This window comes from Aquarana catesbeiana, linkage group LG03 (genome assembly GCF_042186555.1).
Source record: "Aquarana catesbeiana isolate 2022-GZ linkage group LG03, ASM4218655v1, whole genome shotgun sequence".
Taxonomy (NCBI): domain Eukaryota; kingdom Metazoa; phylum Chordata; class Amphibia; order Anura; family Ranidae; genus Aquarana; species Aquarana catesbeiana.
This window is the reverse complement of record NC_133326.1, coordinates 710,334,550-710,406,638: the sequence shown is the minus strand read 5'-3', so window position 1 is coordinate 710,406,638 and position 72,089 is coordinate 710,334,550. Positions and strand designations below refer to the sequence as shown.

At 45.7% G+C, this 72,089-nt stretch overlaps 2 protein-coding genes across 4 annotated transcripts in view; both read left to right on the top strand.

Moving 5' to 3' along the window:
• Positions 1-13,214, top strand: part of GIGYF1 (GRB10 interacting GYF protein 1) — a gene marked incomplete in the record, with an annotated part of 64,459 nt that extends 51,245 nt beyond the window's left edge. Inside the window, 8 exon segments of the mRNA XM_073623135.1 lie at positions 1,833-1,964; positions 2,664-2,711; positions 4,192-4,362; positions 4,920-5,083; positions 5,283-5,431; positions 5,548-5,702; positions 7,906-8,038; positions 9,991-13,214. Of these exon segments, the coding sequence (XP_073479236.1) occupies positions 1,833-1,964; positions 2,664-2,711; positions 4,192-4,362; positions 4,920-5,083; positions 5,283-5,431; positions 5,548-5,702; positions 7,906-8,038; positions 9,991-10,043 (1,005 nt within the window).
• A 30,343-nt stretch (positions 13,215-43,557) lies between these two features.
• On the top strand, positions 43,558-71,732 carry ACTL6B (actin like 6B). 3 transcript variants are annotated; one of them, XM_073623132.1, is made up of 14 exons: positions 43,558-43,712; positions 45,706-45,782; positions 52,964-53,126; positions 54,812-54,912; positions 55,015-55,112; positions 55,209-55,303; positions 57,419-57,525; positions 58,488-58,577; positions 59,719-59,780; positions 60,136-60,250; positions 61,628-61,708; positions 62,357-62,452; positions 68,320-68,406; positions 71,242-71,732. In XM_073623132.1, the coding sequence occupies exons 1-14, from the start codon at positions 43,688-43,690 to the stop codon at positions 71,320-71,322; spliced, it is 1,278 nt and encodes a 425-aa protein (XP_073479233.1). In that variant the 5' UTR covers positions 43,558-43,687; the 3' UTR covers positions 71,323-71,732. The 3 variants fall into 3 exon arrangements, with proteins under 3 accessions (XP_073479233.1, XP_073479234.1, XP_073479235.1); XM_073623133.1 differs by having other exon boundaries at positions 43,624-43,712; positions 45,706-45,765; XM_073623134.1 differs by lacking the exons at positions 43,558-43,712; positions 45,706-45,782; positions 52,964-53,126 and adding an exon at positions 53,232-53,347.
• Positions 71,733-72,089: the final 357 nt, after the last annotated feature.

Sequence of the window (72,089 nt, the reverse complement as noted above, 5' to 3'; positions counted from 1 at the left end):
GGGTACCTGGTTTTGACAGGTACTGGCGTCTACTTCCGCCTCAGATCGTGACGGCAAACCTGAGCTGGAAGTTCGCCCCCACCTCCTTCCCACAGGTCCCAGACGACTACAGGACCATTCACCAGGCGCAGCGCGACTCACACTTGCGCAGTAGCTAACTGGCTCTGAAGCCACGAAGCTTCCCGCTTCCCTTACTAGAGATGCCTACGGCCAAAGCCAATTGAAATATCGGCTCGGGTGAAGACATCGCGGGTGCCCTGAACAGGTACATTTTCTTATTAAAAGTCAGCAGCTATACAGGATTTTTAGCTGATGACTTATTTTTTCTGAAGGAGCTCCTCTTTAAAGGATTTGTAAAGGCTCGTTTTTAGAAAAACAATACTTGCCTCCTCCTGTGTAGTTGGTCTTGCACAGAGTCGCCCACGGTCCTCCTCTTCTGGGGTCCCTCAGCGGCACCCTCGCTCCTCCTCTTCCTAGGTGCCCTGTTGGAGAGCCGCTCTCCCTCTGGGCACTCGTGTGGGCGCGCTCCCGTGTCCTGCTGCGTCAATTGACAGACAGCAGGACTCGGCTCCGTCCCCGGCTCCCGCGTTTATTGGATTTGATTGACAGCAGCGGGACCCAATGGCTGCGCTACTATCAATCTATCCAAATAGCACCAGAGACACCTGCTGGAGCTGGTGTGCTCTTCCCCATCTCTGGAAAGACCGGGTTCAGGTAAGTAAAAGGGGGGGGGGGGGGCTGCTGCATCACAGGAGGTTTTTCACCTTAATGCATGGCATGTATTAAGGTGAAAAAAAAAAAAGTTTAAGGTTAAAATATCACACCACACCCCCCTCCAATATCTGAGCCCAATCTCGATCTGTGCCCATCTCCATCGGCTCTCTCCTCTTCTGCCCGCTTTCACAGGCTTTGTTGAGAGCAGCAGGAGCCATTGGCACCCCACTGCTGTCAGTCAAAACCTGTGACGAGGGGGCGGGGCCAACGAGCTTCTCTGTCTGTGTCAATGGACACAGGCAGAGTGGCTCTCGATCGAGCACACAGGTGTGTCACGACAGGTAGTGGATTCCTGTTGTGGCATATCGAGAAGAGGAGGACCCAGGAGCGCCGATGGGGGGGGGGGGGGGGGGGGGCCCCACTCTGTGCAATGCCTTCTGCAGATAAGTATAAACCTGTTTGTTTTTTTTGTTTTTTTTTTAAATAAGACTTTACAATCACTTTAAAGGTTATAACGATACTCCTTTCCAGACAAATTTTACCCTGTTGCCTATCCGATTTTTGTGTCCTCAGTCCTTAATTATGATCTACTTTATCCCAACAATCGCCCAACTGTAGGAGGTACAAGCACCATCAGCAGTGCCCCCTATTGACAGAAATGCATTTTCTCGTTTCAGAGATCTATTGAGAAGTACAGTGTTACTTGAATTGTATTCCAGGCTGTGCTTGTCTTCAGCTGAGAGAACTTACAATAGTTTAAGACTTTTTACATAAATCTTTCATTAAGGTCGTCATGTTATATAGTTTGGATACCATGAAGGACCTAATTATCGTTGTGAAAAGAACATATTCCTCACTTAATTTTTGCAGAACAAAACGTCTTTGGAAAAAAAATTAAAAGAAAAGCATTTTGTTTTTCATTCCCCATTCCCCCCCCCCCGCCTTCCCATCTCTAGTCCACGCTTCTCATTCCAGACAAAATCACAAAAGACCGGTGCTGTCAGCATTATCATAACTTTAATCTTTCCCTTTTTGTACCCTAGAGATGTGATTGAAGAGGATGGAAGATTGTCTTTTTACGTAGGGAAAGGCTGCACATAAATTCTGTTCTTTTCCAGTTGCAGGAGCGCAGAGACGCAGAACTCAGGGCTAAGCGCGAGGAGGAGGAGAGGAAGAGGAGGGAAGAAAAAAGGAGACAAGAAGAACAGAAGAGGAGAGACCAGGAGGAGGAGATGTACAGAAGGAAGCAGGTGACTACTTTATAGACCACTTCCGTAGTTCCCAGTTCTTGTCCTAGAGCCTAACTCCACTTTAAATGTCCCTTTTTTTTTTTTTTTAAATAGTTGGTTTGGGCCAAGCTGCCCAAACCAACTGTTTACTGCACAGATGTGCTTGCTGGTCATGCGTTATTAGCTGTATATAGTCTCTACTATATACAGTATACAGCAGTGTGTTCTGGCAGTTGGACCCGTCACACTGAGCGCTGCTTAGCCATTCATTGGGAGGCTTTGCACTCTCTAATACAAAGCTTCCTCTGGTTGAGGCGGTGATCGTGATGTCATCCGCCCACCTCAGCCAGTCAAAGGAGGTTTTGTATTCATTCATAGAATGCAAAACCGCCTGTGCATGGCTGAGGAGGTCTCAGCCTGACACCATTTTGTTCCAAGAGTGGAACCTGAAGTCCCGGTGTCACTCCTGGAGCACAGCACTGTATATAGCCGAGGCTACATACAGGTAATACAGCACACCTAGCAAGCGCATTTGTTAGTGCCCAAACTATAGTATTACTAAACCCACAACAGTAAAAATCAGTCTGTATATACAGTAAAGCATGCTTGTTATACTCACTCTGGAACCTAAGGGGTGAATCCTCTGCATTGTGTTTTAAAAAAAGGCTGTTTGATCTTGTCTTCTCTGAACCTCCCTTTCTTCCTCTGTCCCCAATCCAGCTCCAGATAGAACAGAGGCTAGGGGACAAGCTGCACATGCTCAGTTTGGTGTGTATTGCTAGAGAGTGTTTTTTTTTTTTTTTCTTTCTTCTTGGGAGGAGGGTGCATGTGATTAGCACAGGGCCAATCAGCACTGTCCAGACAGAGGAACGGTGGTCTTGCAGCCTCAGATAAAAGCCAGAGTAGAATGAAAACTCCTACAAGCTTTAACCAAACACAGATAGAAGTCACAAGACTGTTTTATACTGCTGATGAGAAAAGGTATTTATCAGTTTATATTTACTAAAATAATTGCCTTCCCGTGTAATGTGGGAGACCAGATATAACGAATGCAGGTTCTGGGTGGACGTCCCATGATGATGTGGACTTGAAGGGGCTTTAACTGGAGGATGGGTGCAGCTACTGGCATCATCCAGATATCTGTTCTTTTCAGCCAGTGATTCTCCACAGTGTAAAAGCCATCCTAGCAGCTGATTAGCCGCTGGATGGTTTTTACAGGCAGCGGGAAGGGAACGTCACCTCCCGCCTCTCCGGGCTGTCTCGTGCGATCCGGCGGTGGCTTTTTTTTTTTTCCATCTTGCTCGCACACAGAAGCGAATGCATACGTACGTAAACTGTGTTTGCACAACACTTGAGATATCGCCACGAGCGTTAGATTGAGAGAAATAATTCTTGGTCCTCTGCTAATTTAAACTGGTAACCTGTAAAGAAAATGTAAAGCGTCACCATTGGAGAGTAAGGTACTGAAGCTTGGCGCCATTCCACGAGCGTGCGCAATTTTAAAGGGTGACGTGTTAGCTATCTATTTACTCGACGTAACATCTTTTGTACTTTACCAAAAAAATTGTTTTATATATATTTTTTTTTTCTTGCATTTAATGATCATTAAAAAGTATTTTTTTTAAAGCAAAATTGCGTTTGAAAAATTGCTGTGCAAATACTGTGTGACCTTATTTGTAATGGCCACCATTTTATTCTATTAAAAAATATATATTGTTTGGGGATTCTGAGTAATTTTCTAGCAAAAAATGCAGAATTTTACATAGTAGTAGAGAAATGTCAGAATTGGCCTGGGTGGGACGGGTTTAAAAAGACACTCCAGCGGTATTAAAGTAATTTAACTACTTGGGGGCCCCCCAATCCCCCCCCCCGAGGTAAGTGACGTCATAATGCGCGCTAGCATGCACTGCATGTTAGTACATTTATGACACCTACCTGCTGTAATGAGCCTCCAGCTCTGCACGGTTGTCGCCCATCCTGCGGGTCCTGATCACTTCCATCCATGCTGGTCTTCCTTCCCGGTTTGGCCACTTTGATGTCACTCCCGTGCATGCGCGTGGGAGTGGCATTACGGCACATGTGCATGGTTCAATGTGCATTACAGCAGACAGGCAGGAGGAAGCGATAGTCTCTTCTGTCATCATAACCCTGCCAGTCAGCAAATTTTTACTTCCACTTTTAACGTGGAGTTAGGCTTTATTAATAAATCTCAGCTGCTTACCGGTTTTCCTTCCATTTCTTTTTTCAGTCCCGCCAGCAACAGGAATTGCTTCTGAAACTCATCCAGCAGAGCGGACAGCAAAGTCAATCTCCAGTGTGGGCCGCTCATAGCAAAGGGCTCTCTCTGAAAGCCATGTTGGAGATGCAGGAGAGGGAAGGGCAACTGCTAAAACAAAGAGGACAGACGTCTCGCAATGTGGTGAGAACTGGGTGCACCTAGTGCCAGGGATTGATCGGGTTCCTCTACTGGGATTGCAGGGAGATTGGCGGAAAGAAAACTAAACCCATTACAGCGTTAAACTGTATGAGGATTATACAGGTTATACTAATGATAGCTGTAGATGGTGGGTAATGGGAATGAAGGGGAAGCACTGCTGGCTGGTGATGGTGTGGCAATAGAAGAGTTCATTGAAGGTGTAAATGGAGAGAGTAGCCCTGGGGATGGTGGGTAGTATGGACGAGGAGTTATGGAAATGGTGGGTAGCATGGATGAGGGAGTGCTGGAGAAGGTGGGTAGTGTGGAGGGGGGAGAGCTGGAGAAGGTGGATAGGGGGGGGAATGGAATGCTGGAGAAGGTAAGTAGCGTGGACGGGGGGGGGGGGGGGGGGTGTACTGTGGTGGGGGAGTGCTGGAGAAAGTGGGATAGCATGGAGGAGTGGTGCTGGGGTTGGTGGTAGTACAGAAAGTGGTGTCTTAAAGGTGTGGAGATCAGATATGAAATGTTTTTTTTTTTTTTTTTTTTTTTTTTTCTTTCAGCATGGAGGTCTGGGAATGTCTAGTTCCTCTGTCATTCCTTCCCAATGGGGGTCTGACTCGGGCTCTCTATGGGGAGGTCTGGAGAAGAGCCCTTGGGAGGAGAGTGTGAAAAGTGGGGCAAGTGCCAGAGGTCTGAGGAACAGCCGGAGTAGCCCATCACTGACGTGAGTGTTTGTTCTTTATATCTTTCCTTCCCCAGATTTATCCTGCTCCCCCCCCCCCCCCCCTTCCTTCTCCATCCCACACGGGGGCTCTGTAGAGGGAGCCCAGAGATCTGCTTTTTATTATTCCTGATGGGAAACCTTTGCTATCGTCTATCCTGTCTACTTATTATTATCTTCCTGCCTCTCTCCTGTCCCTCAGTGACGCGTATGCAGCCAGCGCCCGCCGCAAGAAGACGGATGAGGAAGAAAAGCTCTTAAAACTCCTTCAGGGAATCAAACCGTCGGACGGCTTCACTCAGTGGTGTGAGCAGATGCTGCATATGATCAATACATCCAACAATTTGGACGGTGAGGATTCTGCCCATCAATATCCGCCTATCTTTCTTTTTCACCATAAGTGCCCCTGACATCCCTTTTTTTTTTTTTTTTTTTTTTTTTTTTTTTTCCCTTATTGTCGCTAACAGTTCCTACGTTGGTGGCCTTTCTGAAGGAGCTGGAGTCTCCTTACGATGTTCACGACTACATCCGCTCCTGTCTTGGGGAAACGCTTGAAGCCAAAGAATTTGCTAAACAGTTTTTAGAACGAAGAGCGAAGTACAAAGCCAGCCAGCGGCAGCAGGTAAGTGGCCATTGGCCTTCTAGAGAACACGGGGCCAGCACACAGTTCATAAGAGGTCAGGTCTCAAACTTCAGTTATTTTTTTAAATGGAATGCACAGCAGCTTAGTACATTGGATTGGCATGAACAACTTTCTGCCCGGCGTGTAGTAAAATGACAGCCAAGCGGGAGCACTGTTGTTCTGGGATGACGTCGTCCCATAACGCACCTCTTGTGATGACTGATCAGTGCTCCAGCCCGCTGCCTGGTACCATGTGATCGCTGTGACCAATCACAGCAGATCACATGACAGTTCTAAATAATGGATAGCTCCCTTGCATGTAATTTATTGTGTACAATTGTGTTGCTAGCTGTGATTGGTCACAGTGATCGCATGGTAAAGTCAGGTCCCATCACAGCCCCATCTGTACCATGTGATTAGCTTTGGCCAATCACAACAAGACACACTGAACCAGTTTTGCCCCCGGTACCACACATTGTGGGGGGTGTCAGGCCGGCTGCCCCACTTCTCCTAGCCCTGGGACAGCCCTGCCAGTGTACACTAAAGATAAAAAATCATTATCAGTCCCTTCTCATAGATTCTTCCACTGTGTAATGTCATTGTAAACCAAAGCCTGCAAGTGCTTCATTAACTCCGTTCTTTCAGCTCTCCTCCTCCCGCTCCTCCGAGTGTAGCTTTAGACTGGAGGAGGAGAGCGCTCACGTGACCGTCCATGAAACATCAGAGGAGAGCGCTCACGTGACCGTCCATGAAACATCAGAGGAGAGCGCTCACGTGACCGTCCATGAAACATCAGAGGAGAGCGCTCACGTGACCGTCCATGAAACATCAGAGGAGAGCGATCACGTGACCGTCCATGAAACATCAGAGGAGAGCGCTCACGTGACCGTCCATGAAACATCAGAGGAGAGCGCTCACGTGACCGTCCATGAAACATCAGAGGAGAGCGCTCACGTGACCGTCCATGAAACATCAGAGGAGAGCGCTCACGTGACCGTCCATGAAACATCAGAGGAGAGCGCTCACGTGACCGTCCATGAAACATCAGAGGAGAGCGCTCACGTGACCGTCCATGAAACATCAGAGGAGAGCGCTCACGTGACCGTCCATGAAACATCAGAGGAGAGCGCTCACGTGACCTGCCGGAAAGAACAGAGCTAATGAATTTGTAGGCTTCGGTTTACAATGACGCTTACACAGTTTAGGAAGAATCTATGAGAAAGGATTGGCAGTTCATTATTTCATTTTTTTTTTTTTTTTTTTTCTTCTCTTTTTTTAACTTTAGAGTACGCTGGCAGGGGAGCTGTATAATGAAAGGGGCTGTGCAATGTATATGGAGGGCTGTGGAAATTTTTTTTTTTTTTTTTTTTTTTCAGATTTCTGTTACAATGATGATCACTGTAACAATGTTTTCAACTGTCATGAGTAGGTTACATACATAACAGCTGTGATTACTGGTGATCTGTGATTGGCTACAGCTAATCACATGGTACGGGGTGCTGTGATTGACCCAGTTACCTTGTGATCGCTGTGGGCTAGTCACGGCATCAGGAAACACTGTTCTTATGAATAGGATTCAGCTTTGTTGACATTGTGATCATAGAGGTACAGGTATCCGCAGACACAACTGTTGCGGGAGCCGCATGCGGAGCGCCGCTGACCCGTCACATGATCCCCCACCCACTGAAGGCAGCCAAGTACCGGGAATCTGCAATCCATGCAGGAGTGGCATGCTGCACGCCCCTAAGCCGGAACAGGCTGCATGACATACATGTATGTCGTCCAGCCTGCTCGTGCCGGGCCCCCCAGCACGAGCAGGCTTTCCTCCTTGAACTTTGATTACAGCACCTCAGATGGGGGCATGTCAGACTAGAGAGACCACTGTTTCCACACACAAAGCACGGGCTGCTTTCTGCCGCATGCAACAGGCTTTGGCCGCTTTCTAAAAAAAAAAAAAAAAAAAAAACACCTGGCTGTGGTGGAAGGATCCGAGCATCCCAGACTCCTTAGTCTGTCCAGCCCACCTAGGATTAGCCACAGTGACCCCCACCCCCCATTGGCGGTTAGTTATTTTGTATTATAAAGGGGAGACCTGAAACCAATTTTCTTTTGAGGTTTCAGTGCCAGCCTGCAGATGGACAAGGGAGGCCAAGTGATCCGAGTAAGATTTCCGTCCCACTAATATCCTTTTCTTGCTTTGCAGCAGGAAGCTGCCTGGATGGCTCCTACCATGTTTCCAGCAACCCAAAATTCCAAGCCAGGCAGCGGATACGACGTACAGAGCAGCAAGATGAAGAGGCGGATTCAAATGTTACAGTCGGATCCAAGCATCCTGGGTGGGTACTACGGCGCCTGATCCAGTCCTGCAATCCTTTTCTTTAACATTTGTTTTGATGTTCCTCTGGCGCTGCCCCGACCCGTTCCCCCGGCACTACATCTCCCAAGAGCCCTTTCCCTTCACACAGTGTAGGTTGGGACTCTTGGGCGTCAAGGTAGCAGCACGGGTAGGCAGAGTTCTGTGGCCCAGCAGGGGATGAGTCTGCAGAGGCAGCAACGCTGCCTGAGATTTCAGTGCAGCAGAGAACGTGCAGTCAGCCAATAGGAAGAAAGAACAATTGCTTTGGTTAGCTTTCCTACCCTACCACTGGGCCAAGCACCAGCCCCCTGTCACATGATAGGAAGGGGTGAGTGAGTGGCTTGCTCCTCCTTTATTACCAATGGCTGAACAGAGCAGCAGAGGGAGGAGCCCTTCTACAGGTGAAGGTTCATTGTTCAAGAACACCTTTGCAGATATTTTTTTTTTTTTTTTTTTTTTTTTTTATGCATGTACAGTGAGGGGAAAAAAAGTATTTGATCCCCTGCTGATTTTGAACTTTTGCACATTGACAAAGAAATGATCGGTCTATAATTTTAATGGTCAGTTTATTTTAACAGTAAAAGACAGAATGACAACCAAAATATCCAGAAAAACCCATTTCAAAAAAGTTAAAAAGTATGTTTGTTATTTTATGTTAACTCCTTCAGCTCCCTCCCGCATTTTATATGGAATTAAGGTCTGTAGACTGGCTAGGCCACTGAAGGATCTTAATGCGCTTCTTCTTGAGCCACTCCTTTGTTGCCTTGGCCCTGTGTTTTGTCTCATTGTCATGTTGGAATACCCATCCAAGACCCATTTTCAATGCCCTGGCTGAGGAAAGGAGGTTCTCACCCAAGATTTGACAGTACATGGCCCCGTCCATCGTTCCTTTGATGCAGTGAAGTTGTCCTGTCCCCTTAGCAAAAAACTTCCCCAAAGCATAACGTTTCCACCTCCATGTATGACGGTGGGGATGGTGTTCTTGGGGTCATAGGCAGCATTCCTCCTCCTCCAAACACTGCGTGTAGAGTTGATGCCAAAAAGCTCGATTTTGGTTTCATCTGACCACAACACTTTCACCCAGTTCTCCTCTGAATCATTCAGATGTTCATTAGCAAACTTCAGATGGGCCTGTAATGTGCTTTCTTGATCAGGGGGACCTTGCGGGCGCTGCAGGATTTCAGTCCTTCATGGCGTAGTGTTACCAATTGTTTTCTTGGTGACTATGGTCCCAGCTGCCTTGAGATCATTGACAGGATTCTCCCATGTAGTTCTGGGCCGATTCCTTACCATTCTCATGATCACTCAATGAGTTGAGATCTTGCATGGAGCCCCAGACTGAGGGAGATTGACAGCTATTTTGTGTTTCTTCCATTTGGGAATAATCGCACCAACTGTTGCCACCCTCTCAGCAAGCTGCTTGGCGATGGTCTTGTAGCCCATTCCAGCCTTGTGTAGGTCTACCATCTTGTCCCTGACATCCTTGGACAGGTCTTGGCCATGGTGGAGAGATTTGAATCTGATTACTTCTGTGGACAGGTGTCTTTTATACAGGTAAGACGCTGAGATTAAGAGCACTCCCTTTAAGAGAGTACTCCTAATCTCAGCTTGTTGCCTGTATAGAAGACACCTGGGAGCCAGAAATCTTGCTGATTTGATATGGGATCAAATATTTCACTCATTAAAATGCCAATTTATAACTTTATTGAAATGTGTTTTTCTGGATCTATTTGTTCTGTCTCACTGTTCTAAACCGACCATTAAAATTATAGACTGATCATTTCTTTGTCAGTGGGCAAATGTACAAAATCAGCAGGGGATCAAATGTTTTTTTCCCTCACTGTATGCTTTGATGTCTCCAAATGTTTCAGGTTTTTTTTTTTTTTTTTCTTTCTTTTTGATCTAGACTTTTTTTTTCTTTTTTTTTTTCAGGTTACTCTCTTCACGGCTCCCCAAACGAGATGGAGGCTATAGATGACTACTGAGACGTGTCTCTTCCCTCTGACACCATCTTTTTTTCTTCACCCGCCGCATTTTATTGCGGTTTTACTGCACTGCAAACTTTATGCCTCCCCCTTTTTTTAATGAGGGGGAGGGCAGAGACTGGGAGAGGAGGGGGTGGATCTTACCCCAGCCAGAGCCAGGGAGAAAGGGGGGAGCAACGCTCTGTTCCCTTCCCCCGCTCCCCTCAAAAAAAAAAAAAAACATAATGCACTCATTTTAAAGCACCTTAAACAATGCACTTTACAGAAACTGATCAAAAATCTGAATTCCTTGTTTTCTTTAGTTCATTCATAAATATATATATATTTTTTTTTTAACTAATAAAAGAAAAAAAATCCCAAAAAAGAGGGGAAAAAAAACTGGATTTATTGACTTTGACTGTTTGCTACTAGTTGAACATTGTGTTTTTTTGCATTTTTTTTTTTTTTTTTTTTTTTTCTTTCAATTTTTATTTGTTTAACTTGACAGTTTCTGAACATTTTTTTTTTTTTTTTTTCTTTCCTTTTTTTTTTTGTTTTTTTTTTTTTTGTATCAAAAAGTTAAGTATTCCGACAGTGGATCTCTCAAGAAAAAATAAATATTTTGGAAAAAAATACAGCCAAAAAAACACTTTTTTCTTCAGATATTTTTTTGTTTCCAAAATCTATTTTTGTTTAGAAAAAAAAAGTATAAAAAAAAAAAAGAAAAAAAATTTATATAAAAAGTACAAAAAAAAAAAAAATTCAGCGCTTTTGCAAAGTTAAGATGCTCAGCTTTGAGTTCCCTGTTTGGGGGAGGGTCAAGGAGGAGATATCATCCATCAAAACTTGAAGAATGCACTTAGCAATTCGGGGGGGGGGGGGGAGATATCTGCATTTTTTTAATGGTTATGTTTTTTGCACAGTTAAAAAAAAAAAAAATTAAAAAAAAGCTTGCATTTTTTTGTTACTAAAACTGCAGAAAAAAAAATTCCCTCTAGGAATATATATATATATATATATATATATATATATATATATATATATATATATATATATATATATATATATATATATATATATATTATATATTCTCATTCTTTTTCACGTGCCCACCCCCCTCCCTCTCCATTTATAAAGGATGCACTTGCTTTTCTTAATATAAGTGGCCTGTGGCCCCGAAAAATTTAATCCCATGAAGGATTGCGTTTCCGGAGTTGAATTTCTTGAGCATTATGGAGTGCCAGGACTTCTCGGCATTCAGCCATCTAACCACATTGGATTCACGTCAGATTTTGGGCCTTTCAGTCAGTGTTCAATTTTATGGAGGTTTGCACCCTGCCTTCATGTTTTTGTGTTTCTCTTAAATTTTTTTTTTTTTTTTTTTTTTTTTTTTTTTGGACATGGTACCTGCTCTTTTTTTAACCCTATTTTCTTGGAAGTGTAGAATGGGGTTTTTTGTTTTTTTCCTTTTGCCCCGGTTAATGTTTTTACTCTGATTTTGTTTACAAGCGTCCTTAGGTGGACAGGTGGTTAAAAAGGATGGAACTGTAGATCCGTTGGACTTACTACAAGGAGGAACCAGATCTTGATGAGCGTCTGGAATACAAAAAAATAAAAAATAGAGAGGACTGTGAGGCTGTGTATGGTGCAGTTGCCTTAATGTTGACACCTCAGCTCTACATCGCCCACGCGTTATTCTCCTGCAAAGACAGTTTGGGACCAGCGCTGTGAGCCCACTCTTGACGGCTTCCTCTGCAGAAGAGACTAAAAGGGGAGGCCTCGCTTTCAAAATGGCTGCAGTCCCGCTAAAAAAAAAACTAATGGGAGTTACCATCTCCTGAATAAAAAGGGGGTGTTTTCTTTGGACTGTGAAGAGCTTTACATCGGACAAGGATCACCCATTTAAAAAAAAAAAAAAAAAAAAACCTTTGTGGAGTTCTCAAGCTATAGCAGTGTTTAAGGCAGTCCGGGGCATATGGACGTTGTCGAAGGTCTGCCTGTTGGAGTGGACGCGGGGGTCTGCTCTGGACTTTGTGGAACTATACTGTGTACATAGAAACTGCAATGGGAAACAAAATACTAATTTTGCCTAAAACAAGAGACATTTAAGTTGTTGCTGTGGATATCACATGTATCTTCACCACAAGAATGTATTAGGGCAGAGGCTGGCATCCAGCTCCCGTGTTGCCCCAACCCGCCTCAATGCTCTCTAGCACTGAGGAAGTGTATATAGTCTGTGCCCTTGTTTGGGAGAGATTACAGTGATGAATGTTGCTCACTGTATGTATATAATGGGGGTGGGAGGGAGGGAATACTACTTATGGCTTAAACGTATATTGTGCTGAATGTATAAGGTGTACATATAATATGTATCTATACGTGTGTGCAGGATATTTCCACTATTGGTAATAAAACCTACTGGTTTGACCTGGACTGTAAAGGGGTACAGTTTGCGCCCATTGCAGTTCCCTTTTTTTTGGGTTCATGACCTCATTACACTGTTCCCTCTTTTGGGTTAGCTCATGATCCCCACTGCAGTTCCCTTTTTTTGGTTGGCTCCTGACCCTATTGCAGTTCCCTCTTTTTGGGTTAGCTCCTGACCCCATTAGAGTTTCCAATTTTTGGATTAGCTCATGATCCCCATTGCAGTTCCCTCTTTTGGGTTAGTTCATGACCCCATTGCAGTTCCTTTTTTTATTTTTTTTTTTTTGGATTAGCTCATTATTCCCATTGCAGTTCCCTCTTTTGGGTTAGCTTGTGACCCCCCCCCAAACTTTGTGACTGATAATTCTGCCCCATCCTTTCCCTGCACTGTGTCCCACCTGCATCCTGCACACGTGTATACGAATAAAATGCAGATATGTTTATATACCGCTCAGCTATACATATAAATATATCTGTGTACATGCCCTGCGCCATGTCTGTATTATGCGCAAGAAGCTTTGCCTGTAATCCAGACAGCCCTGTGCGTATAGCGGCGTATGTATCTTCACATACATATGCCATCACACTATGTTTTGCCTGATTAAATCCTTCAGTTTTCTCTTTTCTGTGATATTTTGCCTTATTTTCAGTATTAAAAGGTTGAAGTGAATACAGTTTTGTTTTACCTGCTCAAACATGTTCGTCACCCACAAGGCATTCTCTTGTCTTCTGTGAGTTATAATAAATCTTAACACATCTTGACTGAAATTGGAGTCAATATCACGTTATCATGGGGGTAAAAAAAATACAGCTACTTTTGTGGAATTGTGCAATAAACCAATATAACTGCTGACTACTAGGAACAGTAAGGGAGCAGAGCGTACAGTGCCATTTACAGACCCATGCCCCTCTCCCCTTTCATGGTTTTGGGTCCAGTGGTGGATTGCTCGGGTGCCACTACAAAGTTGGGGTATATCGAGGCCTCTGATGTCACTGCCTGATCTGGTATCCCAGCAAGATGGTAGTCCAGGCCCTAATTCTTGCTCTGGCTGGCAGTTTTATTAATGAAGTTCATCACATTGATCACATCATACAATTGATTTATCTCAAATACCTATTTTGGCGTAACATTTCATGACCATGACCTAATTTTCTTATGAGTAGACAAAGACTTGTACACTGATCAGCCATAACAATATGACCACCCACCATAACTCATTAAGGCATGAACTCTTTATGACCATCCACCAAATATTGAATAGGTCCCCCATTTGCCACAAACAGCCCTGACCCATGGAGGCATGAACTCCACTAGACCTCTGAATGTGTGCTGTAGTATCTGGCACCAAGCTGTTGGTAGTGGATCCTTTAAGTCCTGTAAGTTGTGAGGTGGGGCCTCCATGGATTAGTCTTGTCTTTCAAGCACATTCCACAGATGCTCAATTGAATTGAAATCTGAAAAATTTAGAGGCCAATTCAATACCTTGAACTTTACCAATTTTGATGCTCATGTGCCTATTGTTGGGCAATTTTGGCTGTGGACACAGGTCAGTATGGGCACCCTGACCAGTCTGCAGCTACGCTGCCCCATACACAACAAACCGATGCTCTGTATGTTGACACCTTTCTGTTAGCCAGCAATCACTTTTTCAGCAATTTGAGCTGCAGTAGATGTTCTAGAGCACAGGTGTCAAACTGGCAGCCCTCCAGCTGTTGTGGAACTACAAATCCAATGAGGCATTGCAAGGCTGACAGTTACAAGCATGACTCCAACAGGCAGAGGCATGATGGGACTTGTAGTTCTGCAACAGCTGGAGGGCTGGCAGTTTGACACCCCTGTTCTAGCGCATGGATGCTCAACCTGTGGCCCTCCAGCTGTTGCGGCACTACAACTCCCATTATGTTTCTGCCTATGGGAGTCACGCTTTTAACGGTCAGTGGCTTGCAATGCCTCATTGGATTTGTAGTTCCACGACAGCTGGAAGGCCACAAGTTGAGCACCCATGTTCTAGAGCAGGAGTCCCAAAACTTTCTAAATGAAGGGCCAGTTTATGGTCCTTCAGGCTGTAGGGGGGCTGGACTATGGCCAGCGGGAGTAGAAATTGTACTGGCGTCAGTGGACATAAACTGCATCTTTGGCATTAGGGGGAGGAATAGTGCACCATCGTTGGTGTCAGTGGAGGGAATAGTGCACCATTGTTCGTGTCAGGAGCAAGAAGAGCACCCAAAGGGCCCAGGTAAAAGAAAGCAAATGGCCTCAGTTTGGAGCTAGAGAGCAGGAGGTCTTGGGAGGACCGAAGAGAGCAGCTTGGTTGGTATTTTGAGACTAGGTTAGTAATGTAGCTGGCGGCAGAGATATGGATGGCTTTGTAAACTTAGCACTTTTTATTTAATTGTATTCGTTGTGTGAGTGAAAGCCAGTGGAGGGATTGGCAGAGGGGGGTGAAGGATACTGAATGGTTGGTGAGGGGGATGAGTCGTGCAGCAGCATTCATTATGGACTGAAGGGGGGATAGTGTATGTAAAGGTAGTCCAATGAGGAGGGAGTTGCAGTAGTCGAGAGATAACCAGGGAGTGAATTAGAAGCTTGGTGGTGTCATTCGTTAAAAAGGAGCGTATTCTAGAAATGTTGCAGAGGCAGTATGATTTGGACAGGGATTGGATGTGGACCTGAAAGGACAGTTCAGAGTCTGTTACGCCTACCACCCCGGCATGTGGGGATGGACTGATGTGTCATTGATCTTGACAGAGATCAGGGCAAGGGGCTCATGGGTGAGGAACTATTAAGAGCTTGGTTTTAAATGGATTCAGTTTTGAGGCAGTGGTGTGACATCCAGGCTGATATTTCTGTTAGTTAATCAGTGATGCGTGAGGAGACTGATGGGGTGAGAGATGGATTTGGGTGTCATCGGCATTCAAAATGGTAGCAGAAGCTATCAGCTGACCCAGGGAGGACAGGTAGATCGAAAGTAGTAGCGGTCCAAGGACAGAACCTTGGGGGGGCGGCAACGGTAAGAAGCGTTAGGAGTGTAAGTGACACTGAAGGTGCGGTGAGATAGGTAAGAATCGAACCAATGGAGAGCGCAGCCATGGAAACCAAGCTTTCTATGTTTTTTTTTCTTTTTTTTTGAGGAGGGGGTGTTCAACTGTATCAAAGGCGGCAGATAGGTCCAAGAGTAAGAGTACAGAATGACCGTTGCTTTTGGCTGTTAGTAAGTCATTTGTGAGTTTTAGGAGGGCAGTTTCTGCGAAGTGCTGTAGGCGAAATGCAGACTGAAGGGGATCAAGAAGGTTATTCTCAATGAGGTGGTCGCTCAGTCTGTTGTAGACTAAATGTTTAAGGCGTTTGGAGGCAAAAGAGAGTAATGAGGTGGGTCTTAGGTTGTTAAGATTGGTGGGGTCCAGTGAGGCCTTTTTTTGGTATGGGAGTGACTAGCACATGTTTTAGAGGATTGAGGAAGATGCCAGTAGAGAGGGAGAGGTTGAAGAGTTAAGAGTGTAGGATAGAGCCAGAGGGTGACCGTAGTATTTGAGAAGGAACAGGGGGCAGGAGGTTAGGTGGGCGTTAGAAAAAAAAAGTTTAGTGACTTCCTCTATAGTAGCTGGGTTAAAAGAGGGAAGTATTGATTGTGCAGGAGGACAAGGAGTCTAAAGTGAGGGAGATGTCCTTTGAGACAATTCGTCTGGAGATCTCTACTCCATCTTATTTTTGAAGTGATTAGCAATCTCCTGGGCAGTGATTAAGTTAGTGGGTGGAGGTAATGGATGACGATGTAGAGTGGTAAAGGTAGAAAAGAGTTGACAGGGATTGCATGAGAAGGGGTTAATGAGAGTGATATAGTCGGTCTGTTTGGCAGTGTGGAGGCAGGAATTGTATTTTTGGAGGGCAGCTTTTATATTGCCTGAAATCTTGCTGTGACTTACGCCACAGACGCTCAAGAGGGCGGCTACATTTTTTTTGTTCTTTGAGGCTATTCTATTGTCTTGGGATCTTAATTAACATGTCTACAACAGTTGGTTCAAGAGGATGTCTTTACTGGCCTATTCTCACTTATGTGTCTTTCAACTGATGCATTTTGCATTGAGCTCAATGAAAAGTCCTTTCAACTGCACCTAAAAATTGGGCTGCAGTGTATTTCATATTGAAGGTCCACACGTGTCACGACTTGCATCATAAATACACTATATTGTCAAAAGTATTGGGACGTCTGCCTTTACACGCACATGAGCTTTAATGGCCTCCCAGTCTTAGTCCGTAGAGTTCAATATTGGGTTGGCCCACCCTTTGCAGCTATAACCGCTTCAACTCTTCTGGGAAGGCTGTCCACAAGGTTTCGGAGTGTGTCTATGGGAATGTTTGACCATTCTTCCAGAGGCCCATTTGTGAGGTCAGGCACTGATGTTGGACGAGAAGGCCTGACTCGCAGTCTCCACTCTTTGAACACCTTTGGGATGAATATCGGGCCGAGGTCAGGACTTTGTGCAGGCCAGTCAAGTTCCTCCACCCCAAACTTGCTCATCCATGTCTTTTATGGACCTTGCTTTGTGCACTGGTGTGCAGTCGCCAGCCAGCATAGTCTGGAGAGGGGGTTCCTGTTCCTAGGGGAGATAGGGCGGGGGGGGCCTTGTCCCCAAGTGAGAGGGGTTTCCGGTCCCCCCATTGCAATGTCCTCTGTCCCCCTTCACCTCACTCCCATAGTGTCCTCTGCCCCCTCCCCCCATAGCAAGTTTCCTGTGGCCCCCAAAGCAGTGTCCTCTGTCCCTGCACCCCCCCCCAACACACACACACACACACACACACACACACACACACACACACTCTGTAGTGTAGTCCTCTGCCCCAATAGCGTCCTTTGCCCTGTGCCCCCATAGTGCCCTCTGCTGCTGGACAACTAGCTGTGACGGGCCGCAGTTTGCCGACCCCTGCTCTACATGCTAATTATTATTATACAAGATATTTATATAGCGACAACTGTTTTTGTGTAGCACTTTCCAACATGAGGGCAGACAGTACAGTTACAATACAATTTTATAAAGAGGGAATCAGAGGGCCCTACTCGTTAGAGCTTACAATCTAATGAAACTTTTAAATGTTTCCTTTCCGTTTTCATTACATACTTTATTTTTAGACCCGGTGACACCATCATTGGGACTCGTGGCTGGTAGGAGGTTGTACATAACTTCCTGAAGACATCACAGCACCCCACCTCCGTATTCCTCTCAGGATCTCTTATCCCTAATGGAAGCAGTGGACTCCTTGTGAGGAGTTATGCAAATAGCAAAGCATTCTGAGCACCACAAACCAAAAATGCTATTTAACCCCTTCTCCACCAAGTGTAAAACAAATCTAAATGTCTAATGCTGCGTACACACGATCGGACTTTACGGCATACTTGGTCCGGCGTACTGGATTTCGTCGGACAATTCGATCGTGTGTGGGCTCCAGCGGACTTTGTTTTATCAAAAGTTTGACGGACTTAGATTTGAAACATGTTTCAAATCTACCCGACGGACTTGAGTCCGGTCGAAAAGTCCGCTCGTCTGTATGCTAGTCCGACGGACAAAAACCGAGGCTAGGGCAGCTACTGGCTATGAACTTCCTTGTTTTAGTGCGGTCGTACGTCATCACGTACGAATCCGTCGGACTTTGGTTGATCGTGTGTAGGCAAGTCCATTCATTCGTAAAGTCCGTCAAAGTCCGGTCGTGTTTACGCGGCACAAGGCTTGGCCATACATGGGCCGAATTTCGAAAGTATTTTGTGATCTGATGACGCCACCATTGATTTCTAAATACGGCCAACCAAGCCTTCAATTTCACCTCCCTGTTGCTACAGAAAAGAATTTTCGTGGCCGGGAATCTTCTTTTCTTTCCGGGAATTTTCTTTTCTTGCACATGTGCATTTCTTTTTCGATTTTACATCTCTCGCACGGTTCTCCTATCATTGATTAGAATATAGTTAGTTTTTTCAAAAAATTTCTAACATGTCCGATTTACTCAAATTTGATGGCCGCATGAAAATCGGCTGTTGCTGCAGCCCACTAATGGTGCGAAATACGAAAGAAAATTCTTTCGAAATTCGACCCATGTATGGCCTGCCTTAAACTACATATCATCATAACTACTTTGTACATCCAGGTGGATTATACCACTTCTTTTTTTTTTTTTTTTTTTTTTTGTAGGACAAATTGGGCTTTCATTTGGTGGTAAATGGTAATGGATATCTCCTGTTTGTGTGTTTTTTTTTGTTTTTGTTTGTTTTGTATTTTTTTTTTTTTTTCAGCTGTTTTATTTCTTGTTACTACCATAACCTACCACCAGAACAACCCAAAATAAATTCTTCTGCTCCTGATGATCGCAGCGATACCACATATGTGTGTTAGTTGGTATTTGCACCCATAGTACAGCCCAGAAGCAATTTTTGCTTTTTTTTTTTTTTTTTTTTTTTTTTTTTTTTTAGCAGATACTCTCAATAATAAGATGGTGGCAACTTTTTATCTCGCATGGTATTTGCGCAGCAATTTTTCAAAGGCTTTTTTTTTTTTTGGAAAAAAGTTTCATGCATTAAAAAAAAAAAACCAGTAAAGTTAGCCCAATTTTTTTGTATAATGTGAAAGATATTAGGCCGAGTAAATAGAGATACCCAACATGTCACGCTTCAAAATTGCACACGCTCTTGGAATGGCGACAAACTTCGAGACTTAAAAATCCCCATAGGTGACACTTTTTTATTTTTTTTTTACAGGTTACATGTTTTGAGTTAGAGGAGATCTAGTGCTGGAATGATTGCTTTCTCTCTTATGATCGCGGTGATACCTCACATGTGTGGTTGAACGCTGGTTTCATATGTGGGCGCGACTTGCGTATGCGATCACTTCTGTGAGCACACGGGGACAGGGGCGCTTTAAATTAAAAATTTTTTTTTTTTTTGTTAGGATTTATATAGTGCCAACAGTTTACGCAGCGCTTTACAATATAAAAGGGAGACAATACAGTTATACAATAAAATACATGAGGATTATTGTTAATTTTACGTTTCTATTTTGACACTTTTTTTTTTTTACATTTTTTTTTTTTTTTGATCACTTTTATTCCTGTCGGAAGGAATGTAAATATCCCTTGTAATAGGCATATGGTATGACAGGTCTTCTCTACATTGATATCTGAAGTCTACAAGTCCCCACATCTCACCTCTAGGCTGGGACAGCTGAAATAAAAAGAAAACGATCTCGGCTTCCCAGCTGAGGTGGCCCCATTTCTTCGAAAGCAGAGGCCAGGTGTGAGGTCATAACATCGCGCGCGGCCTCCGAACGATCATAGAGGCTCCGGGGACCATTTGGTCCTCCGGAAATCTCTGGTCAGCATCCAGGGCCGATTCCGGTTCACCGATGGCAGGGGTGAGCCTGGAAAAGCACCGGAGGGCAGTGGGAGGAGGGGGGGTGGGACATCCCCTCTCGCCACCTATCAGAACGAACGATCAAGTGGCTCAACAGCCACTATGATTGTTCTTATGGTGAAGGGAATCGCCGGCTCTTAAAAATCTAAATGGTTGCCTGTAGCTGTAGGCATCATTCAGATATCAAAACACATGCAGGCAGGTAAATTCCAACAAAGACACAGCGGTTGGAGCTCGGTCTGGTTTCCCTTATATGAATAGTAGATCTGATGAGTGCACCTTTCACCATCTATTGGGACACCTTGTGCTGCACACACCCCGTAGGGGTTCAAACTCACCGGAGCCAGGAGGTTAACAAGCCTTGGATCAAATCCTCTCTCTGTTTACTCCCGAAGTCCTCCAGGGTTGATGATCAGATAACAGCAACAATGTCCACATGTAAAAAAAGAGACCCCGAATAGTCCAGTACCATTTTGATAATTTATTGTAAGTCACAAATAAAGTAAATACAATGTAAAAATCAGTGGGCGCAGTTCCTTACAAAGGATAGCCTTCTAGCTTTCAGTTGGTTGGTAATAGTGGATAACTCAAACTGCTTCTCTCAAAGCACAAGGGTACTGGTTGCAGACTGGATGGATGTTACACACTCACAGCTGATCAGTCCTTCATTCCACTAGTATACAACTACAAGCTTGGAGCGCACTGCGTGTCAACCAGGCACAGCTGATCCGCACTACCTCCCTCTCGTGTCTGAAGCTTCAGGCTAAAAGCACACTGCGTCCTCACGTGATAACGGTTGCCGTGGTATCGTGCTCTGACTAGTTTAGTCAGGAAGACTTTTTCAAAGAGCATCAAAGATGCTTCAGACACGAGAGGGAGGAAGTGCGGATCAGCTGTGCCTGGTTGACACGCAGTGCGCTCCAAGCTTGTAGTTGTATACCAGTGGAATGAAGGACTGATCAGCTGTGAGCGTGTAACATCCATCCAGTCTGCAACCAGTACCCTTGTGCTTTGAGAGAAGCAGTTTGAGTTATCCACTATTACCAACCAACTGAAAGCTAGAAGGCTATCCTTTGTAAGGAACTGCGCCCACTGATTTTTACAGTGTATTTACTTTATTTGTGACTTACAATAAATTATCAAAACGGTACTGGACTATTCGGGGTCTCTTTTTTTACATGTGGACATTGTTGCTGTTATCTGATCATCAACCCTGGAGGACTTCGGGAGTAAACAGAGAGAGGATTTGATCCAAGGCTTGTTAACCTCCTGGCTCCGGTGAGTTTGAACCCCTACGGGGTGTGTGCAGCACAAGGTGTCCCAATAGATGGTGAAAGGTGCACTCATCAGATCTACTATTCATATAAGGGAATCCAGACCGAGCTCCAACCGCTGTGTCTTTGTTGGAATTTACCTGCATGTGTTTTGCTTGCATTTACAAAGACTTTGTTTTATCAGTCAGCATTGAGGACTGACAATAGCGCTGCTTTGATGGGTTAATTGCTGTTTCATATAGTACATTCATTCATCCATATTTATATTTATATTTTTTTTATTAAGTAGCTGCTGAGAGATATCTCACTCAGAATATGGTGACATCAGGTTAAATCACTGCGGTTTATTACCATTATTATCTTCCATCTGTATATACCGAATATCCTTTAGCGCTGAGATGAAGGATTGGAGTAGGGCGTATTGTCTCCTTTTTGTTTGTGTATCATTCAGATATCACCACTTAAAATCAATGACGTCATTTGGCGTTCCGTGAGCGGCAATCGATTAACCACTTGAGCCCCGGGAAGGTTGTACCCCCTTAATGACCAGGCCATTTTTTGCGATACGGCACTGCGTTACTTTAACTGACAATTGCGCGGACATGTGACGCTGTACCCAAACAAAATTTGGTGTCTTTTTTTTTTTCCACAAATAGCTTCTTTTTTTTTTTTTTGATGGTATTTTATCACCTCTGAGGTTTTTTATTTTTGTATACAAACAAAAAAAGAAAGACTGACCATTTTGAAAAAAATAAAATCTATATTTTTTACTTTCTGCTATAATATATATCTAAAAAATATATTTAAAAAAAATGAATTCCTCAGTTTAGGCCAATATGTATTCTGCTACATATTTTTGGTTAAAAAAAAATTGCAATAAGCGTATATTGATTGGTTTGCGCAAAAGTTATAGCGTCTACAAACTATGGAATAGATTTATGGACTTTTTTTTTTTTTTTTTTTTTTTTTTTTTTACTGGTAATGGCGGCGATTAGCATTTTTTAGCGGGACTTCATCATTGCGGTGGACAAATCTGACCCCACGCAACACTCTTTGGGGACCAGTGACACCAATACAGTGATCGGTTCTACAAAAATGCACTGTCACTGTATAAATGGCACTGGCAGAGCACGGTTTAACACTGGGGGGGGATCAAAGGGTTAACTGTGTTCCTTGGGTGTGTTCTAACCGTGTGGGGGATAGGCTCACTGGGACAACACAGAGATCACTAGAAACAGCAGATCTCAGTGTTATCTCCTGTGAGAACGGGGATCCGCCTTGTTTACACAGGCAGATCCCCGTTCTGCCTCTCTGCACCCCGTGATTGTGGCTGGCCGGCGGACATTGAGTCCCCCAGACCCGCGGGCGAGCACCCACTGTAATACATGCACAGACTGACGTACAGGTATGCCGGTCTGCGCAGCCGAGCCGCCTTGTGCGGAAGGCGGTTGGCAAGTGGTTAAAATAAAAATTCTGTCCAAAAAAAAAAAAAAAACACTGACCTTTGATCTAGGTATTTTTTATTTTATTTTTATTTTTTTTACACAATTTTTTTTTCTTTTTTCTCTGCAAGGAGAAGGCGAGAGATATGTATCTCTCCTCCGTCCACAGAGCAAGAAAACATGGGGGTGGGCTTCACAGTGACTGATCACTGGTTTCGGGTCCCAATCATTCGTACGGGGTCCAGGGCTCCCGGTGAGACCCCCCGGTCTCTGTGCTGGGGGTACCGCTGCCAGTACAAAAGGAGATATGCAAATATGTGGCCCCATCGTGGAGCAGTGGATCCATTTTTAATATTCAAAGCAAATGCTCGTAACCATGCATGTCTCCCTGCTTTATTTTGTTGAGAAAACACTTTGGAAACCCACCCCCCCCCCCCCCCCAGCATTTCTGGCCGTGGCCATCTTGAATAAGGGCAGATGATTCTTGTAGCATTTACTTCCCGGGATCTACCTGCCCTTAGTTTAGGCGTGCAATAAGGAGAGTAGACATGTGCACTGACAAAAAAAATTAGTTTTTTTTTTTTTTTCATTTAATTCGTTTTTTTGCTAATTTCGGAAATTCGAAAAAAAACGAAAATTCGGATTCCGAATTTCTGAAATTTTTGATTTCCGAATTTCTGAAATTTTTGGATTTCCGAATTTCTGAAATTTTTGGATTTCCGAATTTCTGAAATTTTTGGATTTCCGAATTTCTGAAATTTTTGGATTAGCGAAATCTCGGATTTCCGAATTTCTGAAAAAAAAAAAAGAAAATCCAGTAAAATTACTTTCCCTAACAGCCAAATTTGAAAGGAAATTCCAATACCTATAATTTAATATTTATTATTATTAGTTATTTCAGATTTTCATTCTTTCGCATTTTCAGATTTTCATTCTTATTCTTACTTACTCCTGGAATGTGTGACGTCGTTTTCCTAGGCATGGAAACCAGGAAGTAACTGAAGAAATGTATATAAAAAGTTTAAAACGAGCAAATATGTTATAAGTTCCTATTTACTAATGCTAGCAGCATAAGGATTAAAAACAGTCCATGTTGACTAAGGCTTCATGCACACGAGACGCCAGTGCAAACTCTGCTAAACACGTTTTAAAAAGCTGAAACCGGCGTTTAGAAACGCCCATTTGGCCGCGTTTAGCTGCGTTTTACCGCGTTTGCGTCTAAAAGCGCCTGCAGAGCAGAGAATGACATTTTGCGACCCAAGTTTGGGGCCCCGTATCTCGTGGCCACTTGGTGCTAGGAACCCCAAATTTGGTGTGCAAACGCAGTGGAACTAGCACTACAACATATCTAAATTAGGGGTTCCTAGAACCAAGCGGCCCCGAGATATAGGGCCCCAAAGTCGGGTCACAAAATGTCATTCTCTGCTGCAGAAAAATGCTTGACATTTTGTGACCCGACTTTGGGGCCCTGTATCTCGGGGCCGCTTGGTGCTAGGAACCCCAAATTTGGATATTTTGTAGTGTTCCACTGTGTGGGCAAACTAAGTTTGGGGTTCCTAGCACCAAATGGCCCTGAGATATGGGGCCCCAAAGTCGGGTCGCAAAATGTCATTCTCTGCTCTGCAGTTTACCATCATATTTCTGTGTTTTCTGGTCCAAAATAATAGGGTTCCTTTAAAAACACTTATAAACACAAACGCGGCACCGACCGAGACTGTGTACATGGACACATAGGATAACATTGAATGAGTTCAGGGGCAGTTGAAAAAAGTGTCCAACTGTCTCTGAACGGGCGTTTAACAGCGTCTCGTGTGCATGAGGCTAAGAGTGAAGTTCTGCTTTATCCACTTAAGGACCAAGCCTATTTTTGATGTGGTGTTTAAAAGTAAAAATCAGTTTTATTTATTTGTAGAAATTTTACTTAGAACCCCCAAACACTTATATGTTGGAAGGCTGGCCACTGGGAGGAGTCTGGGACTATATACAAGTAGCCCTCCTCCCCTGCCAGGGCCAGTGTCGGCTGGTTCTCTTGGCTGTTGTGGTAACGGGCGTAATTTCCAGCAACCAGCGGACGTCACTTCCGGTTTTGTACAAGCCAGGGGTCTCACCTGTCGAGAGGCCTCACTTCACTGCTTGTACCGTGGTATCGGGTACCTTTTTTCGGGGGGGGAGGGGCAGGCTCCAGGTGGGGGCTGTCAGCATTTCTAGGCCAGTCGGGTTCACAGGGGCACGTTTTCATCAGCCATCGCCGTTACGGGCGAGGGGGGGGGGGGGGGGGGCAGGGCGCAGCTGACCTGTCGGAGGTTCGTATGGGGGGGATCTATGTTCAGGGAGGATTGAGGGGGGGGGGAATCATCGCTTGTGTACTCGGGCCGGGATGCATATTCATTTCTCAAGTGCCACAATATCGCTGTACAGCAGAGGGGGAACGGCTGATCATCTGCATTTCACAGGTGGCAGGTTCCATGCCCGGTTCGAAAAAGGAAAATATGAGAGAGAATCTCTCTCGGGGAACAATGGGATTTTAGTGAAAATGTTTAGACGACCACAAATAGAGTAAAAGTTTTTAAAGACTTATTACAAACAAGTATCGTTACAATAACCGTAGAATAATCTTATAGGTCAGATAGAAATTTGACCAAGAAAGATACTTAATGCACACGACATGAAAAAGATGCTTGGAATGCAGAGAAGCCACACACTGCTTCTTCAGGGCGACTCGCCATGCATCTATAACATTATATAGATTGCAAAAAGTACCATTAGTGTCCAATACAGAAACAACAGTATAAGCAGTATTTAATCACATAATATCAAGTTACAAAATGTATACAAGTGCTTACCAGATTTGTGGCATAGTTATAGCTAACTTAAGGCAACTGCAACCACATAGGGCAGCAATGATGGATAATCCCTATGGCAAATAGACGGTGAAGTCAGATACACCGAAAAGGTCTGTTAGACATCAGACTGTGTGATGGAAATTTAATCGTCGGATCAAAATTGATCTACAGGGAGAAGATGTTATATACTAATTTAGTAAGGAGAGTAAAAAAAAAAAAGTAATATAAGGTCCACTAGAAAGCCAATACCGATATAATATATGTAGATCAATATAAATCAGTGCTGCTGCTAGTGTATGGACACTGAAAGAACAGTGGGATGGCCACATTTTGAATGAAAATTGAATATTGCATAGAGGTGAGCACAGCTGCAATCACAATTAAGACAGCAACAGTACCCACATAATACTGAATAGAGATAAATATAGACAGGATTCGACAAATGTCGAGTTCCATATGTGGAATATAGCGTACTCTACCTTATAGCATCACTGTATCCGAAGAAGCCGGTAACCACACCGAGATTTCACAGTGTCCGCCACCGTCACAGCATACCTGTCGGGCTAACAAGCCGATGGTATCTAGCTTAAATACACGCGGTCACCACCGGAAGTGAATGAGCCGGAAGTGGCTCACTGACAACACTCCTGGTGCGGGTGCTCCTCGTGACTGCACATGCGCGAGCATCCAGACCGCGTCATAGACAGCGGATTGGGATACAAGGCAGAGGCGCTGCCTTCCCCAGAGATGAAAAATGGCCAAACATGACCATAACCACAGGTTATGCCCAGTTCAGTTGCTGGGTATCGGCAATCAGACATGGAGGCAGTGGTCACCATGGTGCGGCATGGGACGTGCAGTGGGTATCAGGGTTGCTGCAGATCAGGGGGGGTTGGTGTGCTCAGGAGGGTGGATTACCCCGCGCATTGTGTGGCACCTGGCAGGGGTGGTAGCAGGCATGGGGGTGTTGGGGGTCACTGCGGCTGGGCTGGGACTTGTTGTTCCCCACTACGTTCCATTATCAGTCCACTGATACTGGGGACATCGAGGGTCTGAATGGGTGGGCATGCATCCAGTCACGATGTGCAGTCCAGTTCAAGTATCACTCCATGTGGGTTTATGATCATCACTGCATATCAGGGTCCATTTTCAGGTGTGTTGTTCGGGTGGGTCCTAGCATTTAAGCAGGTGCGTCCAGGTCATTTGTTTCATGGGCAGTCAGCCGGTTACCGCTTGGTGGGTGCTGGTTGCAGGGGGATGCTTTCCACTATCAGGGCTTGGTGTTTGGGGAAAGGGGTGTTGGCAGGGTAAGTGCTTCAATTTGGTCAGCTCTGTGTTATATTTACCGTTTGCAGGTTCATCACCTCGCGGGTGATTTATTTACGTTGGTCCAGGAGCTGCAGGTGCGTGCATGTCATTTGGTTTCACGGGGGGCTACTAGTCAGGTCACATGTCTGGATCTATCACGTTCATACGTCTTATGCTGCACCGTCATTTCTTACTCCTATTTCATTACCCACCACGCTCTCTGGGTATCGCAGCCCTGAGTGTTCATTGTTAATTGCCTGTTGTATCGCTACAGGCTGCTCGGGCTCGCTCATTGCATTCACATAGACTGAATGGGTCATCCGGTTCATTCACGCGCTGGTTTGGCACATTGCTGCACCCACATCTTCAGTGTTAGGTTGGCAGGGAAGGGGTGTTGTGGTTTTCTTCAAGGTTTCTTGTCGTTTTTTGTCCTGGATACGATCATGTCACACGTGTCGGAAAGTGACAAATTTGCGTTCATTCCTCCATCCTTAACTGGGGGTTCGGAGCATGGCAGCACCCCGTTTTTAAGGAGTTGGACTGTTCCCAGGCCTACGGCAGAGCTACGTCGCAGGGGCATTTAGTTTCCGGCCACAGCTAGGAAAGCTGAGTTATTTTGTTTATTGTTCCCCAGTCCTTCGCTTCCACCAGTTTAGGGCAGGTGTCGGTACACAATTCGCTGACACAGATTCATGCCCTCTTGTACACCTCTAATTTAAAAAAAAAAAAAAAAAAACCTCTCCCTCCCCAAGCAAAGATTCCCACTCCCTCAAATATCCCCCCCCCTCCAAAATTAAACCCCCCTGTCTCTAAACCAACCGACCAAAGCAAAAATATCTCCCTCAGTCAATACCCTCTCCCCTAGAAAAGATTTCTAATTATGAAGAAAATCTCCCTTCATCCAATCAAACTCCCTCCCAGAAGCAAATCCCTGCCATTAACTACCCCCTGTAAACTTCTCTACAAGAAACTCCCCCCTTCTCCAAAAGCAAACACACACCCCTTTCCTTAACCCCCCACCAAAAGAAACTCCCCCAGGCTGGAATTCTTACTTCCTCCTTCCTAAAACAGAAAATTGATGCCTCCCCACTTACCAGACCTCAGATTCAGCATGACACAGAAGTAGGAAAACTTCTGCATCCCCAGTCTCCCTTCGGCTGTGTCATATGATGCCTCGAGGAGGAGTCTAGGTGTTCCCTCAACTGTGCACTGTCAATTGCTGGCATCTGAGAGCTTGCAGTAATTTCACGCTTTTTAGGGGGACCCCTTATTAAACTGAGGGGATGGGCACAATAGAAGGGGGGCTGGCTGCTGCACTCCAAAACTCTGATTGCTTCTACTGTGCTGATGCTGAGGCTAAACAGCAGGGACACTGTCTGGGCATTTTGCCAGGATGCTCTGGGAGGGTTTGAACACCCCTGACCCCCCCCCCCTTATCTATGCCCCTGTGACCAGGTGATGTTGTGGATGTCAGCCTTTTGGACTTTCTGTAGAGTATACATATCTGTCAGAAAAAATAAATCTGGAATAACTACTATGCACCGAGAAATAGAAGCTGTAGTACCACTTTATGGCCCTCAGGCATCACCAAGGATCAAAGAGCCTTTCTTCTTGGCACAAAGATCCTAGAGATGGCCTCCGCCTGTGGGCCACCGAGGAGGAATCAAGTTCCCCATTTAAGACCATATTGAAGTCCCCACATATAATCAGATTGCCCTTTTGCATTGTCTTAGCTAGCTTGATGAATTTACGGATAAATTTCATCGATTTAACATTAGGAGCGCATAGGTTCATCAGTGTGTAGACGACTCGGTCCAATTCTGCGACCAATATGATGAAGCGTCCTTGTGTGTTGATATGGTCCTGCAATAAAGAAAATGTTAGAGTGTCCTGAATAGCAATCAAAACCCCATTTTTTCTTTTGAAGTATCATTGGCTGTAAAGATTTGTGGAAACTTTACATGGGAGCATTTCGAGGATTTGATGCTGGAGAAATGCGTCTCTTGCGCACATAGAACAATCGCAAGTCCAGTGTGGTTTTCCACAATGCTCTTTGTTTGTAGGGACTGTTCAGGCCTCTCACGTTGTATGACATTAGCTTAAGGTTCATTTAAATGGTAGAAAGTACTTTGTTGTCATCTGGTGGTAGAAAAAGAGGAGTTTTGCTAACTTGTTATGTGACATGCGTGTGACCAGAGAGAAGTCTTCCAATATGGCTTTCAAAAAACCAATAGAAACAAAAAAGAAAATACGAAACTGGATTGTTCAGTAACTTAAAACAGTTATGCAGTACTTTCCAAAAACAAAAGGTTACGGGAAACATCACGTAAATGAAGCTGGGGGAAAGAACAGTACTTAAATCAGCCGAACGGCGGGTGATGGGCATTCCAACACAGAAGCATGTTGTTAAACTGGAAGGCACCGAGGGTTCTGTGGCTCTTAGAAGTGTAATGGGCTTGCAGGTGATCTTACAGGACTACTAGTATGGGCAGATTATTTACCTCGCTGGTTTTGACGATTATGGATACGTCTGTCCTAGAGGGGCTCCGGGACCGCAGGATCCCCATTCACAGGGAGGAGGAATCATTTTTGGAGAAGCTCCATGCCTTTTTCCAGTGAGTTGATCGAGTGCAATTCATTATGCATATCCACCAGCAGTTTAGCCGGGAAGCCCCACTTGTATAAAATTTTGTGGTTATGCAAAATTTTACTGATGGGGACCAGGTTGTGTCTCGCCGTCAGTGTGGCTTGTGACAAGTCAGCATAGAGTATGATTCCTGCAAACGGGTCTGGGAGTGCAGGGTGCTGTCTAGCGTATCTCATCAATTGGTCTTTAACATGGTAAAAGTGGATCCTCGCTATGACATCCCTGGGGATCTGGTCAGGTAGAAATGACTGCTTAGGCAGTCTGTGAGCCCTGTCTATTATTATGTCAGTTGGCCCCAGGGATGGGAGGGCTGTTGTCATGAGCTTTTGCAGGTATGCAGAAAGGTTGGCTGGTTTAATCGATTCAGGGATCCCTCTAAATTTAATATTGTTCCTGCGGGCCCTGTCTTCAATATCCGCCATTTTAAGACGCATGGCTTTGAGCTCATCTTCAACATCAAAATGAGCATCTACCAACTCATTATGTGCCAGAGTAGACTCCTCCATTTTGTGTTCCACATATTCTACCCTGTTACTGACTGCATTCATTTCTCTCTGTGTGGACTGCATAAAGGCTGCCATATCCTGCTGCAGGGCCCCCCGCAGCGTTTGCAGCATCTCCTTCATGGTTGTGTCTAGGATGGGCTGCCCTGTGGTGGGGAATGCATCTAGGTGCTAACCATATGTGGAGGATAACTCCATGTTTTCCCCTTCACTCCCTGCATCATCCCGGGCCTCTCCTGCTTCCCCAAGCCTACTTTTCTGCTTTACTGGGCTATGGAAGGGAGAGTATGGCAGTGGATTGTCCTTGTGGTGTGACTCACTCGTGGATGGCGATGGATTGCCGAGCGCGCTGGCTGTGGAGGAGAATGAACGGCTCCTGGTGCCATCTGGAATTTCTCGGCCCGTCATGGGGGGAAGAAATCGGTGAGCTTCCGTGGCCCCTCTCTCTCCCCTTTCTTTTGTGCATGTGCATGGGGGACTTCTCATGTGATGGGGAGCTCTGATGTAAAAACTTTAAAACTTTTTTGCAGAAGAGAGTTTAATAAGACTCGTGGCCACTCATTACAATTAGAAGAAAAGAGGTTTAACCTTAAACTACGTAGAGGGTTCTTTACTGTAAGAGCGGCAAGGATGTGGAATTCCCTTCCACAGGCGGTGGTCTCAGCGGGGAGCATTGATAGCTTCAAGAAACTATTAGATAATCACCTGAATGACCGTAATATACAGGGATATGTAATGTAATACTGACACATAATCACACACATAGGTTGGACTTGATGGACTTGTGTCTTTTTTCAACCTCACCTACTATGTATGTAATGGGAACTTCTGATGTGAAGAAAGTCCCAAAAACATTTAGCTAGGGGGCCCACTAATATTTGAAAAATATAAAATGTGGGCCTCATGCTGAAAAAAAAACCGAAGACCCCATGGGCCATGGAGGGGGTTCATAATTGTTCCCAGAGAACAAACAGGACCTGTTGATGTCCCAACTGTACACATAACATTAATGTTAACACCCTTTAACTGAGGAAGTGGCTGTTTAAAGCAACAAAACATGTTTTATTTGGTGAACTAAAGAAACTTAATGCAGATGACCCCAGACCATTTTTAGTTATCGCCTCTGCCAATTGGAATACCGATGGGTTTTTTTTTTTTTTTGCAGACTTCTCTTTCACGTAGTTATTTCATAATTGCTGGGCTATCCTGAGCATTATCTTTATGTAGTTATCCATCATTAGGGATGAGCTTGATGTTCGGGTCGAATGTCGGGTGATCGCCCGTTCGCAGAACAGCAAACATTATGGGACATTTACGGCAAATTTGAGCGCCGCGGAACGACCCATAATGCACTGCGAGATCACAGTGCATTGCGATTTAAAGATTAACCAAAGCATGCACCTGACCTGCATGCTTTGGCCAATCACAGTGCCCTCTGCTAAGAGAGCCATAATTGGCCAAAGGCAGGGTGCCTTTGGCCAATCATGGCTCAAGGGGACTAAGTCCATGCCCCACACTATATAAGGCTGCTTACATGTTGGCCCTGTGTAGTGTTGTTGGTGTGGACAGAGAGATAGCTTGATTTAGATTAAGCAGGCATGTTATTCAGTTAGTGGCAGTGTATTTGATATATATATGTATATATATATATATATATATATAACTCTGCATTTAGCATAGACTATATATTCAGTGTTTACTCTATATTCAGTCAGTGCAGGCAGTGTAATAAAAAATATTAATTTTATTAATACTAATACACAGTCTCGAGTGTGTGTGTATATATACCGTATTTATCGGCGTATAACACGCACTTTTTTCCCCTTAAAATCAGGGGAAAATCGTGGGTGCGTGTTATACGCCGATCCCCGCTGATCTCCGCTGATTTTTTGCGATCGCGCCGACATACACATCCGAGTGTACAGATTTAAATATGGCGCCGGCGGACTCCGCGAAGGGCGGAGCCGAGATACACAAAGCTGAGTGTACTCGGCTCTTTTCGGCTCCGCTCACAGTCCCGCCCAGTCCCGCCATTGGACCTGTGATATGTCCATCATAGGGCGGGACTGGGCGTGACTGTGAGCGGCGCCGAAAAAAGCCAAGTACATTCGGCTATGTGTAGCTCTGCTCCGCCGAGTCCCTCCGCGGCGCCATATTTAAATCTGTACACTCGGATGTGTATGTCGGCGCGATCGCAAACAATCAGCAGAGATCGGCGGGGATTGCAAGGCTGCACTGGGGCAAGGCTGCAATGGACACTGAGGAAGGCTGCACTAACAAGGCTGCACTGACATGGCTGCAAGGCTGCACTGGGGCAAGGCTGCAATGGACACTGGGGAAGGCTGCACTAACAAGGCTGCACTGACATGGCTGCAAGGCTGCACTGGGACAAGGCTGCAATGGACACTGGGGAAGGCTGCACTAACAAGGCTGCACTGACATGGCTGCAAGGCTGCACTGACATGGCTGCAAGGCTGCACTGGGGCAAGGCTGCACTAACAAGGCTGCACTGACATGGCTGCAAGGCTGCACTGGGGCAAGGCTGCACTGACAAGGCTTCAATGACACTGACAAGGCTGCATTGATGGGCATTTAAATGTAAGTTTTTTTCCCTTAAACTTCCCTCCTAAAAGTTTTTTTCCTTAAAATTCCCTCCTAAACTTGGGGTGCGTGTTATACGCCGATAAATACGGTATATCCTATTAGGGATGAGCTTCAAGTTCGAGTCGAACCCATGTTCGACTCGAACATTGCCTGTTCAACCGTTCGTTGAATTGCGAACGTTATGGGTCGTTCGCACCAAATTCAAGTGGCGCGTCACGGCCCATAATTCACTGCGGCATCGCAGTGCATTTCTGGCTGATGATTGGCCAAGCATGCACTATGACCCGCATGCTTGGCCAATCACAGCGCTGTCTGTACAGAGAGCCATAATTGGCCAAAGCCAGGGTGGCTTTGGCCAATTATGGCTCAGGGGGTTTAGTACACCCCCCACACTATATAAGGCCGCCTGCGTGGCGGCCTTGTGTAGTGTGTTGTGGCGGCGGAGAGATAGACAGAGAGACAGTGTCATTTGATTTAGGTTAGATAGAGTAGGCAGGTGAGTCAATTAGCTGCACTTACAGTATATTGTGTATATATATGCATCCTAGGTGTTGTATATATGTATATATACATATATATATATACACTGTATTCAGTTTAGCTAGATCCGTTCCTGTTATTCTCTTCCTACTGACAGGCAGGCAGGTGTTTTTACAGTATTTACAGCTACCAGAAGAAAATTGTGGGTGTTCTTCTGATCCTATTAGTACCACAGGCAGGCAGCTGCACTATTTACAGTTAGTGTACTGCATCCTCTGCACAGTGTGCACCTAAAGCTACCTGAAGACAATTGCTGGTGTTCTCATACTAATAATACTACAGGCAGGCAGTTGATTCTGCTAGCTGCAGTATCAGTATATATATACATCCCAGCTTTGTGCAGCTACATCTCACTGGAGGCCATTAGTATGTCTGGAAGGCCAACAAGGAGAGGCAGACAGACACAAGCCAATAAAAGAGGGCAAGCAGGCTCTGTGTCTAGAGGCAACAGTGCTGGTCGTGGAGACGGTGCATCCTCATCAGCACGTGGCCGTGGGATATGCTTGTCCTTTTTTTCGGCAGCTGGCCGTGTTGAGCCGCCGCATGCGGAAGACTTGGTAGAGTGGATGACCAAGCCGTCCTCATCCTCCTCATCCTCTCTCACCCAGGCTCAGGGTACTTTTGTCTGGCAAAGCAGCTGCCAACGTGGCCTCTTACCTCGGCTCAATGGCATCAGTCACTCCTTCCCTAGCCCCACCATGTCCTCCTGAGGAGTCCCCCGAACTGTTTGACCACAGTGATGGGTACATGCTCCAAGAGGATGGTACCCAGCTAGAGGAAGGCAGTAACGTGACCCCAGAGAGAGGGGGTGGCCAAGAAGGACAGCAATCTGGCAGTCATGTTCCCCCAGCTGCAGCATACTGCCAGGTTTGCTCCAGTGATGAGGAGGGAGGGGATGATGAGGTCACTGACTCCACGTGGGTGCCTGATAGGAGAGAGGAGGAGGAGGAGGCACATCTCCAATGAGGCAGGATCCCCTTCAGGGGCCAGCTTAAGGGCAGCACACCGACTGCATCACACCGCAGAGCTCCGCATGTACAGGGCGTTGCTGTCTCTGCGCGTTATTCCAAAAGTTCTTTGGTGTGGGCCTTTTTTGAGATGAGTGCATCAGATCCCACCGCTGCTATTTGCAATATATGTCTCAAGCGAATCTCGCGTGGCCAAAACATCACCCGCTTGGGCTCCACATGCTTGACCAGACCTCGACCTCCATGCAGTTCGTTGGCAAGCGTACCTAAAAGACCCACACCAAAGAACAAAGCGTACCTTTCCTTGCTCCTCATCAGCTGGGATCTCCAACCCCACTATACCTTCAATCCTCTCTGAAACCTGCACTGAGAGGAATGAAGGTGTAGAATTAGATATGTCACAGCCAAGTACTTGCACGCAATCTGCTATCGGTACACCGACGTCAGATTGAACCAGGGAAATTTCCCTGCCCCAGCTGCTGCACCGCCGAAAGAAGTTCGCTCCCAGCCATCCACATGCCCAGCGGTTGAATGCTAGCTTGGCCAAATTGCTAGCACTTCAACTGCTGCTTTTTCAGTTGGTAGACTCTGCCCCCTTCCATGAGTTTGTGGAATGAGTGGTTCCTCAGTGGCAGGTTTCCAAACGCCACCTTTTCTCACGGAAGGCGATTCCTGCCCTCTACCGGCATGTGGAAGGCAATGTCTTGGCCTCGCTGGACAGGGCGGTCAGTGGTAAGGTGCATATTACCGCTGACTCATGGTCCAGCAGGCATGGACAGGGACGTTGCCTATCTTTCACCGCTCACTGGGTGACTCTTCTGGCAGCTGGGAAGGATGCAGGACAGGGTGCAGTAGTGTTGGAGGTTGTTCCGCCACCACGCATCCAAAATTCTACTAGTGGTGATTCTGCCACACCTCTCTCCTCCACCCCCTCCTCTTCTTCTTCCTCCATGGCCTCTTCCTGTGCTGATTTGTCCTCGGAACCAGCGGTGCTCCGTAGGCATTCAAGGGGCTACGCAAGCACACAGGCAAAAAGATGCCATGCGGTGCTTGAGCTGGTGTGCTTGGGGGACAGGAGCCACACTGGGGCAGAGATTCTGTCAGCTCTGCAGGGGCAGGTTCAGAGGTGGTTGACGCCACGCCAGCTTAAGGCAGGTATGGTGGTTTGGGACAATGGCACCAACCTTCTCTCCGCCCTCCGACAGGGACAACTGACCCATGTGCCCTCTTTGGCTCACGTCCTTAACTTGGTGGTGCAGCGGTTCTTGGGCAGGTACCCGGGCTTACAGAATGTCCTGAGGCAGGCCAGGAAAGTCTTTGTGCATTTCCGCAGGTCATATAATGCCAGTGCTCGGCTGGCTGACCTCCAAAAGGAATTTAACCTGCCCAAGAACCGCCTAATCTGTGACCACCGTGTGGAACTCAACCTTGGCCATGCTGCAGCGGCTGCACACGCAGCAGAAGGCCATCAATGAGTACCTATGCGACTATGGCACCAGGACAGGGTCAGGGGACCTTGTTTTTTTTTCCCCACACCAGTGGGCTATGATCAGGGATGCATGCACTGTCCTGTCACCATTTGAGGAGGCCACGAGGATCGTGAGCTGTGACAGTGCATGCATCAGTGACACTGTCCCTCTTGTCCACCTGTTGGAGCAAACGCTGCATGGAATAATGGACAGGGCACTTGAGGCAGAACAGAGGGAGGAAGAGGAGGACTTCCTTACCTCAAAAGGCCCCCTTTATCCAGACAGTGTTCCTGCGTGCCCGCCGATAACACAGGAAGAGGACGAGGAGGAAAAGGAGGAGGATTGTGTCAGCATGGAGGTGGAGCCTGGCACTCAGCATCAGCAGCAGTCTTCAAGGGATCATTTACACTCCGAAGAAACCCATGGACTTGTACGTGGCTGGGAGGAGGTGGCTGCGGATCATGTCGTCCTTAGTGAACCAGAGGGCTCTGGACCGAATGCCTCAGCAATCCTACGCAGCATGGCCTCCCTGATCCTGCAAAGCCTGCGTAAGGATCCTCGTATTCGTGGTATCAAGAGGAGGGATGATTACTGGCTGGCAACCGTCCTTGATCCCTGTTACAAGGGTAAGGTTGCAGACCTTATCTTGCCATCGCAGAGGGAGCAGAGGATGAAACATCTTCGGGAGGCCTTGCAGAAAGGTTTGTGCAACGCGTTTCCAGAGCCTGGGAGTTTACAATTTCTTGGTCCTCCTGGACGTGTTGCTGAGGCTTCGGTCAGTCACAGAAGGAGCGGTGGAGAAGGTGGCCGTCTGACCGATGCGTTCAGAGAATTTTTTAGTCCACAGCCCCAAGGTCTGATTGGTTCCAGCAACCATCGCCAGCATCTGATTCACATGGTGCAGGATTACCTAGGGGCAAGATCAGACTTGGACACCTTTCCCACCGAAAATCCTCTGGGTTACTGGGCCTTGAGGATGGATCACTGGCCAGAGCTTGTACAGTATGCAATTGAGCTACTGGCCTGCATCCAGCATTCTTTTGGAACACACATGCAGTGCTGCTGGAGGCTTGTAACCGATCACAGAGTGCGCCTGTCCACCAAATCGGTCGATCGGCTGACCTTCATAAAAATGAATCAGTCTTGGATCACCAGCTACCAAGCACCTGATGCTGATGTAACCGATTGATTTTTTTTTAAATGTGAGATCCCTTCAAGACTGCCTATGCTGAGTGACTATCCTGTTATGCTGAGTGACAATTCTCTTCCTCCTCAATTTTCATGCTGATAGCTTGTAAGAACATTTGTGGTTCTGGGCACAGCCACCAGTGGCCAAGGCCCAATTTTTCTGCCCCTGTTTAACAGGGGCGTGTAGTTACAATTTTTGATGCAATACTTTGCAGCAGGGCTCATTCCTGCGCTCCAACTAGAGTATCTGTGAGGGCTTGCAGTGTTGTGGCACCAGTGCCTAAGGCCCAATTTTTCTGCCCTTGTTCAACAGGGACATGTAATTACAATTCTTGATCTAATGTTTCACAGCAGGGCCCATTCCTGCGCCCACCAAGAGTAACTGTGAGGGCTTACAGTGTTGTGGTAACACCACCACCAAAGGCCCAATTTTTCTGCCCCTGTTCAACAGGTGCATGTAATTACAATTCTTGATATAATATTTCACAGCAGGGCCCGTTCCAGCGCCCACCAAGAGTAACTGTGAGGGCTTACAGTGTTATGGCAACGCCAACACCTAAGGCCCCAATTTCTGCAGAGTATATAGGGCAGGACCCTACTTTCAAACATCCAACTTACAAAAGACTCCTACTTGCAAACGGAAGGAGACAACAGGAAGTGAGATGAAATCTACAACTAGGAAGGGAAATTCTCACCTGTAATGCCCCGCAAACACGGTCGGACATTGATCGGACATTCCGACAACAAAATCCTAGGATTTTTTCCGACGGATGTTGGCTCAAACTTGTCTTGCATACACACGGTCACACAAGGTATCGGAAAATCCGATCATTCTGAACGCGGTGACGTAAAACATGTACGTCGGGACTATAAACGGGGCAGTAGCCAATAGCTTTCATCTCTTTATTTATTCTGAGCATGCGTGGCACTTTGTGCGTCGGATTTGTGTACATACGATCGGAAATTCCGACAACGGATTTTGTTGTCGGAAAATTATATAGCCTGCTCTCAAACTTTGTGTGTCAGAAAATCCGATGGAAAATGTGTGATGGAGCCTACACACGGTCGGAATTTCCGACAACAAGGTCCTATCACACATTTTCCGTCGGAAAATCCAACCGTGTGTACGGGGCATTAGAGTTAATATGGGAAAAACGTGTCTCCTCTTCATTGATGCTTTATCACCAATCCTTGTTTCACTAAAAACCCCAAATTTTCAAAAAACATTTGTTATTGGGACAGAAAGTGAGGTGAAATCTTCTGAAGAGGAGCACAGACAGCAAAACAAATGTTACAGGGGTGATAACCCTTCCCTATGTTTTCCAAAAAGCTTAAAAATAGATTTTTTGGCTGGAGCTACACTTTAAAAATGTACCAGTTCAAAATTACAAACAGATTCTACTTAACAACAAACCTACAGTCCCTGTCTTGTTTGTACGTACCGCCTCTATACTGCTGTTCAGAGTATATAGGGCCTGGGGGCCCCACGCCTTTCCTTTTTTTAATTTGGGTGCGGGGTTCCCCTTTATATCCATACAAGACTCAAAGGGCCTGGTAATGGACTGGGGGTGGGTACTCATGCCATTTGTCTCACTGATTTTCATCCATATTGCCAGGACCCGACATTACATTAAACCCGCAAAAGAGAATCTGAGAACTGACCCCTAACATAAACCACCTCCATCCCTAAATATCAGAAAAAGAAAACAAACGTCGCCCACGGGACTTTAAATGAGGTGTAAATGGTGATCAAAGGGTAAACAAGTATAAAAGTACAAATATTTTATTGAGAACAACAACATGATCCATAGTATGACATGAGCATGGGTGAACAGGTTCATAAAACAGCAACATTGCATTGTAATCCTAAAACATAGCCATAATATAATAGTAATACATGTAATACAGGTATGCATAGTACATCTCTAACCCGACGCGTTTCGCAAGCTTTCCTCGCTTCATCAGGGGCTGATGTGCATATCTGCTGTCTGTAAAAACAGATTAAAGTAATTAGAGTATCAGTTATGATTGGATGAAGGCAAGAAGCCAGAACCGATCCTCCCACACTTACTAGTAAGACCAAGGCTACAGACACTGAACCCAAGTAGGGGTTGGCAGAGGGCATCTCCCCCAGGAGCTGAAGAGACCGAGGACCCAACCAGAGGACCGAGGCCGGACGTGGGAGGCAGCATGGCAATGAGGAAGAAAAAGAGGACGTGGACCCAAATTGTTCCCATATGTCCTGCAGGGCACCTCACTGTGTGGGAGTACAAATATATGGTAGTACAAGGTTGAAGGGTCTTGGAAGTGTGAAAAAATATACATAATGGCAACAGATGCAGGGTATGCTGATGAACAAGGTATAATAGCATTGGCACTGTCATAAAAATATGAAATGTGTGCTGCATGTATAAATATAAATATAAAAACCTCAGGCATACTATACATGCAGCACACATTTCATATTTTTATGACAGTGCCAATGCTATTATACCTTGTTCATCAGCATACCCTGCATCTGTTGCCATGATGTATATTTTTTCACACTTCCAAGACCCTTCAACCTTGTACTACCAAATATTTGTACTCCCACACAGTGAGGTGCCCTGCAGGACATATGGGAACAATTTGTGTCCACGTCCTCTTTTTCTTCCTCATTGCCATGCTGCCTCCCACGTCCAGCCTCGGTCCTCTGGTTGGGTCCTCGGTCTCTTCAGCTCCCGGGGGAGATGCCCTCTGCCGACCCCTACTTGGGTTCAGTGTCCGTAGCCTTGGTCTTACTAGTAAGTATGGGACGATCCGTTCTGGCTTCTTGCCTTCATCCAATCATAACTGATATTCTAATTACTTTAATCTGTTTTTACAGACAGCAGATATGCACATCAGCCCCTGATGAAGCGAGGAAAGCTCGCGAAACGCGTCGGGTTAGAGATGTACTATGCATACCTGTATTACATGTATTACTATTATATTATGGCTATGTTTTAGGATTACAATGCAATGTTGCTGTTTTATGAACCTGTTCACCCATGCTCATGTCATACTATGGATCATGTTGTTGTTCTCAATAAAATATTTGTACTTTTATACTTTGTTTACCCTTTGATCACCATTTACACCTCATTTAAAGTCCCGTGGGCGAAGTTTGTTTTCTTTTTCTTACATTAAACCCGCAAACAGTTTTAAATGATTTTTATTCTTTTAAAAATGTAATTTTGTACAGGGACTGTTCTAAGCATGGAAAACATGCGCCACTTTACAGGCATACTATAGACACCCCCCAGGTACGATATTTAAAGGAATATTTTCACTTTTTTTTTTCACTTTAAGCATCATTAAAATCACTGCTCCCGAAAAAACGGCAGTTTTTAAAACTTTTTTGCATTGATACATGTCCCCTGGGGCAGGACCCGGGTCCCCAAACCCTTTTTAGGACAATAACTTGCATATTAGCCTTTAAAATTAGCACTTTTGATTTCGAACGTTCGAGTCCCATAGACTTTAATGGGGTGTTAAAGTTTGCGCAAACTTTCCGCCCGTTCGCAGGTTCTGGTGCCAACTGAACCGGGGGGTGTTCGGCTCACCCCTATTCAGGAGGCCTTGAAGAAAGGTTTGTGCAATGCATTTCCAGACCCTGGGAGGTTACAATTTCCTGGTGCTGGACAACGTGTTGCTGAGGCTTCGTTCAGTCAGAGGAAGAGCGGTGGAGAAGGTGGCTGGCCGATGCCTTTAAAGAATTTTTCAGTCCTCAGCGCCAAGGTCTGATCGGTTCAAGCAACCATCGCCAGCATCTGCATTACATGGTGCAGGAATATCTAGGGGCAAGAGCATACTTGGAGACCTTTCCAACAGAGCATCCACTGGGTTACAGGGTCTTGAGGATGGACCACTGGCCAGAACTTGCTCAATATGCAATTGAGCTACTGGCCTGTTCTGCATCCAGCATGCTTTCTGAAAGCACATTCAGTGCTGCTGGAGGGTTTGTAATGGATCAAAGAGTGCGCCTGACACAGACTCCCTTGATGGGCTCACATTCATAAAAATGAATCAGTCTTGGATCAGCAGCTATCAAGCACCTGATGCTGATGTAACTGATTGAATTGCTATGGATGTGGGATCTCTTGAAGACTGCCTATGCTGACTATCCTATTCCTCCTCAATCTTAAAGCTACTAGCTTTCAACAATATTTTTGGTTTAGGACACCACCACCACCATCCAAGGCCCAATTTTCCTGCCCCATTTTAACAGGGGCATGTAATTACAATTCTTGATATAATATTTCAACACAGGGCCCGTTCCTGCATCCACCAAGAGTAACTGTGAGGGCTTACAGTGTTGTGGCACCAACACCACCACCACCACCAACACCTAAGGCCCAATATTCTGCAGAGTATATAGGGCAGGCTGTATAGTATATACAGTCAGGTCCATAAATATTGGGACATCAACACAATTCTAATCTTTTTGGCTCTATACACCACCACAATGGTTTTGAAATGAAACAAACAAGATGTGCTTTACTTGCAGACTTTCAGCTTTGATTTGAGGGTATTTACATTCAAATCAGGTGAACAGTGTAGGAATTACAACAGTTTGTATATGTGCCTCCCACTTTTTAAGGGACCAAAAGTAATGGGACAATTGGCTGCTCAGCTGTTCCATGGCCAGGTGTGTGTTATTCCCTCATTATCCCATTTACAAGGAGCAGATAAAAAGTCCAGAGTTCATTTCAAGTGTGCTATTTGCATTTGGAATCTGTTGCTGTCAACTCTCAATATGAGATCCAAAGAGCTGTCACTATCAGTGAAGCAAGCCATCATTAGGCTGAAAAAACAAAACAAACCCATCAGAGAGATAGCAAAAACATTAGGTGTGGCCAAATCAACTGTTTGGAACATCCTTAAAAAGAAAGAACGCACCGGTGAGCTCAGCAACACCAAAAGACCCGGAAGACCACGGAAAACAACTGTGGTGGATGACCGAAGAATTCTTTCCCTGAAGAAGAAAACACCCTTCACAACAGTTGGCCAGATCAAGAACACTCTCCAGGAGGTAGGTATATGTGTGTCAAAGTCAACAATCAAGAGAAGACTTCACCAGAGTGAATACAGAGGGTTCACCACAAGATGTAAACCATTGGTGAGCCTCAAAAACAGGAAGGCCAGATTAGAGTTTGCCAAACAACATCTAAAAAAAGCCTTCACAGTTCTGGAACAACATCCTATGGACAGATGAAACCAAGATCAGCTTGTACCCGAGTGATGGGCAGAGAAGAGTATGGAGAAGGAAAGGAACTGCTCATGATCCAAAGCATACCAACTCATGAGTGAAGCATGGTGGTGGTAGTGTCATGGCGTGGGCATGTATGGCTGCCAATGGAACTGGTTCTCTTGTATTTATTGATGATGTGACTGCTGACAAAAGCAGCAGGATGAATTCTGAAGTGTTTCAGGCAATATTATCTGCTCATATTCAGCAAAATGCTTCAGAACTCATTGGACAGCGCTTCACGGTGCAGATGGACAATGACCCGAAGCATACTGCGAAAGCAACCAAAGAGTTTTTTAAGGGAAATAAGTGGAATATTATGCAATGGCCAAGTCAATCACCTGACCTGAATCTGATTGAGCATGAATTTCACTTGCTGAAGACAAAACTGAAGGGAAAATGCCCCAAGAACAAGCAGGAACTGAAGACAGTTGCAGTAGAGGCCTGGCAGAGCATCACCAGGGATGAAACCCACTGTCTGGTGATGTCTATGCGTTCCAGACTTCAGGCTATAATTGTCTGCAAAGGATTTGCAACCAAGTATTTAAAAGTGAAAGTTTGATGGATGATTGTTAATCTGTCCCATTACTTTTGGTCCCTTAAAAAGTGGGAGGCACATATACAAACTGTTGTAATTCCTACACCGTTCACCTGATTTGGTTGTAAATACCCTCAAATTAAAGCTGAAAGTCTGCAGTTAAAGCACATCTTGTTCATTTCATTTCAAATCCATTGTGGTGGTGTATAGAGCCAAAAAGATTAGAATTGTGTCGATGTCCCAATATTTATGGACCTGACTGTTTACTGCTGTTCAGAGTATATAGTGCCTGGGGGCCTCCCACTCCATTTTTTTTTTAATTTGGGTGCGGGTTCCCCTTAATATCCATACCAGACCCAAAGGGCCATGCTGTTTTTTTTCAATGATTTTCATCTATATTGCCAGGACCCGACAATAAATTACAGCCGTGAGCAGTTTTAAATGACATTTTTTCCTTTAGAAATGTAATTTTGCTGGGGTATTGTTCTAAACACAGGAAAAATTTGCTACTTTACAAGCATACTAAGGACACCCCCCAGGCATGATGTTTAAAGGAATATTTAATTTTTATTGTTTCACTTTAAGCATTAAAAAAATCACTGCTTCCGAAAAAAACGGCCGTGTTTAAAACCTTTTTTTTGCATTGATACATGTCCCCTGGGGCAGGACCCGGGTCCCCAAACACTTTTTTGGCAATAACTTGCATATAATCCTTTAAAATTAGCATTTTTGATTTTTCATGTTCTTGTCCCATAGACATTAACAGTGTTCGCGTGTTCGAGCAAATTTTTTGCCTGTTCGCATGTTCTGCTGCGAACCGAACCGGGGGGGTGTTCAGCTCATCCCTATCCATCATATAATTCAAAATAAAATGCTTCAACCTCTTCCCATAGAATGGATTGTCTCATTTTTTTTTACAATGAATAAAGAAGGGATTTGCTTTGTCTGAACAAAACCTGAGGCAGTCGGAATCACATGGCCAGCGCGGTGCGATCGTTAATCGCTCTAGACTCCGTATTCTATGGTGCAGTGTAATGATGTTGCGCTGCCCCTTTAAGAAGTCTCTCTGACTCTCCATTTCTTCTATCAGGCGACAGACAGGCTGGTTATAATGACGTCCTCCTCAGCCAATCAGGGAGGTCATGTCTGGGAAAGCTGTGCTGTTATTGGTCGGTGTGGTAAGAATGCTCAGACGGTCTCTGGTCCTGGGGATCAGATGTGGCCAGCTTGGGGGTCCTCAGGTGTCTGTGCAGGATGAGCGGAGGGGTGTACGGGGGAGGTGAGTGCTGCACACCACCCTGAACCTTATATATGATATAAATTACATCCTGCACCCTCTATATAATATACAACACATCCAGCACCCTCTATATAATATACAACACATCCTGCACCCTCTATATAATATACAACACATCCTATATCCTCTATATAATATACAACACATCCTACATCCTCCTTATAATATACAACACATCCTGCACCCTCCTTATAATATACAACACATCCTGCACCCTCTATAAAATATACATCACATCCTATATCCTCTATATAATATACAACACATCCTACATCCTCTATATAATATACAACACATCCTGCACCCTCTATATAATATACAACACATCCTACATCCTCTATATAATATACAACACATCCCATATCCTCTATATAATATACAACACATCCTGCACCCTCTATATAATATACAACACATCCTACATCCTCTATATAATATACAACACATCCTACACCCTCTATATAATATACAACACATCCTATATCCTCTATATAATTCACAACACATCCTATATCCTCTATATAATATACAACACATCCTGCACCCTCTATATAATATACAACACATCCTACATCCTCTATATAATATACAACACATCCTACATCCTCTATATAATATACAACACATCCTATATCCTCTATATAATATACAACACATCCTGCACCCTCTATATAATATACAACACATCCTACATCCTCTATATAATTCACAACACATCCTATATCCTCTATATAATATACAACACATCCTGCACCCTCTATATAATATACAACACATCCTATATCCTCTATATAATATACAACACATCCTATATCCTCTATATAATATACAACACATCCTACATCCTCTATATAATTCACAACACATCCTATATCCTCTATATAATATACAACACATCCTGCACCCTCTATATAATATACAACACATCCTATATCCTCTATATAATATACAACACATCCTACATCCTCTATATAATATACAACACATCCTACATCCTCTATAAAATATACAACACATCCTATATCCTCTATATAATATACAACGCATCCTACATCCTCTATATAATATACAACACATCCTATATCCTCTATATAATATACAACGCATCCTACATCCTCTATATAATATACAACACATCCTACATCCTCTATATAATATACAACACATCCTATATCCTCTATATAATATACAACGCATCCTACATCCTCTATATAATATACAACACATCCTACATCCTCTATATAATATACAACACATCCTGCACCCTCTATATAATATACATCACATCCTACACCCTCTATATAATATACAACACATCATATATCCTCTATATAACATTCAACACATCCGACACCCTCTATATAATATACAACACATCCTACATCCTCTATATAATATACAACACATCCTATATCCTCTATATAATATACAACACATCCTACATCCTCTATATAATATACAACACATCCTATATCCTCTATATAATATCCAACACATCCTACATCCTCTATATAATATACAACACATCCTACATCCTCTATATAATATACAACACATCCTATATCCTCTATATAATATACAACGCATCCTGCACCCTCTATATAATATACAACACATCCTATATCCTCTATATAATATACAACACATCCTACATCCTCTATATAATATACAACACATCCTATATCCTCTATAAAATATACAACACATCCTGCACCCTCAATATAATATACAACACATCCTATATCCTCTATATAATATACAACACATCCTGCACCCTCTATATAATATACAACACATCCTATATCCTCTATAAAATATACAACACATCCTGCACCCTCTATATAATATACAACACATCCTATATCCTCTATATAATATACAACACATCCTCTATACAATATACAACACATCCTACATCCTCTATATAATATTTTATAGCGGGGCTTCTCAAAGTGTCTGTTCTGTTTTGCAGATGAGGTCGGGGCTCTGGTGTTTGATATCGGGTCATACTCGGTCCGGGCCGGCTATGCAGGTGAAGATTGCCCCAAGGTACCTACCCCTCTTTAACTACCTCAATCAACCCCCCCCCCCCCTTATAATATCCATCCTCTGCGATCTTCAGTGTGCTGACCAGAAACCTTTCTTTGTCACTCACCAGCTGACTGCTGAAATCAGGCTTGTTGCAGCCTTGCGTGATGAGGTGGGATAAGAGTGAGCTCAGGATAGATGTCTCTACGGTGATGATGTCACCAGTAGAGAAGGCGGGGCACTTGCAGCTGAGTCTGCAAACTCCATGCAGATAAAGTCTTTGGTGGGGGCTGAACCCAGGACCACAGTGCACCAAGACAAACCTGACAGCTAAAGAGACCCCACACTGCTACTGGTAACAAAGGCAGCAGCTAAAGCTGAACTCCACCCTAGGCTCTGACCCTTACTCTCTAAAATAAAATGCCTGTTAGAGGATTTCCCCTGACTTCCTCTTCTGTCTAAAACCTGTCTAGTTAGCAGCAAGTGAGGAGGAATCTCCCAAATTGGGACATCGACTGCAAAATAAATCTGACCAGGGTTCTAACCCTTCCACGCTCCATTTAAAACTTAAAAAGGTTATGTAAAAGCAGGATCTGCCTACACCATATGGCTAAAAGTCTGTTGACAACTGCAAGGACAAGCACCCAAAGCGAGAAAGCCCAAGAATGCCATTTTCCCTCATAATCTTTGAAGTACTTCACTGGTTCGGAGGTTGTAGGTCCGACCCTTTTTTCGCCCCACCTGCTAAAGCATCCACAGTGGTCTCCTTCTCTAGGTAGGGGTTTAGGTAAACCCTAAACCCCCACCCTCGGCCTGACCATGGACATCTGAACGTCACAGCTCGTTGACCATCCAGTTCCAAAACCATGGAGTTGCCTGCTTTGTGGCTATAACATGCTCCTCTGTGGGAAGGCCACAAGATTTTGGAGGGTGCCTGTGGGAATTTCTGCCTATTGCTGAGATCAGGCACCGATGTTGGATGAGAAGACCTGGCTCACAATCGGCATTCAATTCATCCCCAAAGGTGTTCTGTAGGGTTGAGTTCAGGGCTCTGTGCATGACACTCGAGTTACTCCACTGGTCAAACCATGTCCACTCTTAAGGCCTCATGTACATTGCTGCTCCTTAGACCTCATGCGCACTGGACGTTGTTCCGGTTGCTGTTTTTGTGTCAGGTGTTTTTTTCTGCAGCCAGTAAACTCCCCAGCATGTTATCCTATGTGTCCATGCACACATAGGCTTTTATCAGCGTTTTTTGGCAGGGGCGTTTTCAGGCTGGAAAAAATCCCAGAACTATTGCGTTTTAAAGAGGAGTTTTTCAGCTGTAGAAACGCTCTAACACTAAAAAACTTGGTGAAATGTGGCTATCCGACATTTTTTAGCATTTTTGAGGTTCAAGCATTGTGGGAAAGTGGGAGTTAAAAATAGCAAAGAGGTGTTTTCTTGCTAAAAAATGTAAAAAAATGCTAACACGGCAAAACGCTAATGAAAAAAAGTTGCAACACTCGCGTTTTTTTCTACTTGTGTTTTTATAATGTCCAGTGTGCATGAGGCCTAGGCATGAGTTTTAATAGGAGTTTAGGAGCAGTTAAACGTCCCTAAAGTGTTTTTCTGCTGCCAGGAGAGTTTAGTTTAGGGGTGGACAGTGTACATGTAGCCTAATGCCGCGTACACACGATCGGACTTTTCGTCTACAAAAGTCCAACGGACGCCGACGGACTAAAGCTGGCTGGTAATCCGATCGTGTGTGGGCTTCTCCGGACTTTCAGCAGACTTTTTCAGCCTCAAATCCGACGGACTTTAGATTTGAAACATGCTTCAAATCTTTACGTCGTAACTACGACGGACCCCGAAATCCGCTCGTCTGTGTGCTAGTCCGACGGACAAAAACCCATGCTAGGGCAGCTATTGGCTACTGGCTATGAACTTCCTTATTTTAGTCCGGTGTACGTCATCACGTACGAATCCGTCGGACTTTTGTGTGGTCGTGTGTAGGCAAGTCCGTTCGTTAGAAAGTCTGCTGCAAGTCCGCCGGAAGTCTGTCGGACAGGCTGTCGGACTTTTGTAGACGAAAAGTCCGACCGTGTGTACGCGGCATAAGTGATAGCTTTCCACAACAATTTGGAGTGGGTCTGTGGAAATTTTTGTCCAATCAGCCAAAAGAACATTTCTAAGATCAGATACTAATATTGGACATGAAGATCTGACTCACCACCGGTGTTCTTATTTTACCCCAAAAGTGTTCAGTGGGTTTGAGGGCAGGGATCTGTGCAAGACACTTGATTTCCTTCACACCATACTCCTCAAACTATGTCTTTATAGAGCTGGCTCCACTGTTCTGGGAAGGCTTCCTACAAAATTTTGAAGGGTGTCTGTGGGAATTTGTGTCCAGTCGGCCAAAAGAACATTTGTGAGGTCAGGTACTGATGTTGAATGAAAAGACCTAGCTCAGGTTGAGAGTCAGGGCTTTGTGCAGGCAATTCAAGCTCCCCCAGAACAAACTGGTGAGAACATTTATTTGTGGATCTGACTCTACTTGTCTGGGAAGGCTTTCCACAAAATTCTGGAGTGTGTCTGTGAATTTGTTCAGATGTAACCAAAAGGGTATTTGTGAGGTCAGGTATTGATGTTGGATGAGAAAACCTGGCTCACCATTAGTGTTATAGGGAGTACACACGGTCGGACTTTGTTCGGACATTCCGACAACAAAATCCTAAGATTTTTTCCGACGGATGTTGGCTCAAACTTGTCTTGCATACACACGGTCACACAAAGTTGTCGGAAAATCCGATCGTTCTGAAGGCGGTGACGTAAAACACGTATGTTGGGACTATAAACGGGGCAGTGGCCAATAGCTTTCATCTCTTTATTTATTCTGAGCATGCGTGGCACTTTGTCCGTCGGATTTGTGTACACACGATCAGAATTTCCGACAACGGATTTTGTTGTCGGAAAATTTTATCTCCTGCTCTCCAACTTTGTGTGTCGGAAAATCCGATGGAAAATGTCCGATGGAGCCCACACACGGTCGAAATTTCCAACAACACGCTCCGATCGGACATTTTCCATCGGAAAATCCGACTGTGTGTACGGGGCATTACAGTTCATACCAAAAGTGTTAGGTAGGGTTGAGGCCAGGGTTTTGTACAGGAAACTCAAGTTCCTCCACACCCAACTGGTCAAACCATGTCTTTATGGAGCTAGCTCAATTCCTCCGGGATAGCTTCCCACAACATTCTGGAGTGTGTCTGTGGAAATTGAAGTCCAATCAGTCAAAAGAACATTTGTGAGGATAGGTGCTGATGTTGGATGAGTAGACCTGGCCAATTCATCCCAAAGGTATTCAGTAGGGTTCAGGGCAGGGGTTTGTTCAGGCCACTAGAGTTCCTCCACACCATACTCCTCAAACCTTGTCTTTATGGAGCTGACTCCATTCTTCTGGGTAGGCTTTCCACAAGATTTTGGAGTGTGTCTTTAGCAATTTGTGCCATTTGTGAGTTCATGTATTGATGTTGGAGAAGACCTGGCTCACAATCAACGTTCCAATTCATCACAATAGGGGTTCAGTAGGGTTGAAGTCAGGGCTCTGTACAGAACACTCCAATTCCTTCACACTAAACTAATCAAACCATGTCCTATTGAAGCTGGCTCCACTATTTTGGAAAGGCTTTCTACCAAAGTTTGGAGTGTGTCTAAGGTCAGGTACTGATGTTGGATGAGAAGACCTGGCTCACCATCGGTGCTCCAATTTAGCCCAAAGGTGTTCAGTAGGGTTGAGGTCAGAGCTCTGTGTAGGACACTCAAGTTCCTCCACACCAAACTGGTCAGGCCATGTCTTTATGAAGCTGACTCCACTTGTCTGGGAAGGCTTTCCACAAAATTTTGAAGTTTGTCTGGAAATTTGTGAAGATGTAGCCAATGGGGTATTTGTGAGGTTAGGTACTGATGTTGGATGAGAAAACCTGTCTCACCGTTGGTGCTCCAGTTCCTCCCAAAGGTGTCCTGTAGGGTTGAGGTCAGGGCTTTGTGCAGGAAACTCAAGTTTCCCCACACCCAACTGGTCAAACCATGTCTTTATGGAGCTAGCTTAACTCATCAGGCATAGCTTCCCATAACATTCTGGAGTATGTCTGTGGCTATTGATTTCCAATCAGTCAAAAGAACATTTGTGAGATCAGGTATTGATGTTGGATGAGTAGACCTGGCCAAGTCATCCCAAATGTGTTCAGTAGTGTTGAGGGTAGGGGTTTGTTCCAGCCACTAGAGTTCTTCCATGCCATACTCCTCAAACCATGTCTCTATGGAGCTGACTTCACTCTTCTGGGAAGGTTTTCCACAAGATTTTGGAGTGTGTCTGTATGAATTTGTGAGATCAGATATAGATGTTAGAGGAGAAGACCTGGCTCACAATCAGCATTCCAATTTGTCCCAACAGTGTTCAGTGAGGTTTAAGTCGGGGCTCTGTGCAGAATACTCCAATTCCTTCACACCAAACTAATCAAACCATGTCCTGTTAAAGCCGGCTCCACTATTTTGAAAAGGCTTTCTACCAAAGTTTTGAGTGTGTCTAAGGCAAGGTACGGATGTTGGTTGTGCTCCAATTCATTCCAAAAGTGTTAAGTAGGGTTGAGGTCAGGGGTCTGTGCAGGACACTCAAGTTCCTCCACACCAAACTGGTCAGACCAAGTCTTTGTTAGGAGCGTGTAAAATTTGAAAGCTGCTGGTCTCATTCCAGCATCCTGGTTTTGGCTATGATGCAACCATGTCTATCCACCTTCAAGGAGATTGATGTAGCCAGTCTCTGGGAGGAGACCAAACCTCCATGTAAGCCAGCCAAGCCTGCAGTCTCATGCTTGTGATAGAGTGTGTAATACCTGATCACGCTCCTTGTTTGTCTGCCCTGCTCTGCTGTTTGGATCCCCTTGTTGATGACCTCGGATTGGATATCGGACTATTCTCTGAACTCTGCCTGCCTTTTGACTATGGTTTAACCCTATTATGAACCATGCCTGCCTTGTACCTGGAAGGTCATTGAACCACTCTGCCTGTCTGCCATCTGCATTTACCTATTTGCTTTGCTCAGTTCACGCCTGTCCCATTGTGGTGGCCAGGCATTATAGCAGTGTATATAAGACCTGGGGACAACCGAGTACCTGTGGGCCTGCTTGCCTTAGGGGAAAGGGGGGCTGTTATAGGGGAAGAACACAGAAGCTAGCTATAGTGTCTGACCACCTGTGTAAGTGTGTCTTTACGAAGCTGACTCCACTCATCTGGAAAAACTTTCCACAAAATTTTGGAGTATGACTGCAAATTTGTGCAGATGTAGCGAAAATGGTAATTGTGGGGTCAGGTACTGATGATGGATGAAATGCCCTGGCTCACCGCTGGTGCTCCAATTCATTCTAGAGGTGTTCAGTAGGGGTGAGGTCAGGGCTCTGTGCAGGCCACTCAAGTTCCTTCACGCCCAACTGGTCAAACCATGTCTTTATGGAGCTAGCTCAACTCTTCAGGGATAGCTTCCCACAACATTCTGGAGTGTGTCTGTGGAAATTAATGTCCAATCAGTCAAAAGAACATTTGTGAGGTCAGGTACCAATGTCAGATGAGTAGACCTGACCAATTCAATTCCAAAAGTGTTCAGTAGGGTTGAAGACAGGGTTTGTTCAGGCCACTAGAGTTCTTCCACACCATACTCCTCCAACCATGTCTTTACAAAGCTGACTCCACTCACCTGGAAAGGATTTCCACAAAATTTTGGAGTATGTCTGCAAATTTGTGCAGATATAGCCAAAAGGGTATGTGTGGGGTCAGATACTGATGATGGATGAAAAAAAACTGGCTCACCACTGGTGTTCCATGTCATCCCAGAGGTGTTCAGTAGGTTTGAAGTCAGGGCTTTGTGCAGGACACTCAAGATCCTCCACACAAAACTATTCAAACCATGTCTTCATGGATTGGGTTATTACACAGGGTCACAGTTATGCTGGAGCAGAAAAGGGCTTTCCCCAAAATGTTACTACAAGGTTGGAAGAGCACAATTGTCCACAATGTCTTTGTATGATGTAGTAGTAACGGTACCCTTTACTGGAAACACCTGAACTTCATCATTTGTTGGGGGAGTCCACATACTTTGATCATATAGTATACATTTAACACCGTGGGGGCTTTTTTAAAAAAAATTGGTGAAATAATTTCTATTTGTTTCCCTGGATATCACACATCTTTGTAATTAATGCTGAACCCCAGGATGAAAAAAATGTACCCTCACTGTGGGGATGGTCAGATGTCCACATACTGAGATGAGTTTGAGGTGTACATTAGTGTTCGAATTAGGTTAAGCTACAGTTAGGCTTTTAGGGGTGAAGACTGCCTAAGGTCGTCCCCTGCTCTGCTTTTTATAACTGGGGTCCAGTCAAATTTTTCTATACAAGATGTCCAGGTTTTAGCACATAGCAAGCTGAACAACATCCCAAGCCCCGCCCACCATGTGTGGTGTAATTGCAGGATCTGGATGCCAGCTAGGCAGCCAGGCTCCACTGCAGTGCTGGGACAAGATCATCCAGTGCCCAGCGCAAAGATGCCAAATTGTGCTCCCCCCCTTTATTATGTGCCAGCTTATGAGGAGGAAGGGGAGAGAGCACAGCCCACACCTCCTCCCGGCTCTCTCCTCCTCTCCTTGCTGCTTCCAGCATTGGGCTGACAGAAGTAGTGATGCCGCTGTCACTACTCCTGTCAGCCTTATAGTAGAAGGCATTTGTAGCGCCCCATCCCTACAATACATGCTGTGCCCAAGGCAGTCGTCCCTTCTGCCCACCACTGGTCCCAGCCCTGTTCCACTGTATGCTTCAGATCAATGGCTCCAGCAAACAGACTGCATCCAGACATACAATAGATTGCTACAATGTTCTAATTGTTACAATGTATTTTGTTGAGTGCGTATGAGCAGACCAAGGACTAGTTCTTTCCTGCGCACATAGCCAACAATTCCAGAAAACCTGAACGTGTTAAAAGGAGTATTAGTCCTTATTAACTCCTAATGAAACCCTTTGTTTACTGCTGCTTACCCTTATCCCCTTCACTATTCTCATTTCATTAGGACGTTTATGGGGGAACCAGGAGAAGAAAAATATAAACAGTTTTGACAATTTTAGTGACTGGGTTTGTACTCTAAACTGGAACCCTCTTTTCTTTCCTCCCATCAGGCTGACTTCCCGACCACCCTGGGTGTCTTTTCACCAGATGAGTCCGTCTCGTCTGACCCAGAGAAAGAGCGCAAGCTGAGCCGGGTGTACTACATAGACACCACCTGTCTACATGTGCCGCGGCCTCACACCGAGGTCACCTCTCCGCTGAAGAATGGAATGAGTGAGCCTGACGTGTCAACTCTCCACCAAACCATGTCTGTTCTGTACCGGCTGTCTGCCCGCTCTGTGCCATCCTGTGCTTACCAGCCTTGGCTGCCGTCATTACCCATAATCCTCCATTGTCATGGGTGAGACCAGCTGCTGTGTGCTAGAAGGTGCCACCGGTCTGGATTCTGGCCAAAATGATCTATGGTTGTGTGACTGTTGTGGAGACATTAGAGTGTAAGCTCCTCTGGTACAGAGACTGATGTGACTGGCTCAGTGTTCTCTGTACAGCACTGTGGTATATGTCAGAGCTATATAAATGTATAATATTAATAGTGTGTGACTGTGGAGGGGAACAATGAAAATTAAATTTCTGCACATTAAAAAGACCATCCTTGGCTTCTCCTCTGATCCACCAACTCACCATGTACCCCTTTGCTGTGTACTCACTTTCCATGTACCCCAATAACCATACAATCCACTCACCATATACCCTACTCACCATACACCCCACTTACCACGTACGTACTCCCAGTATACCCCACTCATCATGTACCTACACCCAGTAGACCCCACTCATAATGTACCTACTCCCACTATACCTCACTCATCATGTACCTACTTCCAGTAGACCCTATTCATCATGTAACTACTCCCAGTATAACCCACCCATAATGTACCCACTCCCAGTATAACCCACCCATCATGTACCTACTCCCAGTATAACCCACCCATCATGTACCTACTCCCAGTAGATCCCACACATCATGTACCTACTCCCTGTAGAGCCCACCCATCATGTACCTACTCCCTATAGACCCCACTCATCATGTACCTACTCCCAGTATACCCTATCCATCATGTACCTAATCCCAGTATAACCCACTCATCATGTACCTACTCCCAGTAGACCCCATTCATCATGTACCTACTCCCAGTATACCCCACTCATCATGTGCCTACTCCCAGTAGACCCCACTCATCATGTACCTACTCCCAGTATACCCCACTCATCATGTACCTCCTCCCAGTAGACCCCACTCATCGTGTACCTACTCCCAGTATACCCCACTCACCATGTACTTACTCCCAGTATACCTAACTCATCATGTACCTACTCCCAGTATAATCCACTCATCGTATACCTACCAGTATACCCCACTCATAATGCACCTACTCCCAGTATACCCCACTCATCATGTACCTACTCCCAGTAGACCCCACTCACCATGTACTTACTCCCAGTAGACCCCACTCACCATGTACTTACTCCCAGTAGACTCCACTCATCATGTACCTACTTCCAGTATAATCCACTCATCGTATACCTACTAGTATACCCTACTCATAATGCACCTACTCCCAGTATACCCCACTCATCGTGTACCTAATCCCAGTAGACCCCACTCATCATGTACCTACTTCCAGTATAATCCACTCATCGTATACCTACTAGTATACCCCACTCATAATGCACCTACTCCCAGTATACCCCACTCATCATGTACCTCCTCCCAGTAGACCCCACTCATCATGCACCTACTCCCAGTATACCCCACTCACCATGTACTTACTCCCAGTATACCCCACTTATTGTGTACCACAGTCACCATGGACCTCACTAACCATATACCCCCCTCATCATAGCTGTATATCCCATCCTTGCACCTCTCATTATTAATGGATCTTGTATCTTAACAGTTGAAGATTGGGAGGCCTTTCAAGCCATTCTAGACCACACATTCAACAAACACCTGAAGTCCGACCCGGCCCTACACCCCGTCCTCATGTCAGAGGCACCTGTGAGTACCACCTTTATGTGTCACCCTGCAGGAGGAGGGGCAGACTCATGTTATAACCCTGCAGGGGGCGGGTCCTATTTCTCCATTCTTTGTGTCTTTCAGTGGAACGCCAGAGCCAAGAGGGAGAAGCTCACCGAGTTGATGTTTGAACATTATAACATCCCTGCCTTTTTTTTGTGCAAGACGGCTGTCCTCACCGCGTATCTTTCACCGTACAATGCAGGATGATGTCATGTATGTTCATTCCCTGTGTATCCTCTGCACAGACATTTTCCTTAACCCTTCCCTCTCTGCAGATTTGCAAATGGCCGTTCCACAGGCCTGGTTCTGGACAGCGGAGCCACCCACACCACTGCCCTTCCGGTCCACGATGGCTATGTCCTACAGCAGGGTGAGTGACACCACTGATTTGTTAAATGGCACCCCAAAAGCGGCAAGCAGACACGCGTTTCGCCATGCACAAAAATGCACAAAAATTGCCGTAAAATACGTGGCAACAACATGCAAACTGGAACATGGGAAAAAGCTCCATGACCTGTTTTGCCACGCGCATGGCAGCCCATTAATTTTAATGGGTGTCACATGAAAAACACGTCAAAAAAAGCACGTAAGACACGTTTCAAATACACTAGGTGTGAATGGAGCCTTAGTCTCTACGCATTTCGAGAGCGTGCACAGAAAGACGCATTTCCGCACACGTTTCCAGAGCATTTAAAAAACAGACATCGTGCTTGCGGTGTCATTCATTTGTTAATGGAACCCCAAATGCAGCAAGCAGCCACGCGTTTTACTGCAAGCGAAAATGTGTGGTGAAAGATATGCAAACCAGAGCTTCATGCGCTATTTTGCCATGTATAGGGCAGCTCATTGAAATGTCTCACGAACAGCATGCAACACAAAGCATGTTTCTACCTGCACTAAGTGTGAATGCAGCCTTAATGACACCACAAGCACGATGTGCGTTTCTGTGTGCATTCCCGGGGTTGCATCCGCTGAACTCCATGGGGGGAGATTGTATCCCCTGAACTCTATGGGGAGGGGGGTTGTATCCCCTAAACCCCTGAATTCTATTGGGAAGGGGGTTGCATTCCCTGAACTCTATGGTGGGTTGCATTCCCTGAACGCTATGGGGAGGGGGGATGCATCCCCTGAACTCTATGGGTGGGTTGCATTCCCTGAACCCTATGGGGAGGGGGGTTGCATCCCTTGAACTCTATGGGAGAGGGGTTGCATCCCCTGGACTCTATGGAGGGGTTGCATCCCCTGAACTCTATGGGGGGGTTGCATCCCCTGAACTCTATGGGGGGGGGTTGCATTCCCTGAACTCTATGGGGGGTTTCATCCCCTGAACTCTATGGGGGGGGGGTTGCATTCCCTGAGCCCTATGGGGAAGGGGGTTGCATCCCTTGAACTCTATGGGAGAGGGGTTGTATCCCCTGAACTCTATGGGGGGTTTCATCTATCCCCTGAACACTATGGGGGGTTGCATCCCCTGAACTCTATGGGGGGAGTTGCATCCTCTGAATTCTATGGGGGAGTTGCATCCCCTGAACTCTGTGGGGGGTTGCATCCCCTGAACTCTATGGGGGTTGCATCTCCTGAACTCTATGGAAGGTTGCAGCCCCTAAAATCTGTGTGTGTGTGTTTTTTGGGGGGTTGCATCCTCTGAACTCTGTGAAGGGGTTGCATCTCCTGGACTCTATGGGGGGTTGCATCTCCTGAACCCTATGGGGGGATGCATCCCCTGAACTCTATGGGGGATGCATCTCCTGAACTCTATGGGGGGATGCATCTCCTGAACTCTATGGGGGGATGCATCTCCTGAACTCTGTGGGGGGATGCATCTCCTGAACTCTGTGGGGGGATGCATCTCCTGAACTCTATGGGGGGTTGCATCTCCTGAACTCTATGGAAGGTTGCAGCCCCTAAAATCTGTGTGTGTTTTTTGGGGGGTTGCATCCCCTGAACTCTGTGAAGGGGTTGCATCTCCTGGACTCTATGGGGGGTTGCATCTCCTGAACCCTATGGGGGATGCATCCCCTGAACTCTATGGGGGATGCATCTCCTGAACTCTATGGGGGGATGCATCTCCTGAACTCTATGGGGGGATGCATCTCCTGAACTCTATGGGGGGATGCATCTCCTGAATTCTATGGGGGGATGCATCTCCTGAATTCTATGGGGGGGTTGCATCCCCTTAACTCTGTGAAGCGGTTACATCTTCTGGACTCTATGGGGGGGTTGCATCCCCTGATCTCTATGGAGGGGTTGCATCCCCGGGAACTCTATGGGGGGGTTGCATCCCCTAAACTCTATGGAGGGGGGTCTGAATGCTGCAAATGGCAATTACAACATGTTCATTGTCATCCAATGATTTCGCCTCTCTTACATATCCCACTATAATGGAGAAGTAACGATACTACAACAATAAAAAGTAGAAGAATATCCCCCATGGCAAAGTATGAGGGTCAGTTGGATCTCCGGTGACTTTATGGCTGTCTTACAGGTATCGTCAAGTCACCCCTGGCTGGTGATTTTATTACCATGCAATGCCGCGAATTATTCCAGGAGATGGGGGTGGAGATTATCCCGCCGTACATGATCGCATCCAAGGTGAATATTTCCAATTAAACTAAAAATGTATCCATTGGGGTATCGGTGTATTTGGTTTCCTGCCTTCGGCCATCTGTCACAGGCAAAAAATGCAGGAATGTTCACTCCTATTTCTATGCGCAATATTGGCTGGTTTCGTATTTTTTCCAACAACGTTTTGAGTGCAATAATTCAAAAAATGCACAGGGCTTGTTGAACGCACACAAAGGTATAAATGGAGTATGTACAGGGCTGGTGCAAGGATTTTTGACACCCTAGGCGAAACCTCATTTTGCTGCCTCCCCATTGGCTCTACCCCGACTCCATCCCCTTTGCCCTGCCCATGTGAGAGGAGGCGGTGCTATACAGGAAGCATCAGCTCTGCTTCCTCTAGCGCTGGCTCCGGTGTTGCTCTGCACCTCTAATTACACTTACCGGTCGGACCGAGCAGCTGCCTGAGACAGTGCATGCAGATGCAGAGGGAAACCCACGGCCAGGCGCCCTTAGGCAACAATGCACCCTAGGCGGCTGCCTAGTTTGCCTAGTGGTAGCACCGGCCCTGAGTATGTAACAAAGGAAGATAAAGGAGGACATAAAGTAATAAATATAGAGATGTGTAGATTGACCACTAGAGGGCTCTGTACTTGGCTAAGCATCACTCAGCCCTCTATTTTAACAGCTGCATAAATAAGACTTCATCTGCACAGGGAGGGCATTTTTTTTAGTGGGTCGGCCAACTTATAGACTTGTATTATGGTAAGGAAGGAGCAGAAAAGTGAAACCATTTTGTAGTCATGCTACACCCTGATTTTTTTTTTTTTTAATGAACACGTGTTGATTAGATTCGTTTTTTTCATCAAGCTGGATTCTTACATATTTAAAAAAAAAAGAAACATTGACAAAACGAAACCTTGCCTATAATCCTCTCTGTTTTGAGGTCCCGATAAGTGGCATTTCTCCGTCTGGTTTTATGTCTCCTCCAGGAGCCGGTACGGGAAGGGTCACCCCCAAACTGGAGGAAGAAGGACAAACTGCCCGCCGTCACCAAATCCTGGCAGAACTACATGAGCAATGTGAGTGCTTGTTACCACCAGCTTTGTTAGTGTGTAATTGAGATGCATGGTGGACCCAAGATATGGGTGCACAAAGTGTGAGGGCAAAGTCCTCCAACACCAATGGAAAAGAAGGCAAAGTGCACCCCTTACCAACGCCCTAGGACAGGGGTCTCCAAACTGCGGCCCTCCAGTTGTTCAGGAACTACAATTCCCATCATGCATAGTCATGTCTGTGAATGTCAGAGTTTTACAATACCTCATGGGACGTGTAGTTTTGCAAAAACTGGCGGGCCATAGTTTGAAGATCCCTGCCATAGGACATGTTGGAAAAATGCAAGTACCACTAAAAGATGCCAGAGGGCCGTACGTTAGGATCAAAATTTAAGAACCTCCTTCACGTATGTGTGGTCCACTGTAATACATATCCTCACTCATCCTAATATGAGGTTTTATACACCTCCATTATGTTAGGTGGCACATTGGTTTTGAAGGTGCTGCCAACACATGGCAAAAAACAAGAAATGGACTGGGCAGCATTTTTCTATTGCACGGTCCTTTGGCACCCAATGTATTGTGTGTTTGGGTGCAACCACAAGGCACTGCACAGGGTGTCACATACAACCATGGGAAACATAGGTGTAAAGGGAACCTAAGGGTTAGGTTTAGGGCTCAAGGTCATGTCTAAGGGGTTAAGCTTTGGGTGAGGGTTAGGTTTTGACATTAGGCTAAGATGTAGGAATACCTCTTCGGTTTGGTTAGCTTAACGTGACTCTGTGCTCTTCCCAAGCAGGGTAACGCTATGGGTTAATGAAATGTTCCCAGGTGACAATCCTGGTGTTGAATTGGCTCAATGCCATCACATGGGGTTAGGGTAAGAGCTCTTAGCTCTGTGTAAGCTCCAAAAAGTTGGCTTTTAGTTTCCTTAGGGCTTCTTTTACTCAATCTAGAGTGGTGGGATAGTAAAGAAGGGGCGGCATTTAAGTGATCATGTCTCTGCCCCGTTTCAGCAAAGTGGGGTGTTTATATTTTGTAATTTCATGGCCTGTGAAAGTTTCTGTGAAAACAAAAGTATTGTAGATGTACCGTATCTCAGACATGACTCCAGTTTTTGGTCTATGAATTAATATATCACATACAACTGTCCTTCAATCTCCACCAGGAAGTCATCCAGGATTTCCAGGCCTCCGTCCTGCAAGTGTCAGACTCTCCATATGATGAACAGTAAGTGTCAACATTAAACTGCCTCCATGACAGATAGCATAGATTGTAAGCTTGTATGGTCTGGGCCCTCCTCACCCTATTGTATTGAATCATATTGTAACTGTACTGGAACCCTTTATTTTGTAAAGTGCTGTGCAAACTGTTGGCGCTATATAAATCCTGTATATTAATAATTATAATGGCAATCCATTTTTTAAAAAGAAAAAAAAAAAATATAGGTATAATTAGATATTGAATCCCATTGGCTGATGAACATGTGCTGTGTGTATTAATATGTAACAATAATAATAAAAAAAGATATAAATGTGTGGTTTAATGCTATAGAGCATGGACTGATTTCTTCCTCTCTGTGCAGGGTGGCCGCTCAGATGCCCACCGTCCATTATGAGATGCCCAATGGCTACAACACAGACTATGGTGCTGAGAGACTGCGTATCCCCGAGGGGCTCTTCGACCCATCCAATGTGAAGGTGATGTGTACCAGTCTACCCGTACCAACAAAAACACACCCACCACTCCTGGATGGAAGGCCATCATCTTGCCAGTAACAGGAATCCTAATACTTCTCCCAGTAATGGGACTACTACTACCCCTCCCAGTAATGGGACTAGTAATACTCCACCCAGTAATAAGACTACTAATAATGGGAGCACTAATACCCTTCCCAGCAATGGGAGTACTAATATCCCTCCCAGCAATGGGAACACTAATACTCTTCCCAGTAATGGGACTTCAAATATTCCTCCCAGTAATGAGAATACTAATACCCCACCCAGCAATAGGACTACTAATACCCCTCTTAGCAAAAGGAGAAAACTAATACTCCTCCCAGCAAAGGGAGTATTAATACCCCTCCAAGCAATAGAAGTACTAATACCCCTTCCAGCAATGGGAGTACTAATACCTCTCCCAGTAATTAGAGTACGAATACCCCTCCGATCAAAGGGAGGGGTATTCTGGGACTACTAATACCCCACCCAGTATTGGGACTACTAATAATGGGAACACTAATTCCCCTCCCAGCAATGGGAGTACTAATTCCCCTCCCAGCAATGGGAACATTAATACTCTTCCCAGTAATGGGACTTGAGATACTCCTCTCAGTAATGGGAATACTAATACCCCTCTTAGCAATGGGACTACTAACACTCCTCCCAGCGATGGGAATACTAATACCCCTCTCTGCAATGGGAGTACTAATACCTCTCCCAGTAATTGGAGTACAAATACCCTTTCCAGCAAAGAGAGTATTAATACCCCTCCCAATAATGGGACTACTAATACCCCTCCCAATAATGGGACTACTAATACCGCTCCCAACAATGGGAGAGCTAATACCCCTCCCAATAATGGGACTACTAATACCCCTCCAGCAATGGGACTACTAATACCACTCCCAGCAAAGGGAGCACTCATACCCTTCCAAGCAATGGGAGTACTAATACCCCTCTCAGCAATGGGAGTACTAATACCCCTCTCAGCAATGGGAGTACTAATACCCTTCCCAGTAATAGTACTTCAAATGTTCCTCCCAGTTATGGGAATACTAATACCCCTCATAGCAATGGGACTACTAATATCTCTTCCAGTAATGGGATTACTAATATCCCTTCCAGTAATGGGATTACTAATAATGGGAGCACTAATACCCCTCCCAGTAATGGGAGTATTGGCTTTTCTGTTCTGTTAGATGTATACACTGATAATTGATGATATTAAACTAAACCTCCGCACATATAACGCACCTAAGAAGACAGGTCCAAAATCCAGCACACCACAGCTGGAAATGCATGAAATAGAAGTGATATCCTGTAGGGGGCGCTTTGTAACTTTTTTTCTCTTTTCAGGGTCTCTCTGGTAACACCATGTTGGGGGTGGGACACGTAGTGACCAGCAGTATCGGGATGTGTGACATCGACATAAGACCAGTGAGTTCATATAAGGGGGCCTGACCTTAGTAATGTGGTATCTGCCTGGATGCATGGGGTGCCCTCTTGTGGCAGGTTTATAGGAAATGTTGGAAACCCCTTATCTGGGTCCTCTGCTCCCCCACCCCAGGACTGTTCTCTCTGACGTGGCAGAGGAATGAGATACAAGGTCTTCCACAGCTCCACAATGCAGGGGTCACCACTTGCCAGGCTCCTGGCATTTCCTTAAAAAAAAAAACAACTTTATTGTAACATGGATGAGTTCACAACCACAAGTCCAAGCACATTGCCCTCCACCAGACCCATTCTCCTTTGACTGACGCATTTCACCCCAGCCTGGGGTTTCATCAGAAAGGTGAAGAGTTGGAGTAGAGTGGGGATATTTATATTCATCATTTGTCTCACAATCTTATTCTCCTTTAGGAACTATAGCACTGGTTATCCAGTTCCCAAATCTATTCAATACTATAAACTCACTGCCATAAACCAACAACTTTTATACACTGTACAAAATAAAACTTAAATTTCCTGTTGGCACCGGGACAGGAAGTGAAGTTAAATCTCCCCAATGAGGACACAGTTATTGATAAAACCCCTGACACATGATCAATGTGTTCCTATGTAATGTGAATCTCTGTGTCTCGGCAGGGTCTGTATGGCAGTGTCATCGTCACCGGAGGTAACACGCTCCTCCAAGGCTTCAACGACAGGCTGAACCGTGAACTGTCACAGAAAACGCCACCGGTAAGAGGCCAGGGACCGCTATTATTATTTTCCAACATCTTCAAACATTATTTGATGATGATAGACAGACATGAAAGTTATATGGGTTATAATAATTATTAAGGGTCTCCAGGTCACAACCCCTAGGTCCATATAATAATTATTAAGGGTCTCAAGGTCACAACCCCTGCTCTAATGTGTGGAGACTACTCCACAGTTGCAGAAGCAGATGAGTTGGGCGTTCTGGTGGCAGCGAGGATGACAAGAATTGTGCTGCGAAGAGGGACTCAAGACTATGGAGCACACATGCTAGACCACGGAACAGGAGCATACAGGAGGAAACAGTGGACTGGAGGAGGACTGAAGAACCCAGCACAGGAGCATACAGGAAGAAACAGTGGACTGGAGCAGGACTGCAGAACCCAGCACAGGACCATACTGGATGAACACCAGACCAGGCAGCAGGACTGCAGACCTCAGCACAGGACTATACTGGGTGAACACCAGACCAGGCAGCAGGACTGCAGACCCCAGCACAGGACCATACTGGATGAACACCAAACCAGGCCAGGACTGCAGACCCCAGCACAGGACCATACTGGGTGAACACCGGACCAGGCAGTAGGACTGCAGACCCCCGCACAGGAGCGTATTGGATGAACTCCGAAATGGACTGGAGCAGGACTGCAGACCCCAACACAGGACCGTATTGGATGAACACCGGACCAGGCAGCAGGACTTCAGACCCCAGCACAGGAGTGTACTGGATGAACACCGGACCAGGCAGCAGAACTGCAGACCTCAGCAGACAAGCATACTTAATGAACACCGGACCAGGCAGCAGGACTGCAGACCCCAGCACAGGAGCATACTGGATGAACACCGAAATGGACTGGAGCAGGACTGCAGACCCTAGCACAGAAGCATACTGGATTAACACCGGACCAGGCAGCAGGACTGCAGACCCCAGCAGACAAGTGTACTTGATAAACACCGGACCAGGCAGCAGGATTGCAGACCCCAGCACAGGAGCATACTGGATGAACACCGGACCAGGCAGCAGGACTGCAGACCCCAGCACAGGAGCATACTGGATGAACACTGAAATGGACTGGAGCAGGACTGCAGACCCTAGCACAGGAGCGTACTGGATGAACACCGAAATGGACTGTGGCAGGACTGCAGACCCTAGCACAGGAGCATACTGGATGAACACCGGACCAGGCAGCAGGACTGCAGACCCCAGCACAGGAGCATACTGGATGAACACCGGACCAGGCAGCAGGACTGCAGACTCCAGCACAGGAGCGTACTGGATGAACACCGAAATGGACTGAAGCAGGACTGCAGACCCTAGCACAGGAGCGTACTGGATGAACACCAGACCGTGCAGCAGGATTGCAGACCCCAGCAGACAAGCGTACTTTATGAACACCGGATCAGGCAGCAGGACTGCAGGCCCCAGCATAGGTACATACTGGATGAACACCGGACCAGGCAGCAGGACTGCAGACCCCAGCACAGGAGCATACTGGATGAACACCAGACCAGGCAGCAGAACTGCAGACCCCAGCACAGGAGCATACTGGATGAACACTGGACCAGGCAGCAGGACTGCAGACCCCAGCACAGGAGCATACCGGATGAAGACTGGACCAGGCAGCAGGGCTGCAGACCCCAGCACAGGAGTGTACTGGATGAACACTGGACCAGGCAGCAGGACTGCAGACCCAAGCACAGAAGCGTACTGGATGAACACTGGACCAGGCATCAGGACTGCAGACCCCAGAACAGAAGCGTACTGGATGAACACTGGACCAGGCATCAGGACTGCAGACCCCAGCACAGGTGCTTACTGGATGAACACTGGATCAGGCAGCAGGACTGCAGACCCCAGCACAGGAGCGTACTGGATGAACATTGGACCAGGCAGCAGGACTGCAGACCCCACCACAGGAGCGTACTGGGTGCACACTGGACCAGGCAGCAGGACTGCATACCCCAGCACAGGACCATACTTGGTGAACACTGGACCAAGCAGCAGGACTGCAGACCCCAGCACTGCGTACTGGATGAAAACCAAAATGGACAGGTGGCAGGACTTCAGCATAGGAGTGCATTGGATGAATACTGGACCAGTCAAGGCAGTATGACTGCGGGCCCCAGCACAGGAGCATGCTGGATGAACACCGGACTAGGCAGCAGGACTGCAGACCCCAGTATAGGAGTGTATTATACTTACACCGGTTTGGAACAGGCAACAGGACTGCAGGGCTTAGCAGAGGAACATATTGGATGGATTGGATCAGACCAGGTGGCAGGGCTGTGGACCCCAGCACAGGATGTACTGGAAGAAACGGCAGACTAAACCAGGCAGCAGGACTGCAGACCCCAGCAGAGGAGTGTCCTGAATGAACACCACACCAGACAAGGCAGCAGGACTGCAGACCCCAGCACAGAAGCATACTGGATGAACACTGGACCAGACCTGGCAGCAGGACTGCATATCCCAGCACAGGAGTTTAGTGGATGAACACCGGACCAGACCAGGCAGCAGAGCTGAGGACCCAAGAACAGGTGTGTACTGGATGAACACTGCACCAGACCAAGCAGCAGAACTGTGGACCCCAGCAGAGGCGTATACTGGATGAACTGTGGACCCCAGCACAGAAGCATACTGGATGAACACCAAACCAGACCAGGCAGCAGAACTGTGGACCCCAGCACAGACTCCTATGGGATGAACACCAAACAGGAAGCAGGACTGCGGACAGAGGACCCCAGCACAGAAGCATACTGGTTGAACACTGGACCAGAGCAGGCAGCAGGACTGCAGGCCCCAGCACAGGAGTGTATTAGATGAACAGCGGACTGGACCAAAAAACAGGATTGTGGACCCCAGCTGAGAAGTGTATTGGGTGAACAGTGGACTGAACCCGGACCAGACAGTAAGACTGCAGACCCCAAAACAGGAGTGTTCTCGATAAAGACCAGACCAGGCAGCAGGACTGCAGACCCCAGAACAGGAGCATCCAACTGGTGTAGAAAAATGGAATCACTTTCCAGTGACTTTCAAGACCAAATCTAATATACAGTCAGTTGACCAGGATTATCTCACCAGCTATCACTCCTTAAAGGAAAGGTGCCATGAGAGAAATGTGGAGTCTACCAGTGCTGGGCTTTCCTTCTGAAAACACTATCTGCCTGGCTGTCATGATGAGGCATTTGCTTTGATCCTTTGAGTCAGGAGTTCTGACTTTGCTCTAACTTTCCCAACAGGTGCACTTGTTTCGGGCCAGTGACCCAAAGTATTGAAGCTTTAGGGTCATCATGACTGTATGACAGACAATTATTGTTTTTCAGAAGGAGGTCAGCAATGGGATCTCATGATAGGGGTGGTTTAAATGCCATTATTTTCTGATTGTCCATAGTTGTGGTGTAGTGAGGAGGGCAGATAATGGCCTATACAGTGCCTTTAAAAAGTATTCATACCCCTTGAAATTTTCCACAATTTGTCATGTTACAACCAAAAACGTAAATGTATTTTATTGGGATTTTATGTGATAGACCAACACAAAGTGGCTCATAATTGGGAAGTGGAAGGAAAATGATATATGGTTTTCAACATTTTTTTTACAAATAAATATGTGAAAAGTGTGGTGTACATTTGTATAGCGCCCCCCGGAGTCAATACTTTGTAGAACCACCTTTCACTGCAATTACAGCTGCAAGTCTTTTTGGGGATGTCTCTACCAGCTTTGTACATCTAGAAAGTGATATTTTTGCCCATTCTTCTTTGCAAAATATCTCAAGCTCTGTCAGATTGGATGGACAGCGTCTGTGAACAGCAATTTTCAAGTCTTGCCACAGATTCTCAATTGGATTTAGGTCTGGACTTTGACTAGGCCATTCTAACACATGAATATGCTTTGATCTAAACCATTCCATTGTAGCTCTGGCTGTATGTTTAGGGTCGTTGTCCTGCTGGAAGGTGAACCTTCACCCCAGTCTCAAGTCTTTTGCAGTCTAACAGGTTTTCCTCTAAGATTGCCCTGTATTTGGCTCCATCCATCTTCCCATCAACTCTGACCAGCTTCCCTGTCCCTGCTGAAGAAAAGCATCCCCACAACATGATGCTGCCACCACCATGTTTCACAGTGGGAATGGTGTGTTCAGGATGATGTGCAGTGTTAATTTTCTGCCACGCATAGCGTTTTACTTTCAGGCCAAAAAGTTCAATTTTGGTCTCATCCGACCAGAGCACCTTCTTCCACATGTTTGCTGTGTCCCCCACATGGCTTCTCACAAACTGCAAATAGGACTTCTTATGATTTTCTTTCAGTGACTTTCTTCTTGTCACTCTTCCATAAAGACCAGATTTGTGGAGAACACGACTAATAGTTGTCCTGTGGACAGATTCTCCCACCTGAGCTGTGGATCTCTGCAGCTCCTCCAGAGTTACCATGGGCCTCTTTGGCTGCTTCTCTGATGAATGCTCTCCTTGCCAGTTTAGGTGGACGGCCATGTCTTGGTAGGTTTGCAGTTGTGCCATACTCTTTCCATTTTCGGATGATGGATTGAACAGAGCTCCGTGAGATCTTCAAAGCTTGGGATATTTTATTATAACCTAACCCTGCTTTAAACTTTTCCACAATTTTATCCCTGACCTGTCTGGTGTGTTCCTTGTCCTTCATGATGCTGTTTGTTCACTAAGGTTCTCTAACAAACCTCTGAGGACTTCACAGAACAGCTGTATTTATACTGAGATTAAATTACACACGGACTCTATTTACTAATTAGGTGAATTCTGAAGGCAATTGGTTCCACTAGACTGTAGTTAGGGGGTATCAGAGTAAAGGGGGACTGAATACAAATACACTCCACACTTTTCACATATTTATTTTTAAAAGATTTTGAAAACCATTTATCATTTTCCTTCCACTTCCCAATAAAATACATTATAGTTAAAATCAACTTTATTGTTCCAACACATCAGAGAACACGCCACACTAGCACCTATTCCTGATATATTTTGCCCCCGTAAAGTTCCTGCATTTAGGGGTGGAAACGCGTCAGTAAGGTGCTGGTGTGGAGTGTTCTCTGATTGGCTGAAGCAATAAAGATGAATTCAGGTTTCCAGAACAGCGGTGTGCAGCTTCATTCATATACTGATTTATGTGGAAGGAAATAGATCCCAATAATAATTACCAAGCTGAGCCCCCAACTTGTACACCCTCTACAGAGCAATTCTCACATTACCAGAAAATACTGCATTATTGCTAAATACTTAGTTGCTATAATCATCAGTGGCCATAATGCTTTATTTCCCAAACTACCTGATTCTTATGAATAAAAAACGTTTGACCTGGAGATAAAATAGCCTAAAAAAATTCAATGTGACCCCCGTTTTTTTTATATACATATATATACACATTCTTGTGTTTTTGTAGATTTAAAATGCAAATATTATTCTGAGATTTATATAAATTATTTACAAATAAAATACATTTAAAAAAAAAATGTCTTTATTTTGTAATGATGCTGCAAAAAAAAATATTGAACAGATCCATAAGTTTAGATAAAGCAAAAAAAAAAAAATAAATAAATAAATAAAAACTAAAAAAGAAAAAGAGAAGAAAAAAGACTATTGAAACTATTTAAAAATAACATGTGTGTGGATGAAGGAACAAGCCTTTGATCGGTCATCAGTACTACAAGGAAATACAATGTAGCAATATTGTTACAATGTATTTATGGATGAATAAAGCTCTGGGATTCCAGTCTTGCACAGATGTACCGGCTTCTCTCTTGGACTGAAATGACTTGAAATGGCTCTGATTTCACCGCACACTGTGAGCTTTTCACAAGGTCTTTCTCCTCTTCCGCAGAGCATGCGCCTCAAGCTCATCGCCAGCAACAGCTCCATCGAACGCCGCTTCAGCTCTTGGATCGGAGGCTCCATACTCGCCTCTCTGGTATGCAAAGTCTATCCTTAACCCTTTGATGATCATGGTGGGGGCATTCCTGATCAGAAGGCTGACATTATTTTTTTAATCTTAGACAGTTATGATATATTAATTACTATATAGCTGAATTAGTTTCTCTTGCCTCTTACATCTGCCTAGAGTTCAGCTTTCAGTTTAAAAAATTGTAAGATCTTTTTTCCCTGTGTGTCTGAGTCATTGCTAAATTATTATTATTGAGCTTTTGGTGTAATGACACCCTGGCCGGTGATGCAGGCTCACCTGAAGTGTATAGTATAAGTGACACCTTGGTCTTCACCAGAGTGTCCTGCAAGGAGTGATTAGCCGGTAACCCTAGTGGCCCCCGGGCTGCTTTGATGTATTATATCACCAGGTTGCAACACTCAGAATTGCCCCACTAAGGGGATCCCTTGCAGAGATGGGTAAACCAAAGTATAAATAGTCAAAGTTGAGGTCAAGGCAGGTGGAAGGCAAGAGTAGTGTCAGACTTCCACTTACCAGACTGATAAGTCTTACGTATCCGACTCATGGCCCCTGGTAGAGCAGACAGGAGTCAAGGGAGTACAGAGTGGTATGAGAGCCTGCTGAAGGGATCCAAGTACTGGATGAGAGATGATCTTCAAGCAGCAGGTCAGTAGTCAGGAACACAGGCCAACAGATGCTGAGCAGAAGCAAGGCAGGCAGGTCAGGGCACAAGCAGGGTTCGGCAACAGGCTGGCAGCAAAGGTACAGTAGGAGCAGGCAGAAGCAGAGTCAAACAGGCCGAGGTCAGGTACAGGCAGCAAGCAGGAGAGTCCAAAGGCAATCCGGGTCATAGGGAGACCAGGTACACAGGAACACAAGACAGGCAACAGTAACTATGGCACAGGGAGCTGTTGATCAGGCAGCACCGAGCAGAGTGCATGGCAAACCTAAATAGGCCGGTTGGCGCCAAACAGCGTGCACACGTGCACGCCGACGCTCACAGGCGCGCGCGCACACACGCACGCGCCAGCACACCAGTACACAGACCAGCGCCTGCAGGAGCGCGCACAGCAGCATGCACAAGAATGCGGGCACCAGCGTGCCCCAGGGCGGCCAGCACCGCGACCAGCAAGGTGAGCTCTCTGACAAGTAGTCAATGTCCAGACACTGGGTGAGGCATGCAAGAGTAGTCAGTGTCCAGATACAGGGTGAGGCAGGCAAGAGTAGTCCGTGTCTGGGCAGAGGTTGAGGCAGGCAAGAGTAGTCCGTGTCTGGGCAGAGGTTGAGGCAGGCAAGAGTAGTCCGTGTCTGGGCAGAGGTTGAGGCAGGCAAGAGTAGTCCGTGTCTGGGCAGAGGTTGAGGCAGGCAAGAGTAGTCCGTGTCTGGGCAGAGGTTGAGGCAGGCAAGAGTAGTCCGTGTCTGGGCAGAGGTTGAGGCAGGCAAGAGTAGTCCGTGTCCAGACAGAGGTTGAGGCAGGCAAGAGTAGTCTGTGTATGGGCAGTGGTTGAGGCAGGCAAGAGTAGTCCGTGTCTGGGCAGTGGTTGAGGCAGGCAAGAGTAGTCCGTGTCTGGGCAGAGGTTGAGGCAGGCAAGAGTAGTCAGTGTCCAGACAGAGGTTGACGCAGGCAAGAGTAGTCAGTGTCCAGACACAGGCTGAGGCAAGCAAGAGTAGTCCGTGTCTGGGCAGAGGTTGAGGCAGGCAAGAGTGGTCAGTGTCCAGTCAGAGCTTGAGACAGTTGGCAGGAAGAGTGATCAGTGTCCAGACACAGCTTGTTACAGGTAAGAGTTATCCAGGCAGAGGTTAAGGAAGGTGAAAGGCAAGAGAAGCCAGAGTCCAGGCAGAGGTAAAATCAGGTGGCAAGCAAGAGTAGTCAGTGTCTAGGCAGAGGCTGAGGCAGGTGGCACGCAAGTGTAGTTCGTGTCTAGTTAGAGGTTAAGGAAGGTGAACGGCAAGGGAAGCCAGAGTCCAGACAGAGGTCAAGGCAGGCTGCAGACAAGAGTAGCCAGGATCGAGGCAGAGGTAGGGTCAGATGACAAGCAAGAGTAGTCAATGTCCAGACTGAGGTCAAGGCAAGTAGTTAGTGCCCAGGCAGAGGTCGAGGCAGGCAGCAGGAAGGAGTATTCAAAGTCCAGGCAGAGGTCGAGGCAGGCAGCAGGAAGGACTATTCAAAGTCCAGGCAGAGGTCGAGGCAGGCAGCAGGAAGGGGTTTTCAGAGTCCAGGCAGAGGTTGAGGCAGGCTGCTGGCAAGAATAGTCAGAGTGCAGACAAAGATCAAGGCAGGAATCATGCAATAAAACAGGAATGAGCAGAGTGGGCAATTAGGGCAGGCAGAGTTAGATGATACAGGTCAGTAACAAGCCAGATAGAAGTTAGCGATCTTACAAAAAAGGTTGCTGGCAATAAATCATTGCCTTGATCACCGTAAGGGAGAGAGTTTAAATTCCCTTTTAGTCCTGTGGACACACCCAGGGTCATGGATGCTCAGCAACACATGAGGGCCAATTCTCATACACCTCAACACATTGCATGCATGCTTATAGGCACCACCAGCCATAGCTAAAAGACCATCTTTCAGGGCACATGAGGACAGGAAGGACCAGGCCCCTGGATGTACAGGTGCATATTCTAGAGGTATTGGAACAATTGGGTACCATAAACAACTCTGGAGCAAAAGAGAGCCCAGAAGCATGCAAAAAGGAGCCAAGAGTGCCACCTGCTGGCTAGATATGAGAATATGTAATCAAACTTATGTAATGGTCTACATCTACCTATAAATATCTTAAAAGTATTTTTGACATTGTCTGTTGTCAGTTTATTGCTGGGCTGGCTCCCTACTTCAGAGCATTGTGTATCTCTCCGCAGGGCACCTTCCAGCAGATGTGGATCTCCAAGCAGGAATACGAGGAGGGAGGCAAGCAGTGCGTGGAGCGGAAGTGTCCCTGAGCCGCCAATTCACCAACGCTGCGCTTTAACGCCTTTCGCCGTGCAACGTCACCACCTGCAGGAAGTCCATACACACCCATTATACCACGTGACTGCCCCCCCCCCAGCGTCAGATTCCCTTATCATATTGCAGCACGTGATTAAGAAATGCTGTGTGTTAAAGGGGAACTCCACCAAGCACCATTATCATTTTACCGAATACTGCCCCAAATCCTGGGGAAGGCTCGCTGTTTCCGTTCTGACTGCCAGGAACATGTGCAGACATTTGATATTTTAACTACCGTGTCAAAACTCAGCAGATTTGAGCCAGGTAAAACAGGGCCATGATAGGACCTTTCATTGGGGGTGGAAGGGTGGGGGATGTAATGAAAACCCAAAACATGCCAAATAAAGATTCATGTGACTCATCAGTGCCGGTCCCGGGCCCTCTGCCTCATTCTCCACTATCACATTTTTTTTTAGATAAAATCTTTGCATTTGCTTTACATACTTTTTTTTTTATACCCAGTGATGTCACCACTGTATCTCTGTGCTTCTCTATGCAATGCAGAGTCACAATTGTCAACCATAAGGCAGTACAGCCAGCACACCTGCTTGGCAGGTTCTCAATCCACCCCCCCCCCCCTTTAAACTGTTGGGGCCCGGGCCCAGTACAGGAGGGCTGGCTGTACTGCCTTATTACTACTCGGCCCTGCCTGTATCACTACCCCTCTCAGTCCTGATGCAAGCAGTGGGAGGAGTTAATAAATAACAAAATGACGTTGATG

Bases quoted from the DNA above. Each gene is read 5' to 3' on its own strand.
- ACTL6B (XM_073623132.1), top strand. From the start codon at position 43,688: ATGAGCGGAGGGGTGTACGGGGGAG. The intron at 53,127-54,811 runs GTGAGCCTGACG...GTATCTTAACAG, and splicing joins TCCGCTGAAGAATGGAATGA to TTGAAGATTGGGAGGCCTTT. The intron at 58,578-59,718 runs GTGAGTGCTTGT...AATCTCCACCAG, and splicing joins GGCAGAACTACATGAGCAAT to GAAGTCATCCAGGATTTCCA.